General features: G+C 42.1%; 2 protein-coding genes across 2 annotated transcripts in view; both read left to right on the forward strand.

Moving 5' to 3' along the window:
- The window catches only part of LOC127015860 (transmembrane protease serine 11E-like), a 16,838-nt gene extending 14,778 nt beyond the window's left edge, over positions 1-2,060 (forward strand). Inside the window, exons 8-10 of the mRNA XM_050896055.1 lie at positions 99-364; positions 1,256-1,398; positions 1,812-2,060. Coding sequence (XP_050752012.1) covers positions 99-364; positions 1,256-1,398; positions 1,812-1,973 — 571 coding nt within the window. The 3' untranslated portion in view covers positions 1,974-2,060. The remainder of the gene's footprint in view (positions 1-98; positions 365-1,255; positions 1,399-1,811) is intronic.
- Positions 2,061-12,370: 10,310 nt separating this feature from the next.
- On the forward strand, positions 12,371-55,571 carry LOC127016002 (transmembrane protease serine 11A-like). Its single transcript, XM_050896292.1, has 10 exons — positions 12,371-12,534; positions 21,710-21,831; positions 22,549-22,667; positions 35,718-35,785; positions 39,050-39,213; positions 48,471-48,509; positions 51,678-51,873; positions 52,694-52,953; positions 53,737-53,879; positions 55,410-55,571. Exons 1-10 carry the CDS (start codon positions 12,371-12,373, stop codon positions 55,569-55,571), a joined length of 1,437 nt encoding a protein of 478 aa, XP_050752249.1.
- Positions 55,572-61,229: the final 5,658 nt, after the last annotated feature.

Consider the following 61,229-nt stretch of genomic DNA (forward strand, 5'->3'; position numbering starts at 1 on the left):
AACCTGGCCACATTGTGTTTTGATGCTTAAATGGAGAGCTAAGCTCCTTTGGGGATCTTGTTTTGTGTGGCTGTGACATAACCTCAAACATCTTACAGAGGAACTGATCCTCGGAGGTGGACTGCCAGCTTTGGAATTCTGCTGAGACCTCCAAAACAGAAAAAATTCATCCGAAGAATTATCATTCATGAAAGATATGGTGACTTTGTCCTTGATCATAAATATGATGTGGCTGTTGTGGAACTTGCCTCTGCTATTGAGTTCACGAGTGATGTGCACAGTGTCTGTCTTCCTGAAGCATCTCATATTTTCCCAGAGAACACTTCCTGTTTTGTCACAGGTTGGGGAGCTTTGAAGAATGATGGTGAGTGTCTCTTGCCTTCCTGTGCCCTGTCACACATGTATCTGAGAAGACTGCTGTTAGTTTTATGGGGTTTTTTATTTTGGGTTCCTTAGACTTGATGTTTGATAGGTGCATGTGCTAATAATACACTTGTGGACTTAGTTTGCTGCTTTTATTCTGGCTTGGTCAGTGGAGTGGAATATGGGGGGAAGACCCTACAGGTTAGCCTTACAGGAGTAAGAGCAGCTTTTTTTTCGTTGCTGCATGCATTGTGCTGGTTGAATACATTCTGTTCTCCGTTCCTGCTGGCTCAGTCCCTCTGGGTTTAGCTCTGACATGAGTTCTGTTGCCATTCAGCTTTGTCACAGATGTATCATGACAGTTTTCATCAGTTATTCTCTCTTTGGTCATAAATCAGGCTTCATCCAATGACTTGAGTGAGCTTCATGCAAATTAGTCCATGTCAGTAAGGTTAGGGATGATGGGACTATAAATCTACTTATGAGAGCCATTGAACTATATAGGTTGTGTTTCATGGTAGACTCTTGGATTGTGTAGTGATTGTCCAAAGCTACATTGCAGTTAACCAAATGGGTCTTTCTAATGATATGAAGGACATATCTTGTAGCCTACAGTTGAATTCAATACTGAAACATGTACAAAAATCCTTTTGTCCATTATGCTAAAGAACATCTGGTGAGGATGAAAGATGGAGAAGGGTTATGTTTGGGAACAAGTGAAGGACTTCAGAGGGGGGAAAAAAATGTTGTTCTTCCTGAGACATTGTCTGGGTAGCTCCCTTCATTGTCTGTAGTGGCAGAAAAGCTGTAGGAAAATCTGGCTACTCCTAATCCTTGAGTGTGTTAGGTTGCATACCCTGTCTGCAAATTCTAATGCCACTTCTCCTTCTAGGCTATAGTGTTAATGAGCTTCGACAAGCGGAAGTGAAAATTATAAGTACTGCGACTTGTAATAGAAGACAAGTGTACGGTGGAGCAATAACAGCTGGAATGTTGTGTGCTGGATACTTGGAGGGGCAAGTGGATGCCTGCCAGGTAAGTATCTTCATAGGTAATAGTAAAAAGGAAATAGGTGGGGTGGGAGGTGATGTTTCCTAGAAATAAAATATACTTTGGGGAATCTTGATAAAGTTTATAGGGTTCAGTATCTTGACAGATGTAAATAAAGAGCTTCACGGCTCATGGGCTGAAGTCTGCACTTAGGTGCTTGGGGTTTATATATAACGCACATGTGAGAGAATACAGATGTGAGGGTGTGGAATGGAAGAGACTGAATGAGACACAGGCTGTCAGCCTCTGTCTTGTCAGTAAACCACGTGGAGGTTGAATTATAGCTGTGGTCTAGAGACAAATATCTGTCAGTTGTAACAGAAAAATTTGAGGCTTGCTGCATTAGTGATGTGAACACTGTTTACTTTGCTCCTGCCTGTTGACATTTTTCTCCTTAGGGTGACTCTGGTGGGCCACTGGTGCATGCGAACTCCAGAGGAATCTGGTATCTTGTGGGAATAGTGAGCTGGGGAGATGAATGTGGCAAGCCAAATAAACCAGGAGTGTACACGCGAGTGACTTACTATCGAAACTGGATCAACTCCAAAACGGGTATCTGAAACCTGCAGCAGGTTAAGTTTTGTGGGCTGTGTACGGCTATTCGTCTGACACATTCTGCTCTGTGGTTACCCTCTAAACAGCTGCTGGCTTAGCTTGTGGTCATGTATCAAGTGCCAGCAAGCTCGGAGTAGTCTAGGACTTGAAACTGGTTTAGCCTCAGCCAGACAGGAACAGACTTGATCCATGTGACAGCTGTTTGTTCAGGAAGTACTCTGTCAAAGGGACAACGGCCTTTGTCTATATGCAATATTCTGACCCTTTTTTGTCCGTGGTTCAATGTCTTGGTCCCTACTTTTATACCCAGGCAAAGCTCTATACCCAGAGCCCAAACAATCATTTACCAGCATCCAAGACAACCTGTAACTAAAACATGGCCTGCCCATTTGCTGTGTGCTCCCAAGGCCCCATCTATCCATAGACCAGCTACGGTCCAGCCCCTGACTCCAAGGCTACTGCACTTCTGAATTCTTGAGCTTTTTCCTGCATCATTCCAGGGACCATACTCTAATGAAGAATGGAAGATGGCTTAAGGAAGTCCTGGTTTCTAATATTACATTGGACTGTTACTTAGGTGAATACAGAATTTTTCCTTGCTGTGTTGTCCTGAAAAAAATCGGTGGAAAACACCAGCTTCTGTCCACCTTCTTTGAACAAATGTATGTACGCCCACTCATCATTTCATATGAGCGTTTGCTGTGAGAGTGATTGCTGGACTTAAGACCAAAAACCACTTTATGTGCATACCAGTCTGTTGTCATATCAGAGTATTTGGCTGAATTAATTTCCATTTTTAACTTTCCAGATTGTATTGTTCTGAATAAAAGTCCTTGGCTTTTTGTGCAGGATGGAGGATTGTAACAATCTCAGTATGACCATTGCCAAAACCCCCTCTAAAACTGTTTATTCTTGTGAATGCTGTTCTCAAGTCTTTATAAATTTAATATGTGCATCTTCAGCTGCATCCTAAAAAAAAAAAAAGCTTTTGTGTTACAGTGGAAATACATGTCTCCTTCAGAGCAGGGCAGAACTTCTGACTGACCCAGTAATCTTGTGTAAAGACCTCTCTCTTCTGTCAGGAAGTAAGAATTGCCTGTGTCTCATTGCCAGACCGTAGTTGACTCATTTGATCTCAACCACACAAACTTCATATTCTTTCTGACTTCATGTTTTCAGGAGCCCATGCTTCTGTCTGCCAGGTAGATCTCAAACACTTTCTACACCCCAGCAGCAGAACACGCCTATTCCTGGTGAGGATGCTTTCCTTGGTGTGTCTGCAGACTTTCCAACGCTTTATGTGGATGCTGATCCTGACAGCAACAAGTGCTGTTGCTAGTTCCTAGATAAATGAGCCACTCAATTGCTCTCTTTTCTCTCTATGGTCAGCAAAGGAGATACCAGCCACACTGCCAAGACTTGGAGCTGGTCCAGCATGGGAAGCAAGCAAGAATCTTACGCCAGGCTAGAAAAGGCAAACAGCAGGCTTTCGGCATGCTCATAATTAGAAGATCTGGGGGAAACAGACCCTCAGTGATTACAGTCTTAGGATCACAGTGTTGTCCCAATTGAGTACAAGTCAGTTGACATAGTCAATGGCAGTTCAGAGGATCCCCTCTGTACTATGCAGCTTGCTGCAAGTGCTGCCAAACAGAGCAGCAAGCCATCGAGTTAACAGAAGTATTTTGATTACACATCCTGTGATCTGGCTGCTTGCCAGTACAGAGAACCATGCTTTTCTAGAGTCTCACTGGAGGTACTGGAATATTTGGATGCCCAGAGAAGGTCTGTGTGAAAGACAAGGGTCTGCAGCTGTTGTGTTCTATACTTGTGTATATCGGGAAACCTGCCACTTAAAAATTTCTCACAAACTTTTCCTGTGGAATGTTGTGAGCTTCAGAAACAAAACCTGGTGGCTTAATTTCTACATAGGGAGTAAAAAGTGTCAGACTGGTTCCGTAGGTCTGAGCCCAACAAATCTCATTTTAGTCCCTTAAGCAGAACATGGCTTTGAAGTATATTGCTTGTAGAGGAAGCTTAGAAGTGATGTATGACAAGTATATAGGAATTTTTTTCTTGCTGGTAGCAATTGTCTTACCAGGACAGTGAATAACATTTGATCTTCCCCAAGAAAAGCGTTATTACAAGATGCCATGGATTTCCAGTTCCCAAAGCACTTTAGGCTTGGGTTTTCAAAGGGCATAATGGTTTCCCCATCCTGCTGGATTTCATTGTAACTTGGAAACTTAATATTTGTAGGCTTGCAAATCCCAGCTATCTCACTGGTTCTCCAAAACAGGTAAGTAGATGTCCAAAAAATTTATTTTGCATCTGTGAACTTTCCAGTTGTGCTTATTTTGGGTACAAAATTAGAAAGCCTTAAGCATTTTGCTCTGTATCAAGGGCTGCAGTAAATATCCTTCTCCAAAATGGTGCGCACAAGGCTGAAAAAGTGAACTCATCATTTGCTTAAGGAGCTACCAGTTCTGAGCATCTACTTGGAGAGATACAGTACCTGATCCACCTTAATGCTGAGTGCCAGCACTGTGCAGCCAGGAGGAGTGGGGCTGAAGAGGACCTGACATCTACATGGTGTATGTTTTGGGAGCCTGTATTTTGGACTGCCTTGTGGAGTTTTCCTGATAGCAGCTGGAACAAGTATTCTGATCCGGTTTCTTCTGGAAGCAATGTAGTTTACATGCTCTGAGGCCTCTTGATGCAAAGCAGTATAAATGAGGACTGTCAAGAAGAGCGCTTGAAAGAGCACCCCTCATCCACTGGGAATGTTGGTGCAGGTGGACGATGGGTCTGAATTCCTTACTCTAAAACTACACTGATGTCAGCATTGTCTGGCTTTTCCTGAGGGAAATTATGGAAACCTGAAGCACTGTAGGCAGTGAAAACATTTTATTTGGTTTAGGTGGCCTAGCAGATTTGTATTTCTGTTAAGCTGCAGTCTCACCTATTTATGAAGCCACAAGCTTAATCTTAGCCATGTTTTCATAGGAATTAACATCTTCACTCAAGGCAGAATGGGATGTATCTAACTATACAATCATACATGACACACAGGAATGTAATTTATATGTAAATTTAATAAAACCTGTTAAAAATTTGCCTTCTGTTTCATGTACTTATTCATTTCCTGCATTATGGTAAGCAACTGTAAGATAGGGACTCCTGTTTTAGAATGTGTTACACTGATCCTATACCATGTATTTCTGTGCTGGCTTTTATGTAGTCTTAACTATCTGGTTTTATTGACTTGTTAGAAGAGCATAACTGTTAGAAGAGCAAAACGCCATCCAGACGTGGACAGAATTTACCCACCTGGCCAGAGGTTACCCAAATTTGTGTGCATGCAAACAGGTCTCGTGTCAGCCACTAGAGGGTGAATCGTATTGTAGAAGAGCCTTAAGTTCTCGGCTGCTGTGGCGCTCTGTTTCAGCGTAATAGAGAGAATCTGGTGGACAAGGCACTGTGTCCGTGTTGCCTTGAAGATGCAGAGATGCTACACGATTGTCTTGCAACGTTTGAGGAGGCTACAGCCGTTCAGCTTTTAGCGTAGGCCTCTGCAGCACTGGGTGAGTTTCAGTCTTTTCCCCCACCAGAAAGTTGGCATCGAATGCTCCCCTTTAAGTATGTTAAGTACAGTGTGCTATGGCTGTGAGCAAGGGGCTGAGCAGGTTTTGCCTGCTTCTCTGCCACACCATAGCCAGACCTTTGTCCTGTGGAAAAGTAGACTGGAAAGGCACATTGTCAGGTGTTGTTGGCATCATGGGTCTATTTTCTGAGCTTGTCAGCCTTCTTTCAAAAAAGATAGCAAAGAGCAGCAGTAATTTTGAGAATCTGATAGGATGGGAGGTTTGCAGTGGCATACAGCTGCTGTTTGCTTTGACTTCCCATTTTGACAACTCCTGATGATTCTTGTAGATCAAAGACATTTACCAGATTTCTTCTTGTCCCTTTCCTGTCAGGATGGGAAACTTGGTACAAACTGCACCATATTCTGAGCCAGAACAGCAAGCTCTTGATGAACAAAACATGCTGGAGTTCATTTATCCTGGTCTATATCCCTAACGGCCGAAGGGATGGTCTTGGAATCTGAGATCATCCGAGAGGGTAAAAAGGAGTGCAACAGCTTTATTGCAGTATTACAGGACATGCCAGGTTGGCTACGGATGGGAAGGTGGCTGTTCCTTTGGAAGAACAGTAGCCCTTTTGTCACATTTTACTGGGTCAAGTGCAATAAAGGGAGTCTTAGAACCTTCTTAAAGGACATAATTTTAACAAATCTGACTTTTATTTTTTTATGGCTTAGAGAAAACTGCTTTTTGCTGAGTTTCTGACAGAGCACATGCTGTGTATGTAACACTTAATTAAAGCATTTATGAGCATTCAGTAGCTGGTAACTGTGCCATGACCCAAGGATATGTTCAGCTGATGTGGTTGTATCTGGCTGGGGGAGCCATGTGGGTGGAGTTTCTGTCAAAGGGTTTGAAGCAAAGAACTGAACAGAAGAATAACTCTCATGTTCTTCTGTATGTGTAGTTGAACTAGGATCTTTCTATGAAACATAACTGTCAATATTTCAGCTTGCTTGGGGTCTTCGATCCATTATTGCTGCAAAGAAAGCTTTTCAAAACTCATCTGGTTAGAATAGTTCAGAAAAGTTCAGAAACAAATACAACAACTGGCAGTTAATCTACTTTATCTTAGGGTAAAGTCTTATTTTTAATTGAACCCATTCTTACATGAGACTTCCTTTTGAAGAATATTTCGTTTGCCATTCATTGCTGATGGCTTTTTCTCAGGTGCAAGTAAATTCTTTCTGTAAAGACAGAGAAAAGGCTTTTGGGAACTTGTTATCCAAAAATGCAATTATTTTCTTTTATGTAAGCTTGAACAGGTCCAAGGAATACGTGGCATGTCTCCAATTCACTTGGTTAGCTACTGAATTCCTTCCTCCCTCCAGTAAACCTGAAAGGTTTGGATATGTAATGATGGAAAGCAGCTCTTGTGCTTTCCATCTTCCAGTTGTGCCACTGGGCAGTCTCTTCCTTGAGGAAGGACTTGCCATTGGCCTAGCATCCAGAGCCTGTTTTAACCACAGATCATTCTTTGTAAGTCAATACAAACAGTCAGCTGCCTGCAATTATCTCACCTTTCTGACATTCCCCAGACTCTTGGGATCACCTGCAGTCTGCAGCCTTTGGAGTCGTGACCCAGACAGTCTGGCACTGTTCTCCAGGCCAGCAGAGATGACCTGCATACCGAGGGGACCTGTTACTGGGATCATTCCTTTCCCAGTGGGCAGACCAGATGGAGGGACTGTACTAGGAAATAATGTCTCCCACGCTAAAGGGTGGTGAGAACATAAGAAAAAACCTTTTTTACTGTGAGAGTGGTTGAGCATTGAAACAGGTTGTCAGGAGAGGTTATGGAGTCTCCATCCTTGGAGATATGCAAAACCCAATTGGACATGATCCTGAGTGCCCTGGTCCAGCTGCCCTTGTTTTGAGCAGGGATTTTGGGCTAGACCATCTCCAGAGTTCCCACCTCAGCTACTCTGTGATTCTGTTCTCCCAAAGTGCCTGGCAGCTTCAGGGAAAGGCACATGGCCATGGTTAAGTGGTAGGTACTGTCTCAGATGAGCTGACTGCCCCTCAACTGTTTCTGTGACAGGTGAATGCACTGGTAGACAACCTAAAGATGACTGACACCTGGTCATGTTCATGCTTGACCCTTAGATGCAGTACCCAGCGCTGTTGTCCCCAACTTGTCTGGCTCTGTTACCATTGATTGAGTAATCAATGAAAACAGCAGGGCACAGAAGGGAAAACAATCCATTCTGTGCCACCTAGGTAGAGAGCAGGTTACACAAGAGTGAGCTCAGCCAGAAGGTCTCACAGGGAGGCAGCAAACCAACTGGGACCCTCATTTGGTACTGAGCAGTCCTGCCTGAAGCATGCAGCATTTTTCTGTCAGAGAGACTCAGCTCCTGAACTGTGGCTGAAAGGACAGCCAGAGTTGAAATGGCTGCAGGATGGAGGTCTTGGGCTTGATTTTCATTATGTTTAATTTAGTCTATGAAGCCTTGAAGGCTAATGCAGTGTACGATAAATCAGGCGATTGCTCACAAGAATCATGTTTAGGATCTTGCATGCTGCTGCAGAGCAAACTGGAACAGATAATAACTGTGGCAGAAAGTATTTCAAAGAGCCAGACTCCATTTGGCTTCCACCAGGCAAGTTAGCTGCTAACCAATAATATGAAATCAAATCCAAGCAAACCATTTTCTGGGGACATAGAGATGTAGGAAAAGTCTTGTTTTGAGTGTGTTGTCTTCCACAGAGCTCTGTGTTAATGCTCCCAGTAAGTCTCTCTAGCAGTTCTGATGTGTGAAACAGTGCTGCTGTTCTTTTGTTTAATTTGAGCTGTTCCTGTAAAGGATTTATTTTTATCTTAATGTGCTTTATTTCTTTGTAGGCCTAGTCCAATTCATATAAAGATCTGTCTCTTTGGAGATGCTGTGTATCTTGACTGGGAGCAGAGGATTTGTGCAGTGGATGTAGAGAGCAGCTTGTTAGCTTGATTGCTAGGCAACACCTGGAAGAAAATGCAAGCTGGCCTGTTTCACTGTACCAAGTAGCAGCTCTGGCTGAGCAGCTGCAGAGGACAGGTACATGTGTGCTACCATTTTGCCTCAAATGGGGCGACAGGCTATGAATTCTTTTTTAATGACTCTGGCAGTGGGGGACTTCTGTTGTAAGGGTGTTGTCAGTATTCTGGGCTGGCCTATCTGGCTGCAACTCAGACGGGTGTAACAGTTTCTGTTACAAGGGCCTGGAAAGAGGGACTATTTGGAAACCAACTAGGGCATGATCTAGCATACTTCAGAGCTTGAGGCCATTGCTATAGCGTCCGAGAGCCTCCGCACGTTCAGTAGCTCAAAGCTGCATGGGCATGTAATGAAATCTGGCCCCAAGTGACTTTTCAAGGCTCAAAATAAAGGACCTGGCTTCTCTCCCAGCCCTGACATTGTCTCTGGAGAATCATTCTATCCTGTTAGTGGATTTTTCTGGTTTTGTTTTTCTACTTATCAGTTATTAAAAGCCATGGCTGGGAGTTTCATGTGGCAAAGGAAAGCATGGGATAATAAACTGGTGACCTTTTTTGTCAAAAGAGTAAAGTGTAGCATGTCCACAGCTGAAGTTAAAAAGTATAAAGAAATGGAGCTCATTTAGAGCTTCCCCTGAATTTTGAAGGCCAAATGCAAGATGCCTTCGTATTTTTCAGGAGGGGGAGGCCTGAAGCCATAACTGAGCTGTCAAGCTGTGCTGATGGAAAATGAGTGGACTTGTCCTAGGGAAGGATTTCATTGTAGTGTACCAGTTTGGTCTTACCAGATGCTCACAGAATCACAGGGTAATTTAGATTGGGAGGGATGTACAGAGGTCATGTTGTCGAACCCCCTGCTCAAAGCAGGTCTAATTAGTTCAGGTTTTTTAAGGCCATGCTGTTTAACAGCACTTCTGTCAGTTCTGTTAAATATCACTGTCAAGAACATTTACTTCTCAGTTTAAAAGTAATGACTGACCGCTGTCTTTGCTCTAAAATTCGTGGCCCGGGTTGAGTAACTGGTAGATAATTATGTGAAACATCTTTGCTTGTAAATTCCGAAGATGTTATTGCTATGGGGCTGGCCAATGGTCTTCTCTAAAGGCGTTCTTTGTCTTTACAGCCAGGGAGCCGATGTAAGTATGCAAACATAAACCAAGGTAGCCTATTATTACCATTCTTAGGCAAGCTGTCTGTCTGACTGGCTGGGCTGACTTTGCAGGGTTAAATGGAGAGAATGGTCATTACATCGTTTTACACTTTCATTCACAAAAATCCTGTGCACCCATGTTCTCGGATTTCCACCCCACACTTTGAGAGCTAGTTTCCGTACTGCTTCCTTAGTATTAACCAAAAAGGTTAGTAATTGCCTTAGCTTACTGAATAACCCCGTAATACCAAGCACTTTGCAACTTGCCAATTTATTGTGAGGAAAATTGCTCCTTAATGATTGTTTCTTCTTGGCCTGTCTATACCATTGTTCCTGGGGGACAGGTATGTGTAAATTGATTTTGCATAATCTGACAAGGCAAGTGTATTCCTCCAACTGTTTTCTAGGACAGTTCCTTTAAATGGTTAATTAATTTGAAAACAAAAGCGACCTACTTCAATTTTTACTAGGCAGATTGCAAAAAATTCTTGATTGTAAGGAAATCAAATCATGTTTTTGGAATATCTCTATTGTTCGTGCTCTGGAGTAACAGGAAGGTCTGTTCTAGTGTGCTCTGAAAGTTACCAGAAGTTCATTCATCTGTTGTCCAAGATCCTTCCTTTAGCACTACCTCCTGAGACCCTTTGCAACCTGGTGTTCTTCTAATGAATGCTCTTCGTCTCCATGAAATCTTGTTGTAGAGCACAAGATCTCAGGTAACTTTTGTCTCAAACTCTAGCTGTTTGCTAAAACCTACTTCTGCTGGAATATGTTTTTTTTACCTGACCCAGGTGGGTAGAGCTGGCCTTTGAACTTCTGGGCACATCAGGGAAAATTCTGTGCATCTTACAGGGTGAACACTTCAAGGGCCACCTTTTCCCGGTGTGCTTGGCCTGGGTACTCAGGGCACCTGATTAGTAGTCTCTAAATACTAATGAAGAAATTAATGTTAGTAACCCACTAACAACGCTGCCAACTTTTATCTCTGTGAGTAGACCACTATGCACAGCCTCAGCCTGACCATTCTGGGCAGAAATTGTTATGTGCTTCTTTGCGTTACATCCCAAAATTAATTAAGCTTTTTCTATTCTAGGAGTGTGTTTTGTCAAGATGACAGGTTTTGTGATCACAATATTAAAAAAGGGAAAAAAAATTAAACCAAGGAATTCTAAGGTATTTTCTTGACTCCTGAATTGAATTGGTTTGTAATCGATCTCCAGCACTCCATTGAGTGCCAGAGTTCCTGTGGGTGTGCGTGTGTTTCTGGGTGGAGCAGGGATTTCCTTTGTGCGCAAACTTTTTTGAGTTTTACTTATCTTGAAAAAGAAAATAGCAGGGCTGGGGGAGAAGGGGAAGGGAATGCCCAGGGAGGGTATTAGTACTTGACAGGTAACTGTGTATTCACTCAGTAAAGCCCCACGTAAGGTAGGTAACTGCAACAATGCCCTTTCTATAGGGAGCTAGGAGAAGCCAAAAAAAGCAATTGATTTGATCAAAGCAAAGGAAGAAATCAATGATAGAGAAATAGGAGATGCCATGCAGCAGTGCTCAGCTTTTCCCCCTGTCCTAAAAATGGGCTGTCCAGACACTTGCTTCTATAATTGCATTGAAGTGCCTGTGAATGGGCATCTTTGGGGAAAGACTGAAAAGGACTTGGCATGATGAGGTGAAATTTTCCTCTTGCTGGTTTTGTTTGTTTGTTTGTTTGTCTTTTTTTTTGTTTTTTAGGTTTGTTTCCCCCCCCCCCCCTCTGCTGAGGTTCTTTCTGGAAGATAATAAGTGTTCCCATAAAAATGACAGTGAAATCTTGAGAATTCATTGGAAAACCAAATGCTTCAAACATTTTGGCACAAGTCCAAGCGCATCAAAGACCTGAAACCAGAAGTTTGGTTTCTGGTAATTTTCCTTTTTGGTTTGGGATTTTAGATGCAAGTGCAGAATTTCTCACTAGAGAATATCCATTTTTCCCCTTTCCAGCTGGCTCTGAAGAATCATATTTGTGCGGGGAGAAGGGAATTCCAAGGAGATCAGTTGCCCTTTTCACAGAGTAAGCATTTTCCACAGGCGGGGTTATGCCAACCATTAAATGACTAACATGTAATTAGGAGGCTGGATACTTATAGTTGTCATGTCCTTGATGCCAAGGGAGTCCAGGACAGCTGTGGAGGAGTCAGCACCAAGGGAGATCAGGCTTGGCTGACCAAGTCATTTATGTTTTTGTGTTCGGCCTTTGTGTTGGCTATCTCAGGAGGCAAGTGACTTAGCGTTGCGGACAGTGTGGTGCCTCTCCCGACCTGGTTTTACAGTAAGTGTACAGTAGAAGGTGCTGCTGCTCAGGAGAAGGCCCGCCGTAGGGATACAAGTTGGACAGAAAGGGAGTGCTGTGCTGGAAAAGGGAAATCTCACGCACTTCCTGTTCTTCTGCTGTGGTGAAGAACAAGTCTTCTTGCCTGGGCTGGTTTATCTTCTCTGTCCATCTCTGCCTGGGGAGCTCTTTGATGCGCAGCTGATCCGAAGGTTACAGTCTCCTTATCAACTCCATGCTTACCTCTGTTTGTTTTTATTCTGAAGTTCGCTCCCTCATTTTGCAATAACCCACAGAGTGCTGGGTGTTGCGCCAGCCGTGCTTCAATGAAGGATCTTCATTCAACACCTTTCCCTTCCCGTCACACCAGTCAATGCGACTCCTGTGTTTTCCAGCAGCATTCACTACACAGTCCAGACTTTAGTCGAGCCTTGGTTGGCGGTCAGAAAGGCTACCAGACCTACCGGGACCTACCATGGGATCTTCAGAAGTAAGTGGCATGTTTTAACTTCAGCAAGTCTGATTTGGAGGTGTAATGGTGGTAAAGGATACTGTCTATGGGACAGCTTTAGGACTTCAAGGCCATATATGGATCCAGAAAAGAAAGAAATCTGTCTGTGCTCTTGCCTGACCTTGGACCTCATTGCTCTATCTCTGCCCTTTTCATCCTTTTAGATCTAGGGTACATCATGGATCTGTCTGAAATATGCAGCCTGAAAAGGGGCGATAGACTGAGGGAAAGCTAAACAGTAAGTTGCAGGCTGAAAGGGATGTTTTGGAGGTTGTGGTCTGGATGAAAAGAATAACATATTGCTGGAGTGAGAAATGCAGAAGGAAATCCTTCCCTAGCATGGCCAGGAGCACAAAGATTTGCTTTCTGTTTAGAAAGATGATGTGATGGCTTAGGTTGACACTTACCTTTCCTCCCTGTGATTGTCTTACCCTGCCCCCAGCAGGCTTTTATTGCAGCAGTGTGGAATCCAGGAAGTTCTTTTGTGTCAAAATTAAATGTTAATAACACAATTTTTGGAAACCATGGGTCTTGGTGAGGTCTAGTTGCAATATTATTTCCCCCAAACCCTGCAAAAGGTCCCAGTTAAATCAGTGGCAGCAGCACAACTATGTAAGGGGAACACTATAGGTGTTCATCATTCCAGTTTTGACCCTAGTACTTTTAAGGAAGAAGCCATGATTTCTAGGGAGTAATGACAAGGTGTTTTGTGTCTGATAGTATTTTGTGCAGTCAGAGATGCTGGATATCCTTAGTTTTGTTTCACTGTAACAATATTTAAGACAGTGCTGGAAAGTTCAGAGTATTTTTACAAAAATAAGTCTCCCAGCTGTGACACTCTACTATGCTCTCTTGGGTCAGAGCGGGGATCTGGTCATAAATGTACAGCGAGCCTCCTAGAATTTGTTGTTTCTGTTTAACACTAGCTTCTGGATTCATGTAGCAATAGGAGATGCTCAGTCTCCCTTGAGTTTGTTTTTTGTTGTTGCCTCAGTGATTGATTAAGCTTAAAAGTATGACCTCAGAAACAAAATCTAAAAGAAGCTGAATTTGTTTTTTTAACACCCTAATGATTTGGCTGGATGGCTGAATTTTTGTGTGTGATTGCTAAAAACTACAATATTAGTCTCCTCTCTGGCATTGTTTTGGGCAAATGGCTGTGGATGATTGCAAGATACTACTTATTTTTTCCATCCTCACTACTTTTAAAAATTGGGGTGTTTTAATAATTTCTGGACATGCTGAAATAGAAACATTGTTTCTGGATTGACAAAACTTCTTTATGCCCACTTAAGTGTTTTTCTCATTTTGTGAGGACAATATAATTTTAGTCAATACAGTGTTGGCTTTGCCAGGAGAAGAGTGAGTTCAGCTTTTGGTTCTGTGCTCCTTAGTAGTACCCTACTCAATACCCAAAGATCCTCTGCCCTGTTTAATATCCATACCTTAAAAGTTTTGCTGCTCTAACTGTCAGGTGAGGAAGAAATCCTCATCAGTTGTGAATACCAGTTTGTGTGTGTTACATGAAGAGGGAAAACTAAGTGAGAGTTCTCTACCTAGCTGTCCTGGTCTATCCCAGCTGAAACCAGGACACTAGCAGAATTAAAAAGCCATTCCTTTTTCTAGTTAGATGTAAATCTAGTTCCCATGTTTTGTTGATATCAACAGTGGTGTAAATAATTTTAATAACAGTGTGCTAGGGGGTAGTTAAACAACATCTGAGTCCAGTTTGGTTGCCTCCTAGTTAGGAAAGGATTTAGTTGTTTAAATAGTTGTTTAGATTATTATAAAATCTAAAGTACGGTAGGGGAAATCTGTGTTGGTTAATTAAATATTTACACGTTTGGGAAGGGATGGAGACTGCTTGGTCTTAATCAAAGACCCTGTGTAGCCTGTTAAATGTCCAGAGTTCTTTGCTGGGCAGGGATGTAGATCTGAGCATGGAGCTGTAAGCCTTGCTGTTTGAGCTCATCATGCTGTCTCTTAGAAGAGCAGTGCTTCAGTCTCAGCTTTACCCAGTTCCAAGATGCCTCTTTTCACAACATTTCAAGCTAAGTTGGAACATGTGCTCCATAAAATCCTTCAAGAAGCAAAGCTGCTAAGGAAAACTGGGTGGAGTAGAGAGCCTTGCTGGTCTTGTCCCTCCTCTGTTGTGCTGTGTCCTGCAGTCTGGGAAGCAAATGCAGTGTCCTACCCGCAACTTCCTCATGAGGATCTTGTGCCCTGGCAGGGTGAGGTACAGTGTAGCTGGTGGTGTATATGGTAGTCTAAAAGTGAATATGTGGGTGGAAATGCAGTGCCACTTGCACCAATTTGTCATGCAGTAGGTGGGCAAAATGAGCGTAAATTACAGACTGCTGAGGTGTAGCAGGAAATGGATACCAGCCCTGGTGCAAGGACACTCATGTCCCATTGGCATTAATGGGAGTTAACCTTGATTATTGCAGGAGGCAGATGTGGTTCCTGCACGGTACCAAACAGAAATGTATTCTGTTCAGTTTGCCCCAGAGTAGATCCTGATTCCAGGAAACCCTAGTGAAATACTTTTAATTCTGGTACACACCACACCTGATTTGACTCGTATGGAGTTGATACCATTTGTGTTTCCTTGCCACATTCACTCAGTTCCTGACCATTTTAGACAGGAAAACCAGAATGAGAAAGGACCTCCTCCTGAGCCTTAAAATCTAGTTGTCTTCATTAACTGAGCAAGCCCCAGTGTAAAACCAGCAGCTTTTCTGGTTCCTCTTAGAAGGTGTTGCAGAAGTGCCTCACTTTATTAATTTTTTCACAGACAGTTTTATGATTGGGCATTTTGGGTCATGTGGTGGGTTGACCATGGCTGGATGCCAGGTGCCCACCAAAGCTGCTCTCACTCCCTTCCTGAGCTGGACGGGAGAGAAAATATATCAAAAGGCTCATGGGTCGAGATAAGGACAGGGAGATCACTCAGCACTTACCATCACAGGCAAAACAGACTTGACTTGGCGGGGGGGGGGGGGGGAATTTAATTTATTACCAGTCAAATCAGAGTAGGATGATGAGAAATAAACCCAAATCTTAAAAACACCTTCCCCCCACCCCTCCCTTCTTCCCAAGTTCTCTACCTCCTCCCCCCCAGTGGTACAGGGGGACGGGGAGTGGGGGTTTGGGTCAGTTCATCACACATTGTCTCTGCCGCTCCTTCCTCCTCAGGGCAAGGACTCCTCACACTCTTCCCCTGCTCCAGTGTGGGGTCCCTCCCCGGGAGACAGTCCTCCACGAACTTCTCCAACGTGAGTCCTTCCCATGGGCTGCAGTTCTTCACGAACTGCTCCAGCATGGGTCCCATCCACGGGGTGCAGTCCTTCAGGAACAGACTGCTCCAGCGTGGGTCCCCCACGGGGTCACAAGTCCTGCCAGCAAACCTGCTCCAGCGTGGGCTCCTCTCTCCATGGGTCCACAGGTCCTGCCAGGAGCCTGCTCCAGCGCAGGCTTCCCATGGGGTCACAGCCTCCTTTGGGCACATCCACCTGCTCCGGTGTGGGGTCCTCCACGGGCTGCAGGTGGATATCTGCTCCACCGTTAACCTCCATGGGCTGCAGGGGGACAGCCTGCCTCACCATGGTCTTCATCAGGGGCTGCAGGGGAATTGCTGCTCTGGTGCCTGGAGCACCTCCTCCCCCTCCTTCTTCACTGACCTTGGTGTCTGCAGAGTTGTTTCTCTCACATATTCTCACTCCTCTCTTTGCCTACAGTTGCCCACTTGCGCAGCAACTTTTTCCCCTTCTTAAATATGTTATCACAGAGGTGCTACCACCATCGCTGATGGGCTCAGCCTTGGCCAGCGGCGGGTCCAACTTGGTGGCGGCTGGCATTGGTTCTATGGGACATAGGGGAAGCTTCTAGCAGCTTCTCAGAGAAGCCACTCCTGTAGCCCCCCCCCCCCCCCCCCCCCCCCCCCCCCCCCCCCCAAACCTTGCCACACAAACCCAATACAGGTCAGCATAAGCTTTTAAAATCAAATTCTGCTTCTATCCCATACTCCATGTCTGTATTTCTGGTTGCACAGAGATCTTCATTCCGAATGAAGTCGAGCTAATACAAAGATTGGGATGGCTTAATTTGACATGCTTCTGATACAAGACAATCTGAAAACTTCATGTGGTCTGTGGACAGATTTGGTGATAACAGGGGGACAGATTTCATATAGAACTGAACATGGGAATTGTCCAGTTTCTCTGCCACTGGAGAATTGCCTGGGGTTTCCGAGTCTCAGCTGAACCTCTTGTCTAAGGAGCCTTCTCTAATTTCAGCAGCATTTCTCCCATGAAGAAATTTTGTCCATCTCTGTTCAGTGAAAATACATTGCTAGATTACAGCATCTCACTGTTTACCCAGCCTAGCAATTGTTTATTATATATAAAGTATAAAATATGGAAAAACTTCTTATTCAGTCAGAAATGTCAGCTTCCAAACTACAGGAAAAGCTGGATACTCTTGGGCGAGATTCTCAGTGGATATAAGCTGTCACAGATGCACACGAACTATCACAAAGGCAGAAGGGCTGATCTTTTGTACCAGACTTGCAGAACTCTTCAGGAGTGATGTAAGTATGGTTGTTTTACAGTAACATTTCATATACCAGTAAAGAGATTTATTTCAGTAAACAGATTAAAACACCATCACTGTCCTATTATGTGTTTATTTATAAATTAGAATTATTGCTAAGGCTGATAGTGGTTTTAATCAATTTTTTTCTCAAAGCACCTTAGTAAGGGAGAAGTACCACACGTATTCTAAAATTGTGGAGAAAATTTGTCTGTCTAAGCACGCCTCTCTTATAGGACTAAAAACAAAGGACATTTAATAGCCTACAAGAGATCATCTCTAGGTGACTGTTTTGGGTTTGGCTGTTAGGCTGTCCTGTCAGCACCTTTCTCGAGCAGACACTGTCAGTGCGTGCATGCCAAAGCAGAGCCTGTGTTCTCTTTCATGGTGCATGCTGACTTAGCTAGACAGTCTCTGATATGAAGCTCGCTGCAGGTAATGGAGGGGTTCCCAAAGGTGTCAGAGCGTGCTTTCTGCCCTGGTGAAGAAGACCTTTGAGGCTTTTCCTCTGAAGCAGGTGGTCTGACTCATAGAAGGCAGTTTTGATTCTGCTTCTTTGCAAGAAGTGAGTCTAAATTCCAATAGATAAAAGACACTCTTATTTCTTTTGTAAACTAACTTTCAAGCTGCAGTAAGACAAATGCATGCATGATTTATTTAATGTGATGTTTGATACGTTTATTGCATGGCACCCTTAAAAAAAACAAGTTAGGATATTAGGTAAGATTTTTAATTTTTCTTTGATACTGACTTTTTTTCCCCCGATACTCTTCTATTACTAAAAGTCAACAGACATAATAAGCTGTGTCCTTATTTCTGCCTTGTAAAATGCATAAGGGGAGGGATCGCTCAGGCTCTGCGTTTATTGGTGTGAGGTCCTTGTTGAGGAAGGGGTTCCTTGGGGGCTTCTCTGCTCATGGTGCGGGGGGGGAACCCAAGTACAGAATGCAGGGCTCCACCTACCACCACTCAGGAAAGATCTCAGTATTTCTAGGAAAATGCCAGCTGAACGCCAGTTGAAAAAGCCAAGACAGCGTTAGGAATTATTAGGAAACAAAGAGAGGACAACCAAGTAAAATTGTTATGTCACTGGGCAATTTTATATCAGTTTTTGTTGTTTCTCTTTGTCAGCAAATATTTCACTCCTCTTCCTAATCGGACAAATCTTAATCTGAGACTTGGCAGTCTTCTGCTGAGAGACAAAATCCGGTCCCTGATTGCCGTGTATTTAAGATTACTGTATGGGCATGGTTGTCTGGGAAAGAGCAGAGTCTCTGGGGTAGAGGGGAGGACCATGTAGGCTGCAGGCAGAAGGGACCCCGACAGAAAGCCCACTGAGGTCAGTGGGAGGCTTTCAGCTGGTATTTGGTTCAGGCTTAAAATCCCCATTTCTACTCTGGAGGATTTCAGTGACCTTCTCAGCTGGAGTGTTTTTAATCCTGCTGTGCATTTCTAGGTTATGCTCCCGGTTCCCTTTCTGAGCAGATAGTTCCCAAGGAGTTAGCAGGGACTGCTTGACTCTTGATCTGAGAAAATAAATTCCCACTGTTGAACTTCTATGAGCTCTCTGCAGAGTATTCAGGCTCTGATGGGTCATCATGTGGATCGAAGCTGTTTCAGTTCTGGGATAGTTACTTCTCTTGTGTGTATTGAATCACTGTAAGTACTGTCCAACTTTACACAATGGGACGTGTTGTCACATGAAATAATTGATCTTTGAGGAATCAACCTCAGGAGACAGAGCAAAGCAGCAATAAAGCTCAAAGTTAATGGGAATGGAAAAGTATCACCCCAGCAATCTTTGTGGTTTTGTCTCTCAGATATCTTTGAAAACCTGGATTTGAAATCCTCCTGGTGTGCTCAGTCTGCACTTCTATTCAAATAGGCAAGTATCCAGATGGTACAGCCTAGCCAAGGACATTTTACTCAAAAGTACCTTTTAGTTTTAAAACCAATTTTTGTTTCTAAAACAAATTAGGATTGGAGAGTAAACCTTAACAGTAATTTCATGTTGTTATTTAAAAGGAAGGGGGAAAGTTTATTCAGAAAAAAAGGAAGAAAAAAAAAGGCATCCCAAGTCCCAAAACAGCCCCCCCCCTTAAGTGACCTTCTAAGATATATTTCTCAAACAGCTTGTTGTCTGAGGAAATTCAGTTCAGAAGCTGATGCTGAGTCCCCTCTGCATGTTTGAAACGATGCTCTCAAACAGGTTTCATGAATGAAGTGAAAGTCATGCGTGAGTAAAATTACCCATGTGAGTAACTGTTGTGGACTGGGGTTTGTTTGCTAAATGATAACATGGAACTTGGAAGAAATAAAGAATAAGAGTTATAAAAAAAAAAAATGTTATACTATGTACAAAAGAATGCTGAAAAGGTTTCAAATTGTATAGTACTCGATATTTAACTGTCCCAGCCATGTTACTTCTGGTCTGAAACTGGTCTTTCACTGATATGATAGGCAGTAATTTCTTCACACTCACCTACTGCGGTGTAGATGTGGCATTCAGCCTTTCAAATGGGCTTCTCAAACCCAGCATTTTGGTTTGGGGCTATGCCGGATCATTATAGCTGAAAGACCTTCTGAGTGTTTTTCCTTCCGTGCAGCTTAATCAAGACAACTGCTTTTTAAATGAGTGTCCACAAGAATGAATGTGAGTAGGTTGTGTCAAGTTAAATGTGTTTTTTTTGTTTTGTTGGGTTTTCTTGTAACTTAGTCTCACTGCAAACATAGTAGAAAGATTTGCAAAGCCTATAAGCCATGCAAAGGACTACTAGCTGGAGTGGCAGGGGAAAAAAAAAAAAAACACAACAAACCCACATGACAAAGCTGAACTCACCACTGACTTTATGGTTTCACCTAAGAGCTACTATTTAGAAATGTTCTTCTTAATGATGTAGAGGCCTGACTATTTATACCTGCGTATTTTTAATTTCTCCAGTTAAAGTTTTAAGGCAACTTCCATACAGTAGTTTCAGAAATAACTTTGGAGCTGCTCATCTCCAAACTCTTACTAGGACTGTTTAATTTCCATCTTTTTAAAATTTTTTTTTTCTGCTATGGATTCACAGATGCATTTTGAAGCAAACCAGATGAGATGAGAGGTTAATTAATAGCTGTTTTAGAGGATAGCAGGAGTGAAGGAAATGCTAGCTGGGAGATCAAGGAGAAGTCAGAACAGATATGAGTGACAAATGAGTATTCCCATTTTCACTCAAACGTCACGATATTTAGCCTGAGTCAGTTGTTTTCCAAGCCAAAGTAATAAGGCTGTAATTGTAAGGCTTTACAATGAAATTAGAATGAAATATCAGATCCTGCTTTGATATTTATGTACAGTGCACAGTGTACTTGCTGTCTCATTCCTGCACGCATCTGCAGTGGTCGCTTGCAATTATTTTCAACTTATTTTAATGTATTTAAACTTCTGGCTCATGAAGTATGTGTTCCGGAAGTGAGCTATATGTACCTTGTTATGAATGTGGGAACTCACTGAGATGCCTCATACCCTCAGGAGAGGATCCCTGCAGCCTGCTTTCCTGGGGGAGGCTGTACCTTAACCTGAAGGTGTACATGTTTGCATGAGTGAGGTAGCTGGCTCTAGAATGAAGGACTCTCTGCCAAAAATTATGGCTTCCTGTTCTGTATCTTGTAATGGCTTATAACATAATAGAAAAATGGCTTTAAGGCTCTTCAGATGTCTTTGAGTTTATAGCCAAGGGCAGAATTTGCTGTAAGTAACATTTTTTCAGGCAGTTTTTTGTCTAACTATAATACTGACCTACTGACTGTTGACTTTCCTGGACTTAATTTGGATTAGCGCCTGTGTAATTAAAAGCACGGCAGAGAGAAGTATCTGGCGAGGCTTCCTACCTATGTTCCCTGGTCTGCTCACGTCCTTGCCCTTCCCTGTCATTCCGTCACTTCAGCAAATACTGTTTAAAGCAGTGCTTGCCTTTGCTTTTAGATTTAGCCTGAGTAAAACAGGAAGCACAGGCTGACCCTCTGAAATCTTTCTCTGTTTTGTCCAGCCCTGCTTTGCAGGCTGAAATGGACTGAGCAGCTTGGATAATGTATAGATATGTACTACACAAAGCATGGGATGCTTTTTACCGGTTTTATTGCACAAAGCAGTTTTGGGAGCAAAGGTGCCGGTGTGTCTGTGATAACTGATTTGCTTAATTAATTGAAAGCTGCCTACATTGCTGTATGAAAGTTCACCTAGCTGAAAAGTAAGTTTTATTCTTGCAAATTTTCATTCAGGGGTCACATAAGAAAGTGCTTAGTGGGACTCCTATTTAATTTGGCCCTAATAATAAAAAAACCCCAAACCCTCAAACCCTGTCTGTGTTCTGTGACTTCTAGCATATCCCAACATCTATTTCAAAATAGTCTTGAGTCATGGTTTCATTTTCAAGGGTGTTGGGTGAGAAGTCAGTTAATACTGCTGGGAAGAATCAGCAGATGTTGAGGGAGAAAACTTTAGCTTCACTTTGAGGTTTTTTTTAAACAGAAAAGGATCTCTTATTAATCTTCTCCCTTTGTTCTTCTTATTTCCCCCCAGAATTCATCAGCCAGCCATCAAAATAAGACATCTTGAACCCTGGAAAATTGCTTTAATTGTTATTGGAACAGCAGTGGCAGCAGCTATCACCATTGGTCTCCTAGTTTATTTTCTGGCATATGGTAAGTTTTACATAACATATCACTGTTCCTATGTTTCGTGCCTTTCCTTTGTGCTCGTTGTGCCACACAATGCTGGGAGCTTGCTTTTCATCAGTCTGTCTAAAGCTTATTTGGGGAAAAACCACCAGTTTCTCTAGAGCTCTCTTTCTTTCCTCATTTAGCATCTTTGCACATCTCAGGAACATTTCCTGCTGTGCAGGGTGGTTTAGGGCTGTGGTTTCTGTTGGCTTTCACTTCCTCATGATCTACTTCTGTGATGAGGTCAACACACAAGTCTTCTGGTCTCCTTACATGAGTGACAAACAGAGCCTTCAGCTTGTCTCTACCTGTAGTGTTGCTCTGTTCCCTTGCCCTGATCACCCGCAGCCACCTGCCAGGGCTTGGCGTTGAGTGGGCATACAGGCCAGGAAGGAAGGCAGCTGACCAGCAAGATGCAGCTTGTGACCCTGTGTGAGCCCAAAGTGCTGTTGGTTGGCCACAAATGTAACTGTTGGGGAAACTGGGCTTTTTGTCACTACTTGGCTTAGATCGCCTAACTCAACTGAGTTCTTGCTCCTCGGCTCCTAGCTTTTGGAAGCTGTATTTGAATGGGTTGGATACAGGTGAAGGCTCATCCACTCCCTAGACATCTGGATGTCAGTCAGCCCCAGGTGTTTCTCCAAAGTTCATTCGTCTTGGTGCTTTGAGTATTGCCTGTTCCTCTTCTTTCCCTTACAGATCAGAAGCTGTTCTATTACAGTGGCAACATAAAAATCACCAGCATCCGGTACAATAATGAATTGTCCAGACAGTCCTCAGGAAGGTTTAGAGACCTGAGTGAGAGGGTTGAGAGACTGGTAAGTTTGGACCATTGTGCCTTTCCGTTATTAAGGACTGTGTGATAATACAAGAGTCATTAATGTGAACAGCACACTCTTAGACCACAGGTGTCCGGTGTACCCTGAGCCCCCACGGTTAGCAGACCTGCGAAATGGATTGCATGAGAGTCATGATCACACCTGGCAGACCAGGCACTTGCCAGTCTGCTTGTTCTAGCATGTCACCTCTCTTTGTCCCTGCAGTGGTGAAGCAGATATTGACAATCTCAGCTTCCTCCTGTGTCACTAACCGTTTGTGTGTGTCTTTTCTTTCCCTGCCCTGCGCCTGGCTTTGTGATTTATGCCCCACTGTCTCTAAGGAAAGCATGCTTTTACACCCTCTCCTTTACGGGGTGGGGAATTCTACCTGTCAGGCTGTTGCTGTGTGTTGAGAAAACAATACACAAGCCCTTTTCCTGCACCTTTGGTATGTTTTGTTGGGAAACCCTCCTACAAATAGCAGAGGCTGCTGAGTGGCTCTCAGTCATACAGTAGCTATGGAACTAAATAGACACATTGCAATTTCCTTTCTTGTTTTCTCTTTGAGACACTTCCCCGCAGATGATAATTACAGAGTTCAGCTCTTTACAGCAATAAGCATGTGATTGTGCTTGTATCTTTTTGTTTCATTCATCAGAGTCCGATGCGTATCTCTTACCTCCTGTTTAGCAACCTTGCACAGATACTCAGTTAATAGGACAATCAATGCTTTGCTCCTCACTGTCATTTAATTTAGGGCCATGCCACTTGTCCACAACAAAATGTGAGCTGTGGTGAACATTGTTCTGGAGAAGTAGGGTGCTATGTAGGGATTTGGCAGTGCTAGCTTCTCTTCCTGGCTCCACTGCTGAGGGCCTGGGAGATCTTAGCCAAGTTGTCCTCTTTTCTGTACTTGTTTCCTTTCTGCCCTCTTTACCTACCGGGAACTGTACCATATTTCCCAAGATCTGCTCCTGGTGCATGTCTGTATGTATAGAATCTTACATAAGCTGCATTGACTTAGGTGCTACCACTTTACAACTATTACCTAATAATTGCAGGCTTTTAACCTTGTGATATAGGACCTTGGAGAGGGAATGTTCTCCCTGACCAAGAAGACATTGTGTATTGCTGAGGCGGGAGGAAGGCAACAGCTGGGGAGAAGTCTGAGGAATAACTCTTCATTGAGTAAATTATATCCCTTTCTCTCACTCCATTCCTTCTTCATTTCTAAAAAATGTGGCTCCTTTGGCAAAGAAACACTTACTTTAGCTAAGAAGTTCTTTCAGACAGTGTCCAATGCAGTCAGATTTCCTCTGAACATGGCTGTTAATTTAGATGCTTGAATGGAAGTCAATGCTTTAGAAACCCTGTCTCCTCTATGGGTGTTGAGCATTTCTGACAGTAGTGACAGTAAATACCAGTGCTGGTTGAGCAGTGAGAACCATTATTTCAGAGCATGTTAATTGTACCTGATAAGTAACACCATAACAAACATACAGAGAACTGTTGCCTTTCCTTCATTCCTGTGACTTTTCTTAAGAGCTGTCTTTAATTCAGCCATGAACTTCTACCTTCCTCTCTCAAATTTGGTGAGTTCTTTGCTGTAATTTTAGGTCAGCTGATATAAATGGTCTCTGCCATAAACTTTGACTTTTTGTGGTTTTAGCTCCAGGTGTTCCATCTAACACACATGTATGAGATTGAGAGTTGTCCATAAGCTTATTTAAAGTGGCTCCATACACTAATGAATAACAGTATGTTCCTTGTAAGTCTGATTCTCTACAAGCAAAACTCAGCTTGTGGTGATAAAAATCAAAGCAATCTTTCCAGAGACAAAAATATCCTCTTGACTTCTTGATAGACAGCTGTCTCGAACATCTGCATTTCTATTTTCAGGGTTTTCATACCATCTCTTTAATAGAGGAGGAGAGAGTTGAGTTTTTTATCACATTTCCTGATTTGTCTGGATTTACCAAAATCCTTTGCAGTCTTTCCCTGGCTGGTGTCAGGGTTTTGGATGTCCAAGCCTTCCCATCATCATAGTAGTAACGATACCTTAAACTCATGTTGTGAAACAGTGAGTCAATGCAGATAAATGCGATGTCTTTCATAATACTTGGTGCAAAGTGAACAGGAGTGAATCATTTCTGATAATCAGAAGCATTCAAATTACCTGAGTTAGTGCAACTCCCTGCCAAGTGCTCCCTTCTCTGATCCCTCCCTGATGAAGCCTCCTTCGTTTGTCCCCAGAACAACCCTGAAAGGAGCTCTTTTCAGAGTTGATGTTTCACCAGGAAAAATGTTTTTGCTCCCATAGGGAAGTCATCCCATGCCTTCCTTGGAACTGGCAGCAAACATCCTGATGTTTGCTTTGGTTTCCAGAGTTGAGTAGTAACACCCATTGTGTGACATTCCTGACTCTCTTATCTCATTGAAGGTGGGAGGGAGTGCAGCGAGATCATGCCAGAGAGCTGATGAAGCTGGTGCACCAGTCAACATCTCAGGGCTGACTGGAAAGTCTGGAAAGTGTCTTGTGGGGTGGAGCTGGGGGGACTGAGGAACAGATGATGAAAGGTCTTTGCTCCTTGGCTGGTTTCCTGCAAGTGGCTGTAAGGGTTCTCTTTGTGCTCTTTTGAAAAAGCAGATCTGATTGAATGCCACTGTGGAAAGAGATGTGCCAGCCCACCAGAGCCTCCTCGTTTTTCTAGCTGGACCAGTCGTTCTTCCCTTGCCAAGCTAAAATGCGCTGTGCCAGACCATCCCCTCTTGCACTGGCTAAAAAGGGCAGTCACAGCCTTAATGGCTCCTTCCTAAAGGAGCCTCTATTTTATAGCAGGTTCACTTAATGCTTGGCTGATCTGCACAACTCTTACCCACTGTTTTTCTCCAAATCCTGCACCAGACTTGGATTTTTTTTTCTTCTCCCACGAAATATTTTTATTCTTTCGGATTTCCCAAGAATGCCTTGGAGGCCCAACTACCCTCTTACTAACAGCATCCCAGGGGAGATTTCCAAAGCTCTGCTCTAAGCTTTGCTTCTTCAGCCCCTCTGGCACCCCGAAGTGTGGAGGGAACTGAGACAGCCAGCTCTAGATAGACCTGGGTGACTGGGATGATCCCAGTTGCATACTCTGGGCAGCAGCACTAACTGCCCTGTGTGCAGGGAGGAGGGTGGAGGGACTTTGTGTCCAGTGTGGAAAGTCATCTTTGACCCCAAGGGAAGGAGGTGTGCATTCAGGAGAGCTTGAAATGAGTACCTCATCAAGCCCATCTTAATGAGAATTGTCTTAGCTGAAGGCTGGTAAGTGTCTAGCTGTGAGAGAGTAGTGGATACCAAGCAGCCACAGCATGTGACCCCTTCATTACATGGCCGGTTGCTCAATAGAAATGGACACCAGCCTTTACCCTGCCCACCAGTGACTTGCGAATGTACCTGTCTGCTCTTTTTACCACTACAATAACTTTCTGATACCTTCTCCTAGATGTTCTGGGCTTTCGCCTCTTCGAGGACAGCCTATGCCACCCTTCTCCTTTCCCAGGCACCTAGTATCTCCCTGTCTCCTCCTCTGGCCAGAGCTGTTCCCAGCCCTGCTGCTGGGCTGCTTCTCCCTGTCCTAGTCCATGTGTCTTTGTGGACTCTTGCGTTAGACAGTGTACCGTCCCCTGCTTCTGGGGCTATGCCCTGTCCATTATCCCCTGCTCTCTCCTGCTCCCATGTGATGGTAAGACAGGCCATGGGTTGGGTGGATGGATGTTCCTCAGGTATGAGTGTAGCATGGCTCCCTCCTTGGCTAATTGGGTGGCTGGGGGAGAGGTGAGGTGTTTGTTTTCTCTCCATGAGTGCCTTGAACCACGGAATGGACTGGCATGGATTTCCCCTGTTGTCTCATCATCTGCAAGGCACCTGGGCTCTCCTCTGTCCTTCCACCATCTGAAACCAAGACAGAACTAACTGGCTGGATCTGGGCAGAGTGGTTGGGGATTGTATTAGGAGGATACCTGGGCAATTCCCCTGGGAAACTACTGCCTATCCCAATATATCTATTGAAGTAATGGAATTTCAAGTAATTCTTGCCTCAGGACTCAGTAGTGTGTGTCAGGACATCTCTTTTAGAAACAGACATCTTACTTCAGTGACTTCAAGTGATAAGAGAATCTCCTGTGTCCTTAAGTACAGATGTTGGGGAAAGTTTTTAATGAATACAGCTGTTGAAGTTTGTCCTGTCTGATAGAATTGAACTAGTGTGGGTTTAATTTAGAAATAGTGTCTCTACTGGGTATTGCAGAGGCACTTGCAATACCACAGGAAAACGCTGCAGAATAGTTCTGATGACTGTGCCTGTTCTTGGTCAGTTTAAAGACTCACTGATGAGTCCCTGTACTGAAGCTGGTAAGGAAGGAGGCAGTTTTCTCCTTTGGGAGATGATGATTTTAGAGGTTGTTAACACATTTCTCTCACTATGAGGGTGGAGAAGCAGAGGGGCAGGCAGGTGCCATGCACCTCCCTCCACACACGTGCCTCCTGTTCTTTATGCTGCTAAGGTGAGTGAGGATCCCCAGGCCTGTCAAGTGCAGCAGTTGGTACTCAGTGGTTCCTGCCACTTTGTGGCTCACAAACAGGGCTTGTTAGCTGAATCCAATGCCTCTGCTTAGCTGCCCTCTGGGCCACCACTGCGAAGGACGCCAGTGGGGTGCAATGGGAGCTCACTTTGTCCTCTGCATCCTCAGTGATGCAGATTCTCAGTTGCTTCAGTGCAATTCAATTATGACCAAAGCACCCTGCAGTTTCCCAGCCCCAGGGCACTGATGTCTCCTCTCTGCAGACAGGGAACTGAGTTCGAGAGAGTTGAAAGGCCAAATCCATAAAGCCACTTCAGCACCTGAGAAGAGATCCCCAGAGATAGGAAAGAATTTTTCAAGTGCCTATGGATAGTCAGGAAAGGTCCCACTTAGTTCCTCTGGCACACTCAGATTTTATTCACCCTCATCACAGTCCTTGAGTTGCTTTGTGTTTGTTCTCTCTTAACTCCAGTTTACTCTTCCATGGAAAGCAGAGCTTTAACACCTGATAACCTTGTTTGGTGGATGGGTTAGCCTTCAACAGGATGCTTGTAACTGAAAGACTCTACTTTATACCCGGCGATAAGCTTGCAGTCATCCCCGTATCAGGAAGTACCTTGTATCGTTTGAGTTGTGAATAGCTTCCTGTCATATCTGCAGAGCCAAAGCCTGAAGTACTGGCTAAGGTTTCCATCTGAGCTGAACTCAAAGGAAGCCTAGCTGAAAAGACCAGCAGCAGTGAGTGAGTAGATGAGACTGCTGTTTTACGACACTTGGCCTTTTTAGTGTCTGATATGACTCAAGTCTTCCTGGGGAGCAGAAGTGAGCATGCATGTATTTGGGAGAGAGAGGGAAGTGAAATACAAATCACTTCAGATCCAAGACCTCGCTGTGAAGCTGGCTGAAACTGTACATGAGGTGTGTTTGTCACACCTTCCATGTCGGTGTTAAGGTAAAGCTCAGAAGCGTGTGGCTTGCTTGATCAGTGCCTTATGGTCCTTGGGTCGGGAGGTTAATTCAGTAGGAGCAGATCTCCAAGGCAGCAGGTTTTCGAAACACTCCTAAAGACTATTTGCTCTGGGAGACTAGACTGTGAGGACTAATTTAGAGGTGATAACTGAATGTGCCCCCAGAAAAGAGACTGCTGAAGTTCAAGGGAGTCTAACATGACTCTCTTTTTTTACAGCAAGTTGAAAAGTACAAGTACCTACACATATCATGTAGCTTCATTTGCTGTATGTGTGCCGTTCCCCCCTACCCCCCACAAAACACTTCTTTTCCCCTCTCAGACCCTGAAATGAAAGAAAATTGAAGATAAATTGGACAGATCACAGAAAGAGAAATTATGGTAGCTGCGGCAGCCAAATCTTTCCAAGGACTTTTCAGAGTCTTGCAGCACCTAGACCAAACTGAGTAAGAATGTTCCTGGTTGTAATAAGTTTCAACAGAGATTTGGTAGTGTTTTCAGATACAGATCCCAAAATTTAAAACTTAAGTCCTTATTTAAACCCAGGCATTCCTAGGCTCTGTACGTGCTGCCTCAAGTACTTGCTTAGTACTGGTATAAGGTGAAAAGAACGGAACTTTTATTGAAAGTTTTTCTTGTTCTTCACTGAAGGCAATTTTATTTAGAAGTGCATCTATAGTACAAAGGCCAGAAAAATGAAGCTTTTTAAATGAAGCTTTTTAGAGACTTTAATAACACTCTCCCTTATGTCTTGTTCTGCAAAATAATGTTGTAAAATGGAAAAAAAAAATCTTTTAGCTATGTAAAAAAGATCTTTAAGATTAAGGAACATTTTGAGAAAAAAAATCCTAAAATAAATTTAGGGCATTTGACAACTGCTGCTTTAAAAGCTTTATTTTTAGGGAATGGTTCTTGCAAATAAGCAGCATTGTCCTTGGACTAGCATGGTACAATAAGGGTGCCCTCTGTGGGTGACTGGGGCTAGAAACAAAGCAGAAAGCATCTTTTCATGGTAATTCAGCCAACTGGGAAACATGGCAACGTAACAGTGGCCAAGATGACAGTGTGGCGACTTGTTTATTTAGCTCTGGAATCAGAGGTTGACAGCACGCTCGACTGTCAGTATGTATATATACAGGTGTGGCCTTAAAGATACAGATTAAAGGCTGTACGCTGAGAGGAAATAACTCACAGAAAGCACTTGCCTCTCACTTGTGATGCTTTTTTCAGAAATTCCTATTGAAATTAAAAGAAGAACGACCACTGGCATAAGCATATACTGCACTGATTTAAAAACTGAGATGCTTTCTTGCTTTAACTTTTGTTTCCAGTTTTTCCTGTTTCCACAGGTCACAGTAGCACAGGGAACTAAAAAAATATTGAGGAAAATATGAAGTACTTTTAAATTCTAGCGTGAGTTGATGCAGTGTAGTGCATGAAGCTGTAGCTTAGTGGTTTTGTTCACCTGTAAGATCTCAGACTGTCAGTGTGCTCTACCTAAATAGCATGAATTTCCAGGATGAAATGGTTAGTTATCAACAATGTGCCTAATACCCAACTTTTTCTCTAACTTAAATTCAACGATCCTTTAACTTCATTGATTCTTTGACTTATTAATGTAATGTAATTTTCACAAGTAATAGGCATACAAGCTGATTTTTCTTTTTTTTTTTTTTTTCTTGGTTCATCAAGGCAGAAGGTCTAATAAGCATGTACAAAGCTAGAAAAATCATAAGAAGACACCCCCCCCATCACCCAAATGAGTAACTCTAATTCAGATCCAGTGTGTGGCAAGAAAAGCTATAAAATGTGCGCAAGGAAAATGGATGTGAACCTGAGCTGGAAAAAGGAATTCAAAATGAAATAAAGGGCAGTTATCGATAGTGTGTGTGATCAAGGGTAGAATCTTATCTTAATTATAGACCCACAATCTAGAATTACTGCATTGTTTACAAGTAATTAAATCAATGAAGTGATTCAAGATGTGAACTGGTGTCACTGAGATCAAAATCTGGCCAGTCAAGAGAGCAGTTGTTTAGAACTTGGTGTTGTCAAAAGGAAGAATCCAAATTCGGTACTGAACTTGCGTGGTTGATGGTATTTGGGCACTTGTCACCTGAATACATCACCATTGATCTTCCTTAGGTTTCATAAAACTATTCTTTTCCTAAGAGCTATTTGCTTCTGTATTTCAGCTCCTTACCTCTTAAGTGTTGCTTAAAAAAACAGAGGGTGCAGATTCATTTTCCTGGGAAAAGCATACTTTTTGGGAAAAAAAAAACAAACCACAAACCACACAAAAGCCCTTCTCTGGATATTGGCCCAGATACTTTTCTCTCCAAACTTGATTTTCTCTCCAAAAGTTGGAAAATCTCCCTAAGCGGACAAAATTTCAATGGCAGTGTGAAAGTTTTAGGAAGCTAATTATGGACAATTGAAAGCAGGGAGTAGGAATGGGAATACTTAGGTGACCTTAATTCCAGCTGTCACTATTACATGGCTATAATGAAGCTCTCATGCCATTACATGCCTTTGAAATCGGTTGCACTAGGCATAAGCATGGTACTTTAAATCCTGACGTTATCCCATGTATTAGTCCTCTTAATTTCTTTTATCCGAAAGACCCATCTTTTTAGGAACTACTGTACAAGGTCAGTTATTTCTCTTTTGCAGCCGACACCTCCAAGAACCATCCAGCTGAGCGCCTTATTTTAGTGAAAAGTCAGATAGTGCTTACCTCCCAGCTTTAGCAGTCCAGTTAGTTTAAATTCTGTGAAGAGTTTGTGATACCATTTGCAGATGTATGGGATCACACTGCTCTTGCCTGCCGCGACACATGCTGTCTTTGTGTATGTGTGGTTTCTGATGGGAAAGTTTCTGATCTTCTGCTTTGCTGGACACCCGTGGATCATGACGCTCACTCTCCTTCAGGTCCATTTTCTTCACCTCAGGCAAGCACTGTGGCTGTAGGGTTGTCACTACTGCGAGTATTTGGTATCTCTGTTTCTAAAGGGAGTGTGATGTTCACATCCTGGTTTGGGACAGTGCCAGGTTCAGTTTTTGCTGTCCCTGTCTGTCTTTCTCCTCCTGCCCTCTCCCTCTAATCTCTGGTAGGGTTCCCAGCTAACCCCTCAGTTGAAACCTGGGCAGGAGATATGTCAGGTTCTCAAGGGAGCTGCTACTGGATTTCCATTATGGTCAGCTCTGGGAGTCTCAGCAGGTTGAGCTGTAAATTGGATGCAAATTGGCCAGCACCTTGGGTGCTAGGTACAGAATTAACACAACTGATTAGTAGTAATTCATATCGTATGATTGCCACAAAACTGGAGAGAGTCACTGAACCAGGTGGTATGTTCCAATTAATATTTATGGTCAAAAACCTTTAAAAATCACTAATAATAGGCTTTACATCCTAAAGAGCTAGTGAGGCAAGAAGAAGAATGTATTACGAGGACAGCTGTTGAAGGACTAAACTGGGAGCAAGCAAAAGAGCAATAGTATTGAGCAACAAGAGATTTGTGCTCCCAAACCTACTGAATGCTTCTGAACATCCCATGCAAGCAATTCAGTGCGTTCAGCAAATATTCCAGAGGAAAGTTCTGTCAAACTAGATTTAAGATAACCTTTTTGATAAATCCTGTTACCCTGTGTGCAGTGGCAGAGCAGTGTGTGGTGGGAGAAAGCGAGGGCTGACACAGCCAACCCTGCTGGGTCACTTCCACACCCAGCTACACATCTGGGCAAGCCCAGCTCATGCCAGCCCCGTCCTACACTGGAGCAATGGGATCCCTGTCGCATGTGGCCTACTGCCAGAGCTTGGCTTTTTCTGGGTCCCAGGGAGGCAGGGCGTATTGGGTGACTCTGAAATCATGAAGATTTTAGTAGGTTGCTCACAGGCCTCGGAGGGCTGGCCATGGTGCGACATGAGAAAAAGAGGATAATTATGAGATCTGGAGTTATTCAAGATAGGATAGGAAACAAATCTTGTTCATCAAGGTGTAAAGCAACTTCTGGTTGCAAGGAACAAGGAAGAATTTCCTTTGTGGCTGGGTTTGTACAGGTGGGAATATTTTGCCCTCTTATTGCATCTTTGGTACTAGCCACTACTGTATTGGCATAGATGGACCAGTGTTCAGGAGTGAAGTCCAGTTTGTCTTAGAAAATTATACTGCATGGAGAGAAGCTTTGTAAAAAGGATAGAGGATATGAAATTAAATTGAGGAAATACCAGATGGCATTAAGCTAAACTAGCCAGCAAACATTAACTTAAAGAAAATCTTGTTTGGATGAATGCTAAAATAAAGGCTGTCAGGAAAGTGCTGCTCACTTGAAAGGAGCAGGACTTGGCAGTTGGTTAAGAATGCTTATAGACCTTGTCTGCAGCACCAACTGTCACCATTGAGCAGTTGCTAGACAAGGGCCAGGAAAACAAGTGAGATGCACTTAATCCGTGGTGAATTTAAGGGATCTGGTCATGACAGCGTCACTTTTGAGTGGCTATAATCAAAGCAAAATGCTTAAAATGAGTGTAGATGCTTCTCCCAGGCAGGACCGGGTCCCACCCAGTTACCAGACAAAGTTTTAGTTGCTTTTGCTTCCAGGGTTGTGACTCAAGCTGAAAAGAAAGCTATAAGCAGGCTGGAGAGAAATGTTTACTGTTTGATATGGGTGTGAAAGGCTTTACCAGAAGATGAACAGTAAAAACATGAGACAGAACATTAATCTTTGAAAGTTATTATCTGAAGGCATCTTGCTACATCTTTGCTTCTTACATAAACTCTGTATGAATATAAAGATTACTGGTAATAATTCAGGTTACCAAGATCATCGTTGAAGGAAAGAGGAGATTTGGGACAGATTCATATCTGTCAAATGAATTCATCAGCACATGAGAGATAGGGGCCACAGTGCAGAGTTTTGGCTAGCATGTCTTTCCTGATAAGATAGAGCAGATTGCAAAACTAAAAAATACCAGGTCAAGTTTGAAGGTGTGAAAGTCCCTGCAAGGATCACTAGAAACAAAACCACTCTCCAGTTGATTTTTTAATCTGTTGGTGATGTAGTGCTAAGGCAACTCTTAAGGAGGGGGATGTTAGTGACAGTATGTAACAAGAAGAGAAAAGTGGCTACTTTCGCATTCAGATATGAAATTGCAAAAGAGAATGGAAGTAACACAAATCCAGTAATTTTGGTATCGTTTTAAATCATATGCTTACTGTTCTCTCCATAAAAATAACTAACATCCCCTCTGGATTGAATTTTCTGAAAACAATGCCTGTTGCTGATAGTTCAGTTGCATTTGGACTCCTTAGATCCTTTTCGTAAAAAGCACTGTGTGTAATTGTGTTTTGTCAGATGCCACTGGAAGTCTTGTCTTTGCTGCAGCATGTGGTGTTCCTGATCAGACTGTATAGAACACAGGAAGTGGTCCAGAGTGAGGAGAAAAGGAGAAAGCTGAACATGTCAGGAGTACAAAAAACACAATCACATGAGCTGCTCAGGCTGTAACAAAGATACACAAGAGAATGGGTGACAGAAGTAAGGATCCCTGTATCTGCTGCAGAAATGCAGGTGGAAAGTGTAGCAAAAACACTTGCAATCTCTGAGATGAGAGTGTACAGATAGCTTGAAAACACAATTGCCAGGAGGAGATAAAGGATTCAGGAATGTCATATTGACTTAACCCTCCCTTGCAAGGGATTGTGAATTCTTGCCCTTTTCAGTCCCAAGCTTAAAGTCAGCCTGCTTTCGCTTTACTCTTTAGCAATGTAGAAGCTTGAGATGTACCTCAGCCCAGCTCAAGGCTCTCTTTTGGTTGCAAAGCACTCTGCAAAGAAGTCCCTGTCCCAAAGATCTCAAAAGTGCTCAGAGGCAGCACAGCCAAAGATAGCACATGCCATTGCGTGCTACAAAGCTGGCAGTGCTGCTTAACTACATGCTTCTGCTTACACAATCATCAGTGAAGCAGTTAACACTGTGACAGAAATGATAAGCAAATGTTATAATTAAAAAAAATAAAATAAAAATAACTTTTTGTCTGAGGGCAAATACTTCCAGTAACCAAGGGGGGTGGTGGCGGAACAGGCTGCAGAGTTATAGGAAACAAAGCACTTTATTCTTGATTTCTAACTGTATACCTCATAACCTGCAGTGGTAGCAGCTGGCAACCTGTGAAGTGACAGGATAAAGCGCATTCTGCATATATACAGTAGCTTGTCACAGCTGATATATTTTTTCATAGAATTTTGTCTGTTCCAAATGCCTAAGTAATTCCAGATAACTGCCAGTAACAGAAAGATAAAAGATCAGCTCAATGCATGACCATTAAGAACTTTTCCTTTTTTCCTTACTAATGTATGCTTAAAATCACCTTAAAATAATAAAATCTGCAGTTTTGAAATTATTCTGCTTCAGTATCCCTGTGTAACCACATGAGGCTTCATCTTATGACAGCCAAGGCTGGAAAGAGGGGCTTTGTGTTCTTTGGGAGGAATCACCCTCAGATTTTATGCTTACATGCTTGTTTCTGTATCTGAAAGATTTCAACATACTAGAAGTTTGGGAACCATTACTTTTTTCTTTCCTTTGGAAGACAGAAAATCTGGAGACTTGGCTAAATCAGACAGCCTTTATGGGCTAAAAACTACAAAAAAGACAACTTGCATGATTTTGTAAAGCATTTCTACGTTGTTTTTCCTGTAATGCATTTGATGTTTACAGGATATGTTCGGTTTACTGGGTCTTGCTGATAGAATGAACTGCATAACTCACTAGAGACTTTGCTGTTTCTCAATACTTCAGTGATCCTGAGCCATTCCTGGCAGAATTCATGCCATGTTATGTCACACTGTGCTCTCTCGGACTGATCACACAATCTGGAGACAACGTTCAGCCTAAAGCAGGATGTGGTTAAGCAGGCACCAGCAACGAAGTCATTTGGGAATTGATTTGTTATGAGTCCTAGACTTCCGATTTCTGATGAGAATTGCTTGACAATTCCCCTAGCACGTGGCAAATCACAAAGGTGTTTGGGGGATATAATTTGAGATCACTGGTAGTTTTGCTATAAATTTCGATGGGACCAAGGATAAGTGCTGTATCAGAAAGGACCCCTACAAGAGAGGTTCAGTGCAGTGCAGAGCACAGCATGTTGTTTCCTTTCTGTAGGCCATCTTTAAGAGGCTGTGCATTGGGAGATTGCAGCAGTGTGTTTCAAGGATATTTATAAATATGTCTCATTATGCCTGGGAGTGGACGGGACAGCACTATAGTGGCACACTTATGTAGTCATAGGATATTTAGAAAAACGAGTTAACTTTTTACGATGTGCCTTAGGCCAAATGGGAAATGGTTAGGAAAAGTCTGTAGCAAATGTTATCTAGAGGCTGGGCTGGATTACATTTCTTGGCTCTGTAAGCTGTGAGTTTATAACTGAATGCTGTTTTCTGAATGCTTCTTCCAGCAATATGTCCGTTTCCCTCCTTTTTTGTTGTTATCTTATATTTTTCTTTTTTCAACAGATCGACAAGACATTTTACAATTCCATTTTAAGGAAAAAATACATCCGTTCACGCTTAATCAGAGTGAGGTATGTGAGATTACAATAAATGCACGCAGCTGAGATAAAATGAAATGTACACCAAGCCCAGTTTAGAGAGCCATTTGATCTGATTCAGTACGGTGTATTTTATGTAAGACAGGAGCATAATCCCCAATTGAGCATAATCTTATTCTGAACCATGCCCTCCTTTGGATCTTGATGCAGAAGATAACCTTCAGTCAGTCCAAATTCTGTACAAGTTTGTGTTCAGATCTTGAGCAAGCTTTAGTTAATAAAGCAGATATAACTTGAGCTATCTAAAAATAAAAAGCATTTTCAAAACTATTTCCTTCACTGTAATGCAGATGTCATTTTACTTCTAGTATTGCTACTGTGCTGGGCTTGTCAAGTAAAACCCAAGCACAGCCGTGCTTGTTCAGAAGGTCTCACTTGGCACTGTTGTGTCTCAAAGAACTGGCATAGTAGGTGCCTAGGGAACAGTAGCAGCACAACAGACACCTATAACAACTGCTTCTTGGTATGCTCCCTACCTCCAGCTATTTACCACTCGGGATTTCCTGGTGGTTGTGGTTTGTTTAGCAGCCCCCAGTGGAGTTATTTTCCAAGGACTTGTCCAGTCTCCCCTGGACTCTTGAAACTTATGCACCTCAATCCTTTAGTAAGGAGTTACTTGTGAAGAGCCACCTTCTTTGGATCATTCACTGGCCCCTAGTTCTTGTGCTGGAAGAGGTGATGAAAAGTTGATCTCTGTCCCTTCTCTCCTTGCAGTTAGTGGTATCGGACACTCCCATCATATCCCTTTTCTCTCCTGTACCCGATGAGCTTTACTCTTTTTTTCAGTTGAAAGTCCCAGCCTGCTCAGCCATTCTTTGCGGGAACTGCTCCTTGTCACCCTGCTCCGTATCTCTTTCAGGTCTGCTGTCCCTGCTTTTTGAGATGAAGGGATCAGACCTGCAGTTGGGATTATCATTGAGCAATGTTTTTTTTTTTCCTCTTTTATTCTCTGTTCATTTGCCAATAATACCTAATGTTTGATTTGATTTTTTGACCACTGTTGAGTGCTGAAAGCGACCTTTTTATAGAATTGTCTATTGTTAATACTAAGGTCTTGTTCCTGAGTGACAGTGCTCATCGCTTTGCAAGTAAACCTTGAATGTCTTAATAATCACATGCTAAAGCTGCAAGACTAATGATAGCAGCATCAAGATCTTATTCTTGTGAATGTGTTTCTCCTTGTTCTACAGTTTGTGAAATCCTGCCTGCTGCTCTGTCTTAGCTTAATCCTCAGTTAGGCAAATCACACAAGTCATTATTTGAATGTAGCTTTAGGAATATTTTTCGATACTGACTAGAGTGTTGTAAGTGTAGACAAGGTGATTTAAGGATCTGAGAAGCCAATCTGTAGGGAGAAGTAATATTTTTCATTACTTCTTGTTCCCAAGGACAGACTGAGGTATTTGCTGTGATGTTTGCTGTGTTGGATGCAAGGCTTTTATGTGCCAAAGCTTGTTTGCTTTTTCAAATATACAAGCTTTATGCCTCTAAGTGCTCAGACTGCAAGCTCTTTTAAGCAGGGCCATTGTTGTGAATTTGCTTGGAAAGTACTGTGCATATTTTTTTGGCTCACTATAAAAAATGCATTAGTAATAATGCCCACTGCTCACTGAGAAAGACAAACCAAATCTTGACTAGGTGTCTTTGGCTCTGGACCTTTGCTATATAGTGAGTGATTCAAGGCGGGCTGTACTTACCTGAGGGTTTCGAGAGGTGTGGTGTGCTTGCAAGAGCTGATACAGTAATTCCAGTGTGGCACAGCACAGGAAGAGGAGTGGGGGGAGAGGTGAGGGAACACCTCAGAAATGCAGAGCAACACCCACAGTTGGATCAGATAATATCTGGAAAATAAACGGAGTGGCAATCACACTGAAGTTGGCACAAAGGGAAAAAACAGCCTGTTGGAAAGTTCACGTATAGCTACTCAGCCTCAATTATGAGATCCTTGAGGCAAGGAACGTGTCTTTCTGCTCAGCTATGAAACACTCAGCATGCCTTGGTGTGCTCATAACACACGGCCTTTTATTTGCCCTTCACTGATGATAGCAGGAATGTCTGTTTCGTTTTGGTGCATGTTCCTTTTGAAGATCATAGCCTGATTGCATGACTTCTGTATAAGCTACTTGCATTCTATTTTTAATTTTCTTATTTTTCCTTTATATAATTACAAATTTCCAAGATAGTGAGATATAACTGGAAGATCGTCTCTTTTCCTTTCCTATCTGAATGATGCTTAAGACAGAGCAACCTGCTTTTAGCTTGCCCCCTGTATGAAGTAACTGTGATTCCACCTGTTGTGGGTTGTGTCATTGCTTCTTGGCCCAGGTAGGAGGAGGCACAGGAGAGAAGGTTCTTGGTGCAAGCTCTTATCTTCCCTGTGCAATGACCAAGCATAAGCCATCTGCAAGCACAGAGCAAGATTTACTATGCGGATTAGATACTTTGGTGTTTGTAGTCTAGCATTCAGTCTCTTGCAATATCTGATGCTTTAAGGAAAAATAAATACTACTACTGGGTGAAATCAGTCTGTTAGAAGATTTTTTCTTCCTTTTCTTTCCTCTGATCTTACATCAAAACTGTGGAATTGTGTGTCCCAGTGTGGGTGCCGCTTGTACTTTTCAGTGAGATGTTAAAGGCCCATTTTGTGGTCCGTCTCTCAGACTGTGATAAGTAGATTGTGGATATGCTGCTGAATTTCATTTATTGTTGCATAGCGTGAGCTTATTAGTCACATTATCCACTTATCCTAAGCGGCTGCAGTGGTGGAATTGGGTTGTATGGTCTCTCCCCTTTCAAGTACCTTTTTGGTGATGACTGGAAATTTTTATTCTGTGTATGTACAGGGCCCTGGAAAGGTCTGTCTAGATACCATTAACCATCTACCTGATGTTTCTGAAGTGCTGTGTATCCAGCTTTTCATTGCAGTCAAATCAGTTCATTCCCTTCTGCTCTTGTGTCCCAAGCATGTAGTCAGTGACTGCTTTTTAGACTCCATTGTAATGTTGGTCTGGGCATTTGTTCACAGAAAGCATCATGCCTTCTAACCTAAGATGCGTTTGACCATTCAGCGTTTGCTTGGAGTTCTTTTGGCAGTTCCTTCTCTCAAAAATGTACAAAATGTTCAAAAATTTATCTAATCCTTTATGTTACATTGCCATTGGTAGAGGAGCTAAGACAAAAACTAAGAAATGCAGAAATGGGCTGAAGGTAACCAGACTGTGTTTCGTTGGTTTGTAGCCCAGATGCTGATGGTGTGATGGCAGAGGCTTTGCTCACATTCTGGTTCTCCTCCACGGATTCTAGAGAAGCATTGCGAGAAAGAGTTGAAAGGATCTTACGGAGGGGCCTGAAAAAATACACAGGGCCCCTGCGAATAAATGTCAGATCTTCTACTATCTCAAGTAAGTATATTACATCTCTCTTAAAGGTAGTTCTTGCCCTTTTCTGATTGATGAGACTTGATTTTTCCCTTATGATGGCTGTTACTGAGTCTGAATGACAGCCTTTCCTGCTCATGGTTAGAACAAAATCAGTGGCAATACATAAACCCCACCTAAGTCTTTTAAATGTCTTAAATATGGATAAACAGGAGCAGTTGCTTTGTGGCCTCGCAGTACAGCCTTAGCCTTCCTCCAAACTGCAGTACCAACCTTATGCTACTATCAGGGTAAAGAGTAGGAGCCTCACCACAGTGCTTCAATACACAGCAACACAAACATGCTCCCTAGGTCTTTGCTTCTCTGAAGAGCCTGAAAGTGCAGAAACTATGCTTGGATGACAGTGGGGAAACAGCCAATGCACTGAAAAAATATATTTGGTGGGAGGATCAAAATCCTTGCAAATTCTCCAGGGGAGAGGGAAAGAAAGGTCAAATGATATCAAAGGATATAAAAATTAACAGCAGTATCTTTTTGATTTAGTGAATTACCAAACAGACACTGAAAGTCTGGTTTCCCTCCTTGTCTACACTTTAGATTTTTTTGTGCAGGCTTAGACTCTTGTCTCTGGCTTGGCTTCAGTTATGTATAGTCAGCATTTTTTCTGGGTGTCAGACTTTTCAAGAATGAGTTGGTAGTTGAAAGGAAGGGGCAGATACTTGCTCCATTTGTTTTTGCGGACCTTTCGCTTACTCCTAGCACAAGGGTGACAGTACAGCACATGGGTGGGTACTTGCTGCTTGCTTTTCCATACTAGACTATTTAAACCAGCAGAGATCTGCAGAGGCCAAACGGCTGTGTTGAAAGAACAAGAAGCCTGGGCCAGATTCCATGCTGGATGGATCCAGGCTTCCTCCCACTCAGAAATGACCAGGAGCAACCTCTTGTTCTGCCTCTTGGCGTTTGAACTCGGCACATTGCATTGTGGCAATGCAGTGAACCTCAAATATGAGCTGTCACACACCCATTGTTTCTTGATGGGCCAACCAGTCTTTCCCATTGGAATGGCTCAGGATGATAGGTGACATCCCTTTGGGCAAAGAATCACCATTTCTCTGCAGTGGTGTTTATATGCCAGTAGTTCCTGTTCAGCAAAGTGCACATGTAATTTCTCCCAGATAGAAATAGTGTGTGGGCATCAGAGAGATTCAAAGAGGGGTGGGGGGAGGGGTGGGTGGGTGGGTTGTTTGTTTGTTTTAATGACAGTCAGGTCATGATTTAGTGAATTTTGAAGCTTCAGTTTAATTTGGTGCCTTACATAAAGGATAAAATTGGAAGGAGTACAGAAAAGGACTGTGATCTTCTCATCGAGTTATCTGATTAGCTGCTTTTATTCAGTCTGGTAAATGTGGGAAGTGACTCAAAACTCTGTTTTAGTTGACCTTGAACTGCACCAGGGCTGTTACAGTAATGCACTAGTTGCTAGTTAAAAAAATTAGCTGATATAATTGAATCACAATGTTTTCATTAAATATTTGGTCTCAGTAAAAGATGGCATCTCTGTGTTACTTGGATAAGGTTCTATGATAAACTTCATGTTGCTTTTCTTGGCTCTCCCAGCCTAACCATAAAACACTGACTACATAGGTCTACTACTCACTACAGGACTAGCATTATGCAACTGTTACACGTGACACAAAGGAACATAAACAATACCTTGCCATTTCTAGGAGATGACAATAAAAGGTTCCATTTGGATCTTTCTTTGCTAATATGATTTCAGCAGTGCAAAAAGGCTTAGGCAAGCTCCTGTTGGTGCTGCTGTTTAAGAAAACCAGGTTGCCTCAAGTGAATAGATCAGCACTCCTATGCTTTTAGAGGAGACGCAGGTGTCGATTTATAAAGCTTGTCTTCTTCCTCACACCTGGGAGAAGTGACAATTTTCAACAGATCCTGGCAGTCCAGAGAGGGATCTAGGTTTTGCATTTGCCACTTCTCTCTCCCCTCCTGAAATATTCTGTCCAACATTAGTATTGAAACCAGGGAAGGCTAAGAAGCCCTAGATTTTTTTTTTTTCTATGCTCTGCAGCACCTTTCTAAATTTTGCTTCATTGTAGCTTTGATGGTTTTGCCAACTGGAATCCTTGTTTATGTTGAGGCAATCTCAGAACATTTTCATAATGGCTTGTAAAAAATCATTAACCTGTTCGTTGTAATCACCTTATCAAAAGATTCTAATTTGGGGGCCATAATATATAGCTTAGTTTAGCTAAGCATAGCTAACTAGTCGAACAAATCCAGGTCAGGCACTTATTTACATTGCATGCTAGGAGGGTCTGATAAGGAGAACCTCCTTAAGTCTTCCTCCCTGGATCTAATCATCTTGTTGTTCAACACCATGTCTCAACTTGCACTTCACTCAAAAGTATTTGCTTTGAGGATCAGCTCCAACAAACTCCTGCAGATTGGGTGCAACACTTGGGATCTTCAGCTGCAGTTCAGGGCAGCAATACAAAACTAAGTAGTCTGCCAGACCAGGGGTAGAACTTGCTTTGCCTCTTCATCCCTGAGAACTGGGAATAAAGAGGGGATAAAATCTAACCTGACAATGTTTTATTAGTTCAGTTTTTTTCAAAAAGAAAGAGAAGCTTGACCGTACAGATGTAAAAAATAGCAAGTGTGCAAAACTTAAAGGAAAACAAAACAATATTGTCTCTGTTTTGTATCATCACTAAACAGTAGATGTTCTTTACATACGGCTGCAAAAATACAGTTGTATCGGGATATCTTCTGATGTATTATTACTGAAGTCCCTGCTTTCTTATTTAGCTAGACTTCATAGTCCCCTGGTCAAGGACAGTGGTATCTCCAGACATGCACTATAGCTTTTATAGAAAACAGGAGGTGATAGAGATGTCCGCACTTGCGTACAAACCCCACTGGAAGCCCAAATATTTTTCAGTAGAGAATCAAGCAAACTAAGTCCTATATTCTCTGAACAGCAGTGCAAGGGCCAGCAAAATGAGATATCAAAGTTGAGTGACTTGGAAACACCCATGTTAGGACTTGCTCTTGTACTGGCACTGAAAGAACGTGGTGTTGCAGTTTGTCCTCTGTATAGTTCTGGCACCAAAGAGATCTCCTACGAGGCTCAATTTTTTTCCCCAGGGTTTCTTGGTTGGAAGTAGTCACCTCACAGCCTGGATCCCTATTAAGCAAAGTGTAGAGCAGCTTGCCAGACTATTTCCCTTTGTCAGGTAGGTTGGAAGTCTCCCAAAATGTATTTTTGGGAATGTACTTCTGACGTCAGAAAGAAACTGATTGCAAGATCACTGGCACTATTCAAAGTGAGTAGGAAGTATTCCCACCTGTTGCACAGCCAAGGGTTTTGACTATGAACAATGAGTCATGAATTGGTTTTGATCAACAAGTCAACTGTTACTGCTTCTGTTTATCTGGTGTCTGGGGCTTGCTAAAGCTCCTTATAAAGTACAGAACCTGAGAGGCAGATTCTCACTTCTTTATTGAGTCTTCTGTGGGAGACATGAAGATGACTGTCTGACCTGGGTGACTGAGGAATGTTTCATCTCAAATAATGTATGTAGTAGTCTGATTTTTTTGTACTTTACCAGCCACAACAGCAGCTTGGGGGAGTGGAACAGGACATGCATCTGTACATTGGCAAATACAGTGCAGATCTGACATTCCTCCACTTTGATGCCATTAGTTTGGCACAAGGTGGTACACTTCAGTGTTTGCAACAGTCTAGAGAGGCTGACTGAAATGGGAGGGACTGAAATGTATTTTAAAGTGAGTATTTTGCAAGGACATGCTTATGATGAAGGAATTAAGCAGGAAATCATCCTGGCCTGACTTCTTAGATGACCCAGATAAGTTGATTTAATTAATTTTCTCACTCAATTCTTGTTTTTCCCTTTCTCTGCCTTGCCTGCAGAGGTTGTAAGTGAGTGGACTGCCCCTGCTGTAGTGAGACCTTGATTGCAGCTGGGGCATGAGTGTAGGTCAGGAAGAAAAATAATGCTAACAATTGTATCAGCTTGGATACAGGCTACAGAACTGGTACATAGTTCCTCATGCAGATCAGGCTGCAGGACCCCCAGATGGAGGAGATGTAAGTACGCTGTGAAGTGTGGACCTCTGTGTGTCCTCATGGACAGAATTAAGATGTGGTTGATGGAGGGGAAGTCCTGGATGTGAGGACAGGTCCAGTGGACATAAGTAGGGAGGGAAGGGCTGGGTGACAGGGACAGTTAGAGGTACAAAGCCTTTGTCTTGCCTCTACCAGGTTACTCTCCCCTGTGGAAGAAATCAGAATTGCATCACCTGTATGTAAGCCATGTTTTGCTACTTCTACAAGGGTGCATAACTCTAGGGAGGTAATTACTGTTGAGAGAGCGGTGAGAATATTGGAAGGTTAGTGGGGAGACGTTTTAGGTTGTGTGCACTATGTAACCACACAAGAGCATGAATTTCCTGCTGAGCCCAAAGCTCATGTTTTGCCATCTTTCAGGAAACTCCTGTAATTCCTTTTGGGTACAGTTTTTGGAACGTGACTGAATCTGCTGCTCACTGCTCTCATTCCCATTTCACCCCAGTACCTCGGGCCTTCCTGGTCTTTAATATAATTAAAGAGTATTAGAGTAGAGCTATTATCCCCACCTCTGTCTGCACTGCAGGACAGATGCACTCTGTGACATTCCTCTCACCTGCCCAGGTTGGTGACCTACTGAAACTTGCCAGAGATCCTTTTTTTGCCTGCATGCACTGTTGTTACCCTAAATAACACTGAACTAGGTGAGCACCCTGTTTCTGATGCAGCCGAGAATTTTGTAATTCTCTCTCTTTTCGAGGAAGTTGTTATTAAACTGTGACAAAGGACAGTGGGGAAAATGCTTCCTCTGCTCCCTGGTGCACTTCACAAAGCTGTGCTTCAAATGCATGTCCAAGAATGTGTTATTAGTACTGAAGCACATACTTTTTCTTAATTTTTTTATGTTTACAATCCTCTCCTCCCTTCATACGCCATTTAAGATAATCTCTACCTTGCCTTCTTTGTGTGAAAAAACAACTTAGACAAGCAAGATGTGGGAACTTGATATAATAGAGGATGGAACATGCGGTTTGCCTTTGAAGCTAGGATATGTTATATTATGACATAGAAAATCACAGGTGGAAACCTTTACAGAAAATAAAGTTTCTTGTGGGAATCAACATCTGTGAAAAATGATGTAATTGGGTAAAGCTGTATCAGATTTCTAAAATGGATTTCTCATCTTTCATTTTGCAGCCATCTCTGGCCCTTTCCACACTGAAAATGCCTAATATCCCCTAATAATGCATTTGCTTGCCTTTCTTGAACTACTTCAATATAATGTCTGGTCTGTTTATGTCACTGAGAGTTCTGCCTGTTATTTTCCTTTTAATATAAACACTGATCTCTGTGGCTAAAATGCAATGAGGCAGTAGACACAAGGTTAATTCTTCTGATGCAGTGACACTGATTTAGAGACATGGCAAAGCAAGCACATTTTTCTGTAGGAATCTCTGAATCCCCGAGAGATAAGTGGTCACATTCACTCTGCAGTTAACTATGAACCTGCAAATGTTTAGATGGTTGCCAAATAGATCCACGGGCTTTGGGCACTGAACTCCCTTAGAAATCCTGGCCTTAACTGGCTATTGCATATAAGCAATTACCAAAATAAAGATGCTTTCCTGCTCTTGCTTACTCCCCTTTTCTTTCCATGCTTGCTCAAACACATACATTGAGGAGTAAAAAGTTATTTACTGATAAGTTATTAATCTTAAATAGTAACTGCAAGTCACTTTTCTTATTAGTTGGAAATTAAGACCAATAATTTAAGTGTGTTTTAAGGTTATTCTCTTTACTAAATATGCAAAATAACTGTATTAACAAAATTGCTTGTCCAGTTGGAGAACAGAGCCCTCTTCTGAAAGATGGAATCCCTAAGGCATGTTTCAACAGATGGCTGTGATTTTAATTTAAACATTAGTTTTCCCTTTTAAGTTAGGCAAGCTTTAATTAATTAGCAAGTTCCATTTTACAGGTAGGCAATGCATGTTCAAGTTGAACTTGTTCTTGTTTACAGTGGAAGCCTGAACACTGTTTTCCTAAATGTGGCACAAACAACTATTTTTGCAGCTGTGTGGTTGGGACAAGATATGACACTTTAATTGTTACTAATTGATGCTTTTTCTTGGTAGTGGAAACAACTAGGGCAACTAGCAAATGAGCAGGGCAGCAAAATTGTCTCTTGTGCCTTACAAGTGATTGCTTCAAGGCAGGGCTTGCAACATGTTGGCTGGCACAATGTGAACAGCTATGCTGTTGACCAGGCCAAAATGTGAAGCTAGTAACAAACGAAGGCAAGCCCCTAATGAGGTAAGCCAGTAAGCAACCTGATTTTCAGCAGTATCGTGTAACCCAAAGTAGTCCTTGCTTTTGATGGGATCTACTGTGGGCTCAGCTTATCTGAAAATAGTGTTAGTTAGTTCAGGTTTCCAAACACATACGTGTGCTCTGGGTTTGGGATCTTGGTTTTGAGTCCTGGGTATTGTGCCCCTAATTTCACCTGTCCTGATCTGCACCATGGGTTCCCAGGCCTGCTGCCAGACAGACCTGCTTTAATCTCTCAAAAACTCCCTTTACTTTGAGGTTTTCTCCATTGCTGTGGTGTCTTCTTTAGTACTTGTGTTCCAGCTCCCAGTGGGGGATACATGGTCAGGGCACTGTATCTGGCAGGTCTCTAAAGCAAAGCAGTGCCCCTACCCTAGTGAATACAGCATTGAATTTATTGACAGGTCTCACTGGCCTTTTTTCTCCAGCAGTGGGTGGGAGAGTACATTGGCTGCATAGTCATGATATATTATAAAATATGCTAAAATTCAAAGCCGTACAGACATGCTATGTAAGACTTGCATGTGTGTGTAAGACTTGTTTCTCCAATTACACACAAGTTGGTCCAACTGGAAGCAATGGGTAAAATTTTGCCCACGTGAGGTTTGTACTTTTTTTCTAGGTGCCTCGTAAAAAGGCAAACAGAGATATAGGCAGGTGCCTTGCAGAACAGCTGCGTGACTTACAGCAAAACTCAGTGCAGTGAGAACATGCCAATTGAATTGCTTCCGGCACTGCGCTTAAACAAGCTGGTTGCTCCTTTTGTCTTCTTGATGAGCTTTGCAACATAATGTAAGTGTTAATAATTGACTGCAGGCTTTATAATTAGGCATCATGAGGTAAATGTCTCTCCACCCAGAGAGGAGCTAAAAAAACATTATTATCGATATTGCATTTGAAGGCAAAAGGTGCTCTTTCAGTGTTGATTGCATTTGTTGGTTTCTTACCAGTTTCCAGCTATAAAATATTAGAGTGACCCAAATGATGAGCTAGTTCTGAAGGTTGTATGAATTTCTAGGAAAACATTGGATGCTCATCACAGTTGAAATAAGCAAGTAGGGCCAGATGTTTCAAAGCACTTCTTGCCAGTATAAACATACAGGTGAAGTAGCCAAATCCTTAGCGCAGCTTAGCACCCTTTCCCCCCCCCCCCCCCCCCCTTACTTTGTAACTTACCAAAGAGTAATGTTTATACTACCGCTGAATCCCTCTGCTGGCCTAGCTTTTACTGTCTGGTATTATTACATTTTGATGTAAGGGATCTTCGCAACAACCAACCATATTATCCATGGAAATTCACAGAATACAGCCGACGTTCCTGAAATGCAGAAGTACCTGTACTTTAGGGTTTTCCTCCTTCTTTCATAGGAACTGAGAAAGTACAAGTGAGCATTTTTACTGAAAGGGGACCTCACAAGTTGTTGCTTGCCCACCAATAAAACTTACTTATCTTTATGTGAACAGTTCCTGTTTATAGTGAATAACTGTGTTGCTATATAAATGTCCAATTATAACTCATCTCCCATTCTTACAAAATAAAGCAGCAGCTGCATGCACATATGGCAGCCCTAGCACTGCCTTTGCTCAGTAACATTCCCTGCAGTGAAACTGTACATGCACTGAAGTTCTGTTTGTTTCCTTTTTCTATCATAATCTGCTTAATGTCATATTAAGAAATGAATGAGTACATGTCTAGTAATGGTGGATTGCAAACATGCAATTCACCTTGCATACCAGGAGGAGTGTCAAGCCCACAAGCAAAACACAAGTGATACAAGCACAATAGGTGACAAGTATGAGCCAGAGCCCTTTGCATTCAAAAGAGACTCCTCCTGGCTTGGTGTGGTTTTGGATCAAAACTAGGATATTATTCTGTGTTGCTGCAAAGAGAAAAGAGAAATTAAGTAAGTGGATAAGGACAGGGATCTGCTGAGAAATGCTATTCAGCCGCACAATGTGAACTTGTGGATGCTGTATAAGAATCACCATATAATTTAATATAATATTCAAATTGTATTGAAACTGTGATTTTTTTTTTAATTATTATTATTTTTATTTTAAAAATTTGTTTTGACTGCTGGCAACTAAAATGGTAGCTCTAGTAAAAATAGCATTCTGGAAGAAGGGGCATAGACTTATACCTTGAGCCAATGCTTGTTAGCATTGTCAGCATGAGCATACTCTATTGTCCATAAACATACAACATGCATATTAAAGGAGGGGATGTATTGCTAGAACCTGCTGTGCCATGCAATAAATTGCTATTAACTATCTCTTTTAGTATTAATAGTGTACTGGGCACCCTGTTGCTCAGTAAGACAGGAGGAAGGAGAGTGAGCCACTGCTATTGTAAGCTGGCATTGCTGCAGTGAAGTCAGTGCCTTCTGATCTCGAAGAGGGCACAGAGTGAGTACCAGATCTCCACTGGCCCTCACTGGTGTAAAATGCGGCCAGTGGATTTTTTACAAAAAATGAATTTCTAAACTTTCCACTATAAAAATTTCTCCCCAACAAAATTGTGGATCTTGAGTAATACAGGACTTGGTTTGTCTGTACTCTCCTCCAGAAGCATCAGGGCCCAGCAGGATGGGAGAGACCCTGTGCCCGGTCCTCAGAGGATATTGGCTGTCTGGAGAACAGCAAGCAGAACTGCAGACAGGAGTGTAATAGCCAGCGCAGGAACGTGACCACATATGAGCTACACTGGTTTCTCTAGCAGCCCCCCTCAGCCATACCTCCTGCGGTGCCCTGTACTCAAATAGCTGTCGGGTGGGATGACCATGCAGATGGGAAACCTTGTCTGTGCTGTCCTGGCCTTACCCTGACTGTTTGTTTATTTCAGATATGGAGACGAAAAGAGCAGAAGCCCTCTTCAATGACAGTAAGTGAGGGCTTTTTAAGCCTGGGAAATCTCCAATTGTTTTAATCACCATTAATAGTCTCTGAGCACTTTTCCTGGCCCTTAAAAGCCTTTTCTCATCCTTCTGTCTAATGAATGTGACCTTGTATTTCACACAGATGAGCTGTGTGTTTAGAAATTCTGCTCAGTCACGAGGAAGCCTTTTGTATTAGTGTCTTCTGGGATACTTAGGAAGATGGGCTTGAAAATAGTGGTGATAGGGTAAAAATCCCTTCTAGAAAAAGTCCATACCCACTGTTGAGTTCCCTGGTCATTTTTTGCAGTGAGATGTTCCTTCTGTTAAAAATATCAGCAATTCTGTGAGAAAAGAGCAAACTATGAGAAAAGAGCAAGCACTGAGGGCTCTATAGAAATCCCCAGCGTTGGGCAGAGAGGAGACACGTAGGTCCTGCTGCATAAATGCCTATGGCACGCTTTTGCTTCCAGCAGTGCTGGTGTGGAAGGTGGAGAGTGCATCTTAAATGTAAACCCTGCCATCTAGGAAACAGAGGACTTAAGCCAGTGAGGGCTGAGCACTGTAATGTTCAGGACACTTGTTTATTTACTAGCCTGATCCAGTTGCTGTTGGTACCAGTGAGAGCTTTTACACTGTGTCTGCTTGTGTGTTTGGACACGCAGAGACTAAGCCATGTTTCTACATGAAAGCTAAGACATTTCAGATGACTCCTAGGTGTACACAGTAAAACTGAGTGAGCGAGGAGGACTTCCAGTAAATAAAGGAACTTAATTGCTTGGGCTAGTTGACTGCTTTAATGTCAGGCCAAGCAGCTAGCTGGAAGGTGTACTATAATGTGCTAAAGGTAGGACAGTCCTTATCACGGAATTGAGCGCATTTTATATTTGAGCAGATTATAGTTAGAAGCAATCTCTATTATAAATTGATTAAAACATGTACTTAAATAGAATACTTCATGAAGTCTGTTTGTGCCTGCATAGGGCAGACACCCTGTCCTCTGTCTCCCTGATGTGAAGTATTAGAACTGCATCTTGGAGCAGCAACTGCAGAATCTGTTTCATATATGCTTGTCTTGGATGCTGTTGCATAACAATTCATCTCCACCTTGCTGCTGTTTTCCTATACGCACATTAAGTGATGAGATTTACACACGAACGTGTACCAGCGTGTTGTTCAGTTGGTGCTTTAAGGATGGTAGCCTAGCAGAGACCTCTAACACAGCCTGCGAGTGAGAAGTGCTCCAAAACCTGGTAGGATTGGGCACATGCAGAAGAGTTTGGAATAATGGCTCTCTGTGTGCTCTCAGAAATTGGGAATGTGTCATTTTCTTTAGTGTGCATTGGAAGGAAGGAAGGACCATAAGGAAATGTATAGAAGTTACTTCAGCCTGTGATTATAATGAAAATGTTCTGGATTTTGGAATGGCGATTAGCACAGAATTGTTCCTTATGGAAATAGAAGGCAATATGATTGCTCTTCTCAAGGTATTGCTGTAGGGGTTAAGTTGAGGTAGTTTGTTTTAGAGATGTTTTTAAGCTTTCAGAGAAGGAAGTCAGCTTGTTTGGAGATTTAATAGTCATAAAAAGCCATCTTTGCTTACAAGTTGGGTTTCTTTTAACTCTGGGAAGGTTTGATCAGTTCCTTAGCAGCAGGCTGTCAAGTAATGGAAGATTAAATAACATCATTTTTTGGGTCCATTTTAGGTGCTGGTGTTCTGGGGCACTGATGGAACTGTGAGTTTTTCCCTGTGTTTTGAACATTGGCTGCTCAGGTGGTTGATAGGATTGTGCAGTTTTAGGGCCAGTAATTGAGGATTCCCAATGGCTTTCAGGAGGGAAACATGCTAGTGCAGACAGTCTTATCAATTATGGTATATTCTTCAGTTTTCCTTTCACACAGAAAGTTTTGGGCAAGGAGATTTAGATTTCACTGATTTCCTTCATTGTGGGTTTAAATCTCAGAACAGGGCAGACTCTACACTGAGCACATGAGCTTCTCAATATTGTATGACTTTTTTTTTTCTTTTTCCAAATTTATGAACAGCGTTCAATCTGCTGTGTTATTGCTGCTGCTTTTGACTATGAGATACTGTTAATAACCTTGTGCAGATCCTAGCGGGAAGGGGCAGAGGTTACACTCTTGTGTGGCTCCAGGGTTTCACTTTTGAGGACTTCAAGGGCCCTGGGGCTGGCAGCTCTTCAGTGACGTACTACCAATTTCTGCTTTGTCCCCCTCTGGGTCACTGTCTGCTGGACACAGGCAGTGCGATGGTTTGGATTGTGTTGTCACTATGCAAATAATGCTTAGCTCTGTCTCTTTTTCAATCAATTGGGATAGTCCTGTCTGTCAACTTTCCTAATGTCTAGCTGAAATCGGGGCCTGGATGAAAACTAGTGGGTCTTGGTCCAGGTAAGATGGATTTGATGCTGTTTGGATGGGAGAAGACAGCTGAAGCAGCTCTTTCCATTGAGGAAGTTTCTAAAGCTATGGGGGAGCTTCAGCTGCTCCTGAATACCCTGAGTTTAGTGGCTGAAACCATGGATATTTTCATTTCTCTCTGGGTTTGGAGGATAATACTTTTCGTCATGGATGCACGCTATGCTGGAGGTATCCATGCCTTTGTCATCTCTGGCTTGGATTAGCGTGATGCTCTTTGCCTGAAGTGCCTCTCCAGGTCCACTTGCAGACTGCCATTTGTGCAATGCGCAGTTGCCTGTTACAAGGTGACATCTTGCTGATGTGATCTGCGTGCATGCGTGGTAAAAACCCATGGCTTGGATCATTCCCATCTTAGATTTTTCCCTTGTTCATGTTTTATCCTAATGACAAATTACCTGGGACATTAAAGTTGGCAATCCCTGTATTTGGGAATTGTCCTGGGTGTGTGGTGAAGGTTTTGATTCCTGATTTGGGCTGCTCACGCAGCTAAGCCTGAATGGTTGACCATCGTGCCTTTCCATAATAGTCAGTTGTTCATTCAGGCTTCTAACAGAACGGGTTGTGCATGAGGATCTCTGATTTGGGGGGCTGGTGGACAGTATGTTTTCTTGTTGATGTTAATACTGTTAGAGAACCTAGGTGGTGCGTAATTTTACATATGTTTTCCACAGCCATTGGCAGGCATATTTACTAAACAGAAGAATAGCTAATATACTCTTTCTCCTTTTTGACAGTCTGTGGGTTACGGCAGAATAGATCAGTCAAGTCAATGGCAAAATCATCATCATTGCGAATAGTTGGCGGATTGTCTTCTGCAGAGACTGGGGACTGGCCGTGGCAAGCTAGTCTGCAGTACAATAATATCCATCGCTGTGGTGCAACACTCATCAGCAATACGTGGCTTGTATCTGCAGCTCACTGCTTCAGAGAGTAAGTTCCCATCTTAGAATCTGCAGCAGCATGTGCCCCATGTGTATCAACTTGTGTGGCTTTTTGGCTTTGCAACACACCCCTGACTCTTTCCATGGGAACAATTTTCTGCCTTAGAGGAGAAAAGTCAGTGTTAAACAGAACCATCACTTGAATGTTTCAATGAGAAATTAAAGACTGACTCTTTGGAGCAGAACTGGTAATTGTATGAGTGGAAATCAATAGTCATTTGGCATATTGAGCAAAGAAGTGCAGAAAAGGTAATGTGACTGCAACGGCAGAGTATTTGTTTCCTGTTGCACTAAACATTTCTAAAGGTGCTCCTTCGTGTTACAGCTAGGTTGCTGCCACTGCAGGCTACTACCAGAAGTTATAATCCCACATTCTTACCCCTCCATTCAGCCATGTACTCCCAGCAATTTTTTCTTTCAAGCATGGCACTTGTGAAGCTGCAGGGTATGTAAGATGGAACAGCTGATTGAACAGCTTATTAACGTGCAAAAAGAGTAATGGAGATGAAGAGTTTTCTAGCAGAAGAGCTTTTTGATTTGATTATGCCCTGCGGCCACATAATGGCTAGATCAGGGACAAGGAGCAGGGTAGGAGTATGAGACCATGGTTGAGGAGGGAATGCAGGATTGCCCTCTTCTAGCGGCAGTCTGCAATTACGTGGGACACTGCTATGGAAAGTGATGGATTCCTTAAGAATCTAGTAGGGAGCTAGCTTGAAGGAACTTTACAGTAAAGGTGCTCACCAAGTTTAAAGTCCCGAACACTTATATTTACAGCTAAATACTTACAGCACTCTTACCTTTTTCAGCATGAGTCACCCTCAGAAGTGGACTGCTACTTTTGGAGCTCTTTTGAAGCCACCAAGCTTGAAACGATCAGTCAAGACTATTATTATTCATGAAAAGTACCGCTACCTAGAACATGATTATGACATTGCACTTGTGCAGCTCTCTAAACGAGTTGAGTTTACAAGTAGCATACACCGTGTTTGTCTGCCTGAGCCATCTCAGACTTTTCCGTACAATATTTATGCTGTCATCACAGGCTGGGGAGCACTTACCAATGATGGTGAGTCCTGAGTCTACCAGGTGACCTGTATGTTACATAAACAGTGGCTCTGATCTGCTACTGAATTGATACCACTTCTGTAGCCTTATGTTGTATGGCAGCAAACCTAATGCTTTGTCTATAAGCAATAGGTTTGTTTAATTGTAAGCAGCAGTTTCTTGTTCTAAAATTAGACTGGACAAAGACAGAGCTACAATCCACTGAAGCAGAAAACAGGAAGACTGTTCTCTTTTTCCAGCCTTTCCATTTCATATTGTAAATTCTTAAGACAGATAGTCCAGCCATGCATGTGTTTATATAGCACCTAAAAAATATTCTTTTAGTCCTAGCCAGAAGCTACAGATAACTCTGTGGGCTTTCAGGTAAATGTGCAGAGTGAGCTGCCGATGGTGACTTACCCAAGCTCGCACTCTTATCAGGCCCTGCTAAGAGTAGATTTAGTAATGGAGCCAAGATGTCTTCATTTCATATCATCTGTCCAAATTGCTAGGTAATTTGTGTTCCATGGTATTATATGGAACATGTATAAAATAGATGGTTTTACACTTAAGGTACTATGTACTGTGCAATCATTACTTCTGTCTTAATGGTACAGTTCCTAAGTGAGACTATGAGCATGTACATTTTCCCTAAGGGCCTAACCTAGACAGATCAACAAGCAAAACCTCCACATTAAACCAAGTCAAGCTGGTCCTCCATAAGAGAATATTAAATGCACTTCCTGTATCTTAACTACTGCAAAGCAATTCTGTTGATAAATACCCAAACTATATTTTCCTTCAGGTCCAACTCCAAATGCTCTTCAGGAAGCAACAGTGAAACTTATCGACTCAGACACCTGCAACAGAGAAGAAGTGTATGATGGGGACGTAACACCCAGGATGTTGTGTGCTGGATACTTGGAAGGAGGAGTAGATGCTTGTCAGGTAACTGTAGCTGAAAATTAGAAAGTAAAACTATTTTAATGCTGACTCCAGTACCTGGTTGACTAAATCTTAACTGACAGTGCATTAGTCCTTTAAATAGGCTCCATTCAAACAGGAATTAAGTTGTAAAATGAAATAGCATTTAGTACACATCATTTAGCACATAAAACCCATCCTAAGAGAGCTAAATTAGTATAACATTCAGAATTTAAACCTTTCATAGCATGAAATGAAATTCTTATTCCGTAACTCAGAATAGCTGCCACAAGCCCATTTGCTTCTCATAATTTCTTGTGTGTGAAATCTAACTAATAATTTGCTTGCAAAGTAATATGACAAGACATTGACAGAGATACTAAATGCTGAAATACTAAATATAACCTAAAAATAAATGTCTCAAGTAGCCAAGACTAGACATCTGTACAGCTGGGAAGGAAGAAGTTTAAGAACGTAGCAGTGAAGTTGCCAGCAAAAATGCACTGTCGCTCATTGAAATTAAATTCTGGACTGGATCATCTCATAACAGATCTGTTATGATATGATCTTTGGTAACAGACTTGGATCAGTGGAAGGAAAACTGTCTGAAACAAAGATAACTACGAGGAAGCTAGGTGTAAATGGAACGGTAAGGATACATGCATGGTGCAGGTTTGGAAATGTTGCAAGGAAATGCTTAGGTTCAAAAAAAAATATTTCCATAATGATAACTTTTAAAAAGGTAATTTCTATTTATGTTATTCACAAAGAATGTACTCCTAAGTGCTAGTTCAAAACAGACCCTTTCCAGAATCCCCGTCCTACATATTTATGCCCAAAGCAAAACTCCCTGCAGAGTAAGTCTGGGAGGCTCAGTTCCTCTGTTCCTGTCTGGCTCAGCATTGAAGAGACCTGAATGGAAGGGTGCAACTGCTGTTTATTTCAGTAAAGCATTTTGGTGGAAGATGGGGAATTTGGTCTGTTGTGCGAGGATTGCCTTTCAGTCTGTAAGGTTTCCAGTTTAACTATTATTACCATGTCATGCTATTAACAGTATCTGAATTCAGCCTTTGAAAGTGGCTAACATCTTAAAGAGATATTGTCTAATTAGAAGACCAAGTTCCTGATGAAATCCTTTTTGAAATGTTATTGCTGCGACTAAAAGAATTTGTTGAAAGCATAGTGGTTACTGTGTAAAAAAAAAAAAAAAAGTTCCTATTGGCTTAGATTGCTGTATATATTTGTTTCCCTACTTTGTATGAGGAGGAAAACAAGGCAGGTGGGAAGCAGTTTTTCACAAAACAGAAGAGAAGCTTTTTTTTTTTTTTTACTGTAAAACCACAGAGACAGGTCAGGAGGTTCCATGGCAAACAGGAAAAAGCCACAGACTTCCAACTCAAGTTTCAGAAACAGCCTGGATTCTGCACAAATTGCAGCTATTGAAGTACTGCTTGCTTGCTTCTCTTACTGGACACACCCTCCTGTCTATGGAGAGAATTATATTCTCCCTTCTGATCAACTAAATCTTTTTTTTTTCCCCTCCTCTTTCTCTAGGGGGACTCTGGGGGACCACTGGTTACTCCAGACTCTAGACTGATGTGGTACCTCGTGGGAATAGTGAGCTGGGGAGATGAATGTGCCAAACCAAATAAACCTGGAGTTTATACACGAGTGACTTATTTCCGTGACTGGATTACCTCAAAAACTGGCATCTAATTCCAAAATCAAAAATGGATTTAACTACATAGACTATGTGTAACTCATATTTGTCTGTAATTCTGAAAGGTTATTTTTTTAGTATATATATTCCTATGTAGTTTTGGTTGAAGCAACCTTTGCCTGCAGCAAGCGCTATCTTTGCTGTCAGAGATCCTAACCCCTTGTGAATTTATACTAAACATGTGAGATAGCCTGCCTCATCTTTGAGCCTTGAAACATTCTCACTTATCAGAAATTACAAACTGATGTCATTAAACTAACATTTAAAAGCTACCAATTTACCTGCTTTATAAATACAAACATTTTCCAGGAAAAAAAAAGAAAATTTTCTTCAGCCATGGCCGAGGTCTGAAGCTGAACCTTCTTCCTCCAGTGAAGCAAATGCTGTCACAACTGTGTTTCTAGCAAAGTGAACCCTTGATTATTATTCTTGTTAGAGACTATCATCTGCACAGACTGCAGCCAAGACCCTGGATGCTCACCCTGCTCGGTGGCCTTGATAGCTAACAGTGGATCAGTCAGGACTGAGAGTAGGTCCTAGCTAAGGAAAAGGAGGATTTCTGTGCTTGCAGTAAGTTGGAAGGAAAAAGAGAAAAGCTTGATGTTCTTCCGAAGCTCATTTTTTAACAGGAAATTTTTTGTGGATTCTGTGAAGTTCAAGTTACTTGATAGTGCTATTGTGGAAGTGCTTTACCACAATACTGTGCTGCTACCTCTGTACCAGTTGCCTTCTAGATCTACCCTGCTTCAACTCACAATATGCTTAAGATACAGAAACACAAGCTCTACCCAAATTTGTTTGTAATAAGTGTGTCTCCACGAACAACCTCCCTGGAAGGAAACCCAGCATTTAAATTTGTGCTAAAGGAAAAAATATTCACCACAAATAAACTAGGAACTACATTTTTCTTTCAAGAAATAGCATGCTTTTCCAAGGGCATGCCAGCCAGTGGAAACCATCTCACTGCAAAGAAAGCAATTAGGGATACTGTCTTGCTTCACTGATGGATTCATCTCTGCCATGAATGAATACGATTCTGTCTTATGAGGCTGAAGAGTAATTTCATATTAAAGAACAGTCCCGATAAGAACTTCAAAGTAAATGCAATCCTTATACACCGATTAAGCACTTTTCCTACCTCTGTGCATGACATCTCATGGATTGCTGCTGGAAGGGGGTCCAGTGACGTGACTATTACTGTCTCCTAGAGCCCAGGCCTTCAATATGAGGATCCAAAAATGTCACTTTAGTACTGTCTCTGGCAGTCTTTGAACGGGCACCGGACTGCTTAGGCTGTGAATGCAGAACTCTGAGGAGTCTGTATGAGACATGAAAGAAGCTGCAAGCCCCACAGCTGATCCTACTACAGCTGAAAATTTCTCCAAAGCATCCTGCCTCCCCCTCTGCTCAGGACTGGGTCTCTCCTCAGCCTTCCTACTGTGCAAGCTCTCCAATAATCAGCATTGCTGGGAATGAGATACTTGGCATTTCTTGAAAACTCACACCCTGATTACAAGTCTACATATGGATGGAAAAGCCTATGTTTAAGCCTTGGTGGTGGTAGAGTGTTGTTTTATTATTAGGCTCCTTCCAGTCTTTCTATATATCTTTTGAATTTCAGTAAAAGACAAGATGCCTTATCTCAGAAAGAAACCTATTGAAGGTTTTAGATTAGTTTTGGTTTTGAAATAGTAGTATCTTTATTCTGATTTTCCATGTCCATTATAAAATGAAAAGGATCTTGGGACAGTTAGGAGGGTAGTTAGATGCAGCAAATCTGTTCCTTAATTTATTGATGAAGTTTGTAATTTATGCACTTTTGAGTTGCTGCTATTTTTCAACTAAGAATTTACTCTGGGCCAGGTTCAGTTACAAAATAGAAACTTCATAGAGTTTTGGATTAGGTCACCTGGAACACTGTTTTCTTCTAGTGTTCAGGTCTCCTTTTTTTTGAAGGCAACCTTTGGAAAAAAAATTACATCTAGTTTTTTGTGCCTTTTATTGCTTTGAAGGTGGAAATCATGAAAAGTGTCCTTCCTTATAATTGGCTGATGAATTGCAATTGAAAGTAAACAGTAGTTCACTTTCACAGATAGCTAAGGCTTTGTTTTGCACTTAAATCTATCTTTTTGCCTAGCGAATGGAGGGGCAACAGTAAGGAGGTGAGGCCCAGATTAGGTACAACCCCTATAAACTGGTTCCTACCTCACACTGCAAGTGACATGTATATATAATACCTTTAAAATGAGAAAGGCAGCCTTTATTTCAGATTTTCTCGTGAGAGGCCAAATAGCCAAGAGGTGTGTGGGAGAATGTCTACCTTACTCAGGGAGTCCTGAGCCAGCCAGATGCACTTTTCACAATTTTTTTAGCAAACTCTCTGGCCTGGGTTTGTCTTATACTCCATGTCAGTGTTTTATTTATGAAGACTGTTTTTCTGCCCTAGAATAAAACAAAGAGAATATTGTGTGATTAAAGAAAAGATTTTTAAAAACCTTTTATTAGTGTTCATGTTAAGATTTAGCAAGGATTTAAATGATATAAAGGTAATATATTTCATAACATTAAATGTATTTTCAAACAATCGCTCCTTTTTTGTCCTTTTTTTGCTTAATAATAACCAAGCTAAAAATTGTATATGATGCAAAATAGACTAATCTTCCTTATTTTGATATAAGACTATTCTAAACCTGCAGCGCTCTCTGTTCATTCCCCATCCTAGGAATTGTTTGTCTTTAACAGTGGTTGGAGCTTTACAGATGTTTCGGCAAAGACAAGGTGGGACATCTGCTTTTCTAAAATACTGAAAGGTGAATTTCAGTTAAGCTAGCACTATGAAAATTTGAGAATGGATCTGAAGCTTCATCCAAGAATCCACCACCTTGCTTCTGGCCTTGGAAAAACTTATCCTTGTAACGTGGCATTCCTGGAAATTGGCTGTAGGGAGGTCTATGCAGCTGACGTACCAATTCTCTTGAGATTTCCCAGGCAGATTTAAAGCATCAAGAAATGTGTTCCAAACTTCTGGTTATTCAAATCGGGTTGTTTGAGGCTTGCCCAATGCTAATTTTCAGCCTGGAGCACAAGTAGGAAAGAAATAAGAGGCTGATGGCACAAGGCCTAATCATGTGAGGAGGTCTGGCTGAATGACATCAATCCATCACCAGGATTCCTTATGTAAGTAAAGCTTGTAGAAACTCCAATTCCATATCTGCTGTTCCTGTTAACAAATCAGAAGAGCTGAGAGCCAAAAGTTATTATTTAACCCAATGAATATTTATCTGGCAACTCGCAGCCTGTGATGCACATGCGTGGAAAAGCTGGCTCTTGCTTTTGGAAATGCATTCATGCACATGTCAGTGTGGAATCAGCTTAGGTAATTGGTGCCCTTGTTTATCTGGATCAGGATTTTAACAACATTGTTAACATGGTTTCTAGGAAGGTGTCACTTTCTAGAGCAGCCTTAAGTGACAAGATCCTTTGGCCCACCCCATCGGGAAGCTGGAGTCCTTTTAAACGTGCCAGCAAAGCACTCCTACACTGCACATTGTGCCAAAAAGAGGAGACAAAGCCTTGCCAGTCAGCACCTTGCTCCTGCAAGAGCTGATGGCAAGCCATAGCCTATGGCAGGATGTTTGGAAACCCATGGAAGGATGTTGATGTGGATTTATGGTCATTTCTGCACTGGCCTGTGTGGTAAACTGAATTGTATTGGCCTTAGTACTTTCAAATAACACATTTTTAGGGAGAAAACTACATAGAGTTTTGTCTACTAATTTGCTTATTAACTAAATAAATCGGAAACAAATGCATCTCCCCCAAATCCCCACTTTGGAGTCCCCATTAAGAATGTGAAATCGTGCCTGGAAATCAGGAAATTAAGACTAAAAAAAAAAAAAAAAAGTGCAAGCGGCTGGGATTTTCCCAGCAGATGGAAAGGAGATTTACAGCTATATCAGCTTCAGCTCCTTTTGAAAATACTGGCTCTAAAGATGTATTCAATACCTGCGTGCAGAATGAATCTACAGTAGTGCACATAAACTGAAGTTACAGAGATTTTCGGCATGAATAGGCTCGAGTCCAGAGGTGGTGGTGTTCTCCTGACCACTGCCACGTACCGCTCATTGCTTCAGCAAGATAGTAAACTGACAGCCTTGCTTCGTACCTTTTGCCAATCTCAAAAGCTATACCTGACTTTAACGTGGTACAAATATGGAGTTGGGATTTCCTTTAGAATTAATTTATTTAACCAAATTTAGTGAGATTTTACGGTTATATCTATTTTTAAAAGAGAAGGCTTTTTAAAACAGAATAGGGAAAAAGAAAAGTCAAATGGCTCCAGGTGTTTCAAATTTTGCAGTCTTGGAAAATAAGAGAAAAACCTGTATATTTTTTGATTTGGTACCATCAACCTAGAGGTCTCCTGAGAACACCTACTAATTGGCGCATTTGGGAACCAGTTTCTTTGGCTTCTGGGGTAAACAGAATCTGTCCATTTTATCTGGCAATTTATCTTAGAATGCCCTTGTTCACAGTTTCACTGATGGTTAGTCTTGCTTAATTATCGCTAAACTGTTAGGTGTGAATTAACTGGATGTTGCTGTTTCTCTGTTTAGGCAAAAGGCTTGTCAGTATTCACTGTTACTATGCAAAATCTGTTTCATGGGAGATGACTGCATATCAAAGTGACTGGTATCTTAAAAAATGCAATGACCAGGACAGAAAGATGGTAGGTAGCAGATATCTTTTTTATTTTTCACAACACATTTGATTGGTAAGTTCTTAAAAATAAGAATTGTTAGTTTAACCTTAAACAAACAAACAAACAGGTTCATTTTTAAGGAAAGAAACCACAAAATTAAAGGTAAAAATCACTGACAGAACTAAAAATTAGCAAAGTAGCAAAACTGAAGCTGACATTTTTTGCTGTCGTTAAATTCTCCTTCACTTTTTTCCACCCTTTATAGCTGAGACTCCTGTTAATTCTGTTCATCAGGTACGTGCACTGCTCTTTGAAATTACTTTATTGAAATAATGGAAGTAATTTTATTCTTGTATTTTCTGATTTTTATGTATTATGTGAAAAAGCTACAAAGCAAATACCAGCCTTAAATATCAATTCCTTTACTGGTAAGGATTGCATTTGTCATCCTGAAGAACTGAACTGCTTCCTCCCTTTATCCCATCTTGCAGTCCAGCATTTCAGACTTCTAGTGGCCTCTAGTGGTTCTTTGAAATTTGCCCACATCTTCTCTATTTCTGTGTGTCACAAAAAAGCTGTGTAGCAAAGTACTTTCACCCTGATCCTGCCAAAGCATAGCCCATGTTTGAACCAGCAGTGTTGTCCAGCTGCTCTTAGTCTGTTACTAATTCAGTGCAAAAATTGCGTGCGTTGTTGGACTGAGGTGTAGATCTTGAAGAAGACATGGAGGGTTGCTAGAACTCTGTTTGTTAGAGAGAGATAAATGCTAAAATAATGCATTGGATGCTCACAAAGAGGACAAAACTTCGGTCTTCTTGCCCCTAGAAGTTCCCAAAAACCCAAGACAGAAAAGGCTTGCTTTTTTTGTTTCTTGTGTACTGCAGGATGCAGATGGTTGCTGGTGGTTTTTTTTTTTTTTTCAAAGTTACAAATACTTTAAAATATAAGGTGA

This window comes from Gymnogyps californianus, chromosome 4 (assembly GCF_018139145.2).
Source record: "Gymnogyps californianus isolate 813 chromosome 4, ASM1813914v2, whole genome shotgun sequence".
Taxonomy (NCBI): Eukaryota; Metazoa; Chordata; class Aves; order Accipitriformes; family Cathartidae; genus Gymnogyps; species Gymnogyps californianus.

Excerpts from the sequence above, each read along its gene's own strand:
- LOC127016002 (XM_050896292.1), top strand. The coding sequence starts at position 12,371 with ATGAAGGATCTTCATTCAACACCTTTCCCTTCCCGTCACACCAGTCAA. Across the intron at positions 22,668-35,717 it reads GTGAGAGGGTTGAGAGACTG|ATCGACAAGACATTTTACAA; the intron begins GTAAGTTTGGAC and ends TTTTTTCAACAG. Across the intron at positions 39,214-48,470 it reads CAGATCTTCTACTATCTCAA|ATATGGAGACGAAAAGAGCA; the intron begins GTAAGTATATTA and ends TGTTTATTTCAG.